General features: G+C 34.7%; 1 non-coding gene across 1 annotated transcript; it reads right to left on the bottom strand.

Moving 5' to 3' along the window:
- Positions 1-40,834: 40,834 nt before the first annotated feature.
- Positions 40,835-40,903, bottom strand: Trnaa-ugc. The gene has a single exon. It is a non-coding gene; the product is annotated as a tRNA-Ala (tRNA).
- Positions 40,904-72,089: the final 31,186 nt, after the last annotated feature.

The following is a 72,089-nucleotide window of genomic DNA, read 5'->3' as shown; positions in this document are numbered from 1 at the left end:
AGTGAACTTTCTCTTCCAATTTCATTGAAGATTTGGAGGAGTATTGGTGTGAGCTCTGCATTGAAGGCCTTGTAGAATTCCACTGTAAAACCATCTGGTTCTGGACTTTTTAAGCTGGGAGGTCTCTTATTGCTGTTTCTGTTTCAATGATTGATATGGGTCTGTTAAGATGGTTTAACTCATCTTGGTTTAGTTTTGACATGTCAATATTTGCTAGGAAAAGGTCCATTTCTGTTAAGTTCTCAAACTTATTAGCATAAAGTTTTGAGAAATATTCCCTTATAACGTTCTGAATCTTGGTTGTTTCTGTGTTGATGTTTCAATTCTCATCTCTGAGGTTATTTATTTCAGTGTGTTCTCTTCTTTTTCTGATAAGATTTGCTAAGGGTCTGTCAATTTTGTTAATTTTTTCGAAAAACTAACTCTTTGTTTTGTTGATGCTTTCTATAGTTTTTTTTGGATTCTAATTCATTTAATTCTGGTTAATTTTAATTATTTCTTTCTGTCTAATGGATGGGGTTTATCTTGCTGCTCTTTTTCAAGGAGGTTTAGATGTGTCATTAAATTATTGGTTTCAGATCTTTCCATTTTGTTGATGTAGGACCTCAGAGATATAAACTTGCCTTTGAAAACTGGCTTTGCTCTGTCTCAGAGGAGCTGGTCATTTTTGTGCACATTTTGGTTGAACAGCATGAATATTTGAATTTTCTTTCTAATCTCTTCCATGACCCACTCGTGTGTTGTTCAGCTTCCATGTGTTACCGGGCTTTCTTTGATGGCTTTTGGTGTTTAGTTCTAATTTTATTCCCTTGTTGTCAGAGAGAATGCAATATATAACTTCAATGTTTCTGAATTTGGACAAGTTAGCTTTGTGGTCTAAATTGTGGTCGATTTTAGAATATGTTCCATGTGCTGCTGAGAAAAACGTGTATTCTGAGCTGCTGGATGAAATATTCGGTCGATGTCTGTTAAATCTAGGTAATCTATGCAGCTGTTTAGATCTGCGGTTTCTCTTTTGAGTTTTTGCCGAGTTGATCTATCTAGTGGAGAGAGTGGTGTGTTAAAATTCCCAACAATTAATGTCTTTGGATCTATATGGGATTTGAGGGAAAGCAGTGTTTCTTGGATAAATTTGGGTGCTCCATTGTTTGGGGAAGAGATATTTAGAATTGTAATATCCTCCTTAAGGAGAGATCGCTTAATTAGTATGTAGCGATCTTCTTTATCGCTTCTCAAGAATTTTAATTTGAAGTCTATTTTATCTGATATTAGGATTGCAACTCCCGCCTGATTATGGGGGCCGTTTTCTTGGTAGATTTTGCTCCAGCCTTTAACATTGAAAATTTGTTTTTAAGGGCAAGATGTTACTACTGAAGACAGCAGAGAGAAGGATCTTGTTTTTTAATCCTACTAGGGAGTTTATGTCACTTCATTGGAGAGTTAAGTCAGTTAATGTTAAGAGATAGGACTAAGAGGTATTTGGGAGATCCTCAAATGTTATCCACCTTCTTAGGGGTTGCAAAAACTGGGTTCTTCCTATGATTCTTGGATTGTCAGTTTGGGTGCAGTTTGGGTGGTCTTGTTGGTTTTCTATGTGTAGACATCTTTAAGAATCTTTTGTAGGGCTGGTGGAGATGTATTGTTTCAATGTTTCTTTACTATGGAAGATTTTTATTTGGCCTTCCGTTATGAAGGAGGGTTTAGCTGGGTACAGTATTCTAGGTTGATAATTGTTTGTTTTTAGGGCATGGCATACATCATTGCAGGCTCTTCTTGCTTTGATTTTCTCTGCAGAGAAATCTGTGGTGATTCTAATTGGTTCCCCTGTATAAGTGATTAATATTTTCTCTTTGACAGCTTTAAGGAACTTTTTCTTGGTATGAGTTGATCCTGTGTGGATTTTAATGTGACGGTGGGATGTCCTATTCTGGTCTGGTCTATTTGGAGTTCTAAAACCTTCTTGTACCTGAATAGGCCTATCTTTTTGCATGTTTGGGAAGTTCTCTGCTAGGATCCTGTTAAACAAATTTCCTAGACCATTAACTTCTGTTTCTAGATGCTCCTCTACACCCATTATATTTAGATTAGGCCTTCTGATGGTGTCTTCCAAGTGTTGGATAGATCTATCATATTTCTTGGACTTGTCTTGGACAGTTGTATGTTCTTTCTCTATAATATCTAGGCTGTCTTCAATCCCCGAGATTCGATATTCTGCATGGTCTAACCTGCTGTCAAGACTTTCTATTTTGTTTTTTATTTCTTTTCCTTCGTATTGGTCAGCTTTGATGGCTTCAAATTCTTTGTTGAAGCTTTGTTTTATATCTTGTATGAATTTCTTTACTTCCTTAATTTTGTGTTCAGTGTTTATTCTCAAATCACTTAGTTGATTGGTTATATTTTCCTTGGACTTCCATTCCGTCTGTAGAGTTCCATTTAGCATTCCCTTTGTGATCTCCCTGACTTCCTTCAGCTCTTTGTTAATGGATTCTATGAATGCCTTTAGTGGTCTTTGTGTATTCTCATCCTGCTCTCTCAATTCATGTATTACTCTTTGCTTAGCTTCCTCCCATTCATGCCATTCCTGTAGTTCTCTTTGTGTGTTCTCAGGCTGCTCACGCCAATCCTGCCTTTCTCTTTGAGTATTCTCAACCTGTTCAAGCAAATCCTTTATCAGTTTTTGAGTAGCTTCTTCACTCTCATTATATTTCTGTATAAAACATTGGATTGCCTCCTCTCTTTCACTCTCATGTTCATACAGAGTCCTTTGTAGGTTTTCAATCTTTTCCTGCATTGACCTACTGTTTGCCTCCTCTCTCTCCCTATCACACTCATACAGAGTCTTTTGTATGTTTTCAATCTTTTCCTGCATTGACTTTTTGTTTGCCTCCTCTCTCTCCCTATCACGCTCATACAGAGTTCTTTTTATGTTTTCAATCTTTCATTTATCGTGTTTGCCAGCAGTGTTTGTAGAACTATTTGGGAACTCTCCTCTGGATTATTCATTATCTGTTCTGTCCCCTGGTTATCATGAATGTGAGTGGAATACCCAGACTTGCCATTTTTTCTTGTGGTTTTCCGGCTTACTCTGCCCATTTGGGATGAAAATAACACCAGCTTTTTGCTAGCACACTAACTTAAGGCAAGCATCAACCAAAGTCTGAATTTGCACAGTCAATAGTCTGCAGATACAACCTAGTTCAACAGATACCCCTATTCAACATCAAACATCTATATATTAATGGGCTATGAACCGCAAAGAATAATTTGGTAAACCAGAAATTATTAGGGTAGGGAGAGATGTGGGTAAAAAATAGGAATAGAGTGATGTGGGAAGGTGCAGGGAGAGTTAACTTAACTAAGTCCTAGTCTCAAAGCAGGAAATAGGTTGAGTAGGATGAAAGTAGACAAAGAGAAAACAAGAAGAACGAGAAAGGAAAAAAAGAGACCAGAAAAAATAGAAAAATAAAAATTAATATGCAGATGCGATAACAAACTATTCAAAGAATGTGAATATAATGAGAGAAGGGGAGGGATATAAAGCAGATGTGAAAGACTTAAAGATAAAAATACTTAAAATATTATATAGGTATAAATAGGTAGTACTGCTATTAAGGAATTTAAGTCTCAGTGATTTTGAATTGAGTAATAAATTTGTGGATTAAGTGTGTGCAGAATGGAGGATAGGGTCTAATTGTCAACTACAGGTTTATCTGAGGATGAGCAGAACAACAATTAAGTCCCATAAAGAAGAACAAAAGAGAAGAAAAGGTGAGAAGGATAAGAAAGAAAGAAAAAAAAAGAGCAGAAGTACAGTAGAGCTAAGCAAAAAACAAAAAGAATTTTTTTTAAAAAAAGAAAGAAAAACACACACAGGCATGTATCCCTAAAATAAAAATTATAAGGGGAAAAAAAGTTCCTAGAAAACAATTTTTCAAAAAAGGTAAAAATTAAATATTAAAAAAAAGGTTTAGAAAACAAAAAAAAAAATTGTAAAAGGTATAAAAAAGAAGAAGAAAAAAAAAGTTCTTTGAGTTTTTTGGGAGGGTTGGGTAAAATCCTGTATCTCCCTTGTGTCTGTAATCAGCCTCTGGTTGGAGTCTCTGGTCTGCTTGTGCTCCTGTGGCTTGGTTGGTTTCTTAAGTCAGTTTGTTTGGACAGGCAGAAAAATGCTCTTCTTTACCCAGGATTTTGCGATCCTCCTCCCAAATTAGTTCAATGGGAGGGGGATCTGCTTTGAGTATCACAAAATAGGGAGATGGCTTTTTCCTCAAGTTTGGAGATGCTGTGATGAGGCTAGGTTCTGGGTAGAGTTGAGGCCTTTCAGCAAACAGTTCCAGGACGATGGCAGAGGAGAAGCTGGAGGCTAAACAAGCTCTCACATAGAAAGCAGTTTTAGAGTTCCTGTGAACAGTCCTAAGCCAGAGAATCATACCAAGTGTGCCATCACAAGCCAGAGACTTAGGCCAGAGAGGGAAAATCCAGGCAAGGAGACATATCTGAGCTCTTGCCAGCAGCTGCCACTGTGGCGGCAGCAGAGGCAGCAGCGGCCGTACTGCCATACCTGAAACAGAGAGTCAGACATGGCAGGCGAGCAGATTCTACTCAACACCAGCAAGAACCGACAAGGAGCAGACATCTTCATCCTGCAGTTGGCAGACCAGAGATGACCCAGGAACCAAGACTCAGTGTGTGTAGAAGCCTGAAGTCCTCACTTCTCAGGGAGCAGAGGAGGGAAGGCCACCCCTCCCTCCCCCCAGTACTGGAGATCTCCATCTTGGATACGGACAAAGCTTTGCAGAGCGGCTAGCTCCAACTCAGGCCTTGGAATAAAAGGAGTCATTTAGCAGGTCACAAGAACTTAACGGTGTGACCTGCCAGACTCAGCTCCCCTCAGGGAAAAGTAACCCAGTTCTGGCGCCAACCCTAGGAGTAGCTTTCTTCACAGGGTAATCAAAGCCAGAGTCTATCCTTCCCTTTATCAGCCTCGACATCAGTAAACAGAAACCCTGAGAGTGGCTCCAGGCTGGGCTCTGTGAGTTTCTCACAAACTAGCCCCTGGGAAAAGCTACTGTTTGCTGAAAGGCCTCAACTCTACCCAGAAACTAGCCTCATCACAGCATCTCGAATACATTCTGATTTGAAATACGAAACAAATGTTATGAATTGAGAAAATTACATTGTTGTTTGGAAACACAAGTGGCCTAAGACAAAAAGAAAAAAAATAATAATGCTAACAACAATAAACTTTTATTAGAGTGGAATGTTCATCCAAACTTGGTATAGTTTATCATCTTTAATATAAGCAGTAATTCATTCAAGTGACAATAAAATGAAAGAAAGTAACAGATATAGTGTTAAAATCGTGATTCATTCTTGGATAAAGAACTTCTCAGGAACTTTGTTTTATATATCATTCTTTTTTGGTGGTGTGTGTGGGTGGAAGTTGAACTTGCCCATAGTTGTATTTGGCTGTAAAATGTTTTCTAAAATTTATAAATTTCACCACATAGTATAAATATATATATTGCTAGGTTCAATAGAGGTTTTCACAAATCACCTTATTAAAATATTTGACATGTGTTCTATGTGTAGCTCGTATTTTATTATGAGTAATTACTACAATCTAAAGCGATCATACAACTTTCACCATTTACTCAGTGATCACCCGTGATAGAATAATTCTGTCAAAACCCTGGCAATTTATTCATGTTTAAAACTTGCGTTGGAAGTTCTCGTTCCATTATCAGTGTGCCTTGAGAGTGGGGCATACGTATGCATATGAAATTTCTGTACAACTTCAAATTTTTTAATGGGTAATTTGGTACTAAGGAATAATACATAAATGGAAGAATACTATTCACTGTTAACAAAACCATATCTTTATATGTGTAAAAGACATTACCATAACTTCTGTAATCAGGAAATAAATGATAAGGATATTCATAGAGATGGTTATAGATACAACAATTCTAAAAATAACAGTTGTTTAATTAGCCTAAAATTCTTTTTTCCTCTGTTCATTTTGTATATGCCAAAAGAAGCTAATTGCAAAATTAGTAGTAAAAAAACTGATATATATATTGTTATAATCATCTGTATCAAAGTGTGAATTTGTGATATGTAACACTAGTGTTTCCATCAATTCTATTATTTACATCGAATTTTACTTTTTTATTTAAATGTTATTGTCATAGTGACCAAAGTTGGGGTATAGTTACACAAGTAATGAGTCCAATCCTTTTTAAAATTGTTACCCCCTTTCTCATTACAGAACTTATCCAACACATTGTCTTGTGAGTATTGCTCTTACACAGGATCCCCCGTTGGGGGGATCCCCCATTGGCTCAGTGGTAGAGCGCTGACCTTGCATGCCTAAGGCTCTGGGTTTTGATTCCTCACCACCACATAAGCAAAAAGAAAAAAGCAGGAGTTGTCACTGTGGCTCAAATGGTCGAGCACTAGCCTTGAGCTGAAGAGCTGAGGGACAAGGCACAAGACCAGAGTTCAGGCCCCATGACTGGACCCAACATCCCCCCTAAAAAGCAAGCATTGAATATATACACATAAACACCTTGTCAGCAATTTTGCTTTGTATGAAATTTCTTTGAAGGAGTGGGGGATGCGTGTTGGGTGGGGAAACAGGCAGTGGAATATTTTCTAAAATTTGTGATTTCACAAGTTTCAGCAGGCAGTATAATTTTATGTACTTCTAGGTCCAACAGGGAAATAAACACAATCTTAAAATACTCAGCATATGTTGCTTTGTAAAAAAAGTTTTATTGTAAATTTGCTGTACAGAGGAATTCCATTCACATGAATAAGGCAATGAGGACAGTATTTTTTGACCAATTTTACACTTTCACTTGTTGATGGCCCACTATCCCTTCCCAACTCAACTTCTTCACTCCTCCGCGTACCCCTTCCGAAGTTGTAATGTTCATTTCTAATATACTGTCTTGCGGTTATCCTAATTGCAATGTGTCCTTATTTCAGGGATTTATTACACCCTTTCTCTTCCCAGATTAGACTAATATATATACAAGATGCATGGTACCACAATTGAGTACAGTGCCAAAAGGGGATATACCATAGGAAACAACAATAAAATAAAATCACAGAGCATATTTAAAACAATAAGTATAAAGAGAGATCTCTTGTCTTCATATATTGGAATTCATTTCAATTAGCATTATTTTATATGATCATATGTACATCACTTTTGATCTTTTCAGTTCATCTAAATAGATTATCTTATATTTATATTATTATTGCAAATAAGGGAAATCATGGGACCTAAATTCTTTGGGACAGTGTTACACATCTTATTATTATTTTTCCATGTCATTCCATTTCCTAACCAAATGGACAGTGCCATGCTTTCTGTTGGAAACATAGAATTGCTATCTCTATACATATGTACATAAAAATGTTTGTATTTACCTTATTTTTGATACACTCATCTAACTCATTTTTTGAGGGTTATTGGGGTTGGTTCTATATCTTAGTTATTGTGAATATTGCTGCAATAAATATAGTTGTGCTGGTAGCTTTACGAAGGCCCTGTTAGTGATCATGTAGTTAAATGTCCAAAATTAGGATTGCTGAATCATACGAGAGCTCTATGCATAATCTTTTAAGGAACATGTATACTGATTTTCAGAATCTTTGAACAAGTTTACTCTCTCACAAACAGTGTGGTAGGGTTCTTTTGGAGCCACTTCTCCAGGCCAAGCATCTGTCATTATTAGACTATTTATTATAGCCATTCTAATTTGTGAAAAGTGGAATATTAATACTGTTTTGATTTACAGTTCTTTTATGGCCAAAGAAGTTGAGCACATCTTCAAGTGTCTATTGACTATTCTCATTTGATCTTCACAGAAGTAATTTCGTTTTACCGTTAAAGTAATTTTGAAGACCAATTGTGTGAATCCTTGAAAATAAGAAGTGTACCCATTCAGAGAATTGTTCAGATTTATTACATAATAAATATAAAACTTTTCTGATCTTACTCACTATCTATTTATATATTAAAACTTAGTTTTTTTAATTTAATTTTATTTCGTTTTTTTGTGAACATACTGTACAGAGGGGTTACAATTACATGGGCAAGATAATGCATACATTTCTTATTAAGCATTGCAGCCTCCTCCTTTGTTTACCCTTCACATCTCTTCCCAGCAACCCCTCTGGCCCCACACCCAATCCTCCCCCCTGCTCCCCCCTGCACCAAACGTTGTAAAGCTCGTTTTTGACATGACAACTGGTACTTCTCATTGTTGCAACAGGTCCACCTGTATCCAGTTTTGCAAAGCAGAAATACTTCAAATCAACAGAACCTTTTGCACTGGAGCATCTTTTCCAAAAGAATATGACAAAACAATATTTATATAGTTTCTGTAAAAAATAACACACATTTTGTAATATGGAAATAACTAACAAGGTCAATCATAGGGGTTGCTTTGGATACCAGAATTTTTAAATAGCACTTGACTAATTACATTCAAACTGTTTTCTGACAGATTGTCATTTTGTGGTCTAGACATTCTATTTAAGATATGTGATTAATAAGAAGAGATTATCACCTCATGTGTGATTTTTATGCAAGTATTTAGTCACAGTTCAATCCAAATTTTTGCTTTTGTTTAGGAAGGAAGAAGTTCACTTTTTAGTCATTGTATATATTTTTTCATTTCAAATAAGTAAAAGTGTTCCAAATGAAAACTGTATTTCTGTTGCCTGTTGTGACAATAATTGATTGGGTCCACAAATTTAGGGGCTAGTATATTCTCAATCATAATTACTAGGAGAGATACAGATATTCATTTTAGGTGCAAGATGAGATTTGAGTTAAGGCCCTAGGACAGCATGTTTTACTTTGAGCCAGGTATAAGGAAGTATATTGAAGAGACTAATGTATTTCCATAAAACAATTAACGAATTAGAAAAAAAATTACACCAATGGTTGTGCAGCCTCAAGGAGAAAGTAAATATGCCACTTTTTGACATGTTTTGTTCATTTCAATTCAATTGCCATAATTCATGTAAAAGGATAGATAGGATTTTAAAGATTTGCACTTAAAAGGAAGAAAGGATTGACCAAATTATTTGGTGTATAAACATGACAAAAGAAGTGTCATCATTGAAGATAGATTTATGCCTGATAGAATGCAAAACTGAAGGAACTCTATTTACTAAACTCAGTCATTCTAAGAGAAAAGGCAATGCCATGTTACCAAGAAATGTAGACCACACCATCAGAGAGATAATACATCTAGCATAGGAAAGGTCAACGTTATTGTAGGACTCGTGCTACAAATAAAGCTAACCTAAACTTCCTACTTAGACTTTGGATCCATCAAAATTAGTATATGATTATTGGTTTGATTCCATGGGACACATTCATGAATATTTTGAGGACACAGAGCCAAACTGACAGAAAGATCGGGTAGCTGCTATGTAATCAATGTCTCATACAGAAAAAAAAAAATATTTGAGCATTTTATATTCTGATGAATGAACTTTGTAGAATATTTCTAGATTATGGATAACAGCATTAAAGAATTGAAAATTCCCACAAAGTTATCAATAACCCACTGTGGCCCAGTAGACCTATAAACTATAAAGATTCCTTTACCAGTTTCATGTCATTTACTAAAAATATTCCATGGTCTTGCAACTTGGTTAACAGCTAGTAAATATGACTTAACAAGTCCTTATGAAAGATTTACAATAAAAATATGAGGAAAGTGAAGAAATATTGAGGCTCATATTGCAAGATTTCAACTTCAGTTGCATAGGTAGAAAATATCTTAACAAGTATGTAGTTGCTAATGTAGTTGCTTGGAGTTATAATAAATACAGTAAAGTTTAGGACAATTAATTTCTCAAAAGCGAAACCACTAAATTTTAGAGAAACGAAGGAAAATGTATGTTATTTAGACCTAAGAGAAAAGTGAAGAAAATAAACTAGTACATGCTACAAGATTGAATATAAACTGAACCTATTATATATGTGACAATATAAACCAGTTTCACCAAGGAGAGCAAACACCTTACCCTCTGAAGAAAGAAGCCTACATTAAGAAGGTATGTCATTTGCTGTTGTCCCTTGCTTCCAGTGTGCCTTCGGGATGGGGATCTATGTATTTTATTATTTATATAACCATAATTTCTTTTTTTTTAATTGTGAAAATACCGTACATAAGGGTTACATGGGCAAGATAATGAGTATAATTCTTATCCAGCATTGTCGCCACCTCCTTTTTTCCCCTTCTCTTCCCTTCCCATTTCCTACACCCCATAACCATAATTTCTTTGTCAACATTACTCAATTTATTGAACATAACCCCACATGATGGCTCCCAGAAAGAACAAATTTCGAAAGCAGAGATACCACAGCATGCACTAACTTTTCCCTTTTAGCCTTCCTGAGAATTGTGCAGTGGTTCAGTAGAATTGAACTCTGGGTGGAATTCTTACCCTTTTTAACTCACATATAAAAATATCCTACTGATTATATTTATTTGCGCTTGCCTACCCATCATCTAGGTTTGATTGGTACACTCGTTTCATGTGAACTTTTCATTCTTTTTGATAACAGTGTTCATGTAAATAGAAATCATAAGTCTGGACATTATATATTAGTTTTCAATCGGGTGATTCTAGGGCAGTAGAAGAACCTTCCTCAAATGACCTTTCAATATTCACGACTGCCTATTGAAGAAATGATCTCATATGAAGAAGCCTTTACCACTAGCATGTCATTTATCCAAATCTTACCATATGAACAGGCGTTACTTCAGAGTTTGTTAAGGAGGTTTTGATGGATGAATGTGGAGATATTGAGAGATAGTGAAAATTGTGAATTAGTAAGTTTTCCAGAAGCCGTGAGTAAAAGTACATGCTTACAAGAAATTATCTTCAAAAACAGAATATTAGTTCAGAAATATTTTACAGTGTACAAAGGAAACTCTACACAGTAGAAAGTGTGTTTAACCTTACAAAAAAGAGGTAAATGATACCGTACTTTTGGAGGTAAATATCTGTTCTTTTAATGCAATCGTTAAAAAAGAAAATCACTGGCTTTGAAAACAATCTTACTTCCATGAATGAATCCCATTCAATACAAAGGAAAAATTTTCTACATGATTTTTTGCTCTATGGATTTCTGAAAATTTTCATTTCCCTTCCTAACTGATATCTGGGTTTGCTCTTCAGGTGGAAGCAACATGAAAGTTGGAAGGAAAACTTCCATGAAAGTCTTCTCTTTGGAAATGATGCAAAATTACTTCAATGTTGTTTAAATACTTAAGCATGATTTTAAATTTTCTATTTGGTATTATATTTTCAAAGTAAGAAGAGCCAAGTGTTGGTGGCTGGGGGAGTTTGCCTGTAATCCTAGCTACTCAGGACGCTGAGATCTGAGGAATGTATTCGAATCCAGCCTGATCAGGAAAGTACATGGGAGTCTTATGTCCAAATGACCCCCAAAACCAAATAACCAAAAGTGGCCCTGTGACTTAACTGGCAAAATTCAGGCTTTGACCTGAAGAGGAAAGGGACAGCCTCCAAACCCAGAATACAAACCCTATGACAGGCATGTTATGAATAAAAGTAGCAAGAATAAATCATTCACCGTATTTCTCTATAACATTGAAAGTCTGCATACCTTGTATTAGGCATAAGTGCTTCAACATACTCACTGGCTTATGATGAGAAGCCATTTCTTGATAGCATTATATAGTTATACCAAGTTAGAGTTCAAAATCAATCAATTGAAAATTTTCCTTCAAAAATTTCCAAAGGCATATCACAGATTTGTTTCCCTATGAAGGAGAATGTGTGTGATCAATGTCCTTTGCCTACATATAACTAGATTCTTACCAATTTGCTATATATTATCAAGAGACTTCCATGAATGACTTACTGACAACAGATACTTACTATAGCACAAAGACATCTTAGTGAATATTGAAACTCGCAGATGGACTAGGAAAATCTCTCTCTTCTGAAAATACTAAGTACCCATTACAGATACAATTCTGTTTCAACAGATTCATCTATTCAACATCAAACAACTATGTATTAATGGGCTACGAACTGCAAAGAAGAATGTTGGTAAACCAGAATTTATTACTTTTAGGGAAAAATGTGTGTAAAAAATAGGAATAGAGTGATGTGGGAAGGCACAGGGAGAGTTAACTAAGTACTAATCTCAAAGCAGGAAATAGGTTGGATAGGAAGAAAGCAGAGAGAGAGCAAAAAAGAAGGAAGAGAAAGGGGACAAAAAGACCAGAAAAAAATAGAAAAGGAATAAATAAAAATATTATGCAGAATCGAAAACAAAATATGCAGAGAAGAACGTGGATATAGTGAGAGAAGTGGAGGGATATAGAGGAGATGTGAAAAACTTAAAAATAAAAATACTTAAAATATTATAGAGATATTAAGGAATTTAAGTATAAGAGGTTTTGAATTGAGTAATAAATTTGAGGATGAAGTGTGTACACAATGGAGGATAAGTCTAATAATAGACTACGGGTTTATCTGAGGATGTGCAGAACAACAATTAAGTCACATAAAGAAGATCGAAAGAGAAGAAAAGATGAAAGGATAAGAAAGAAAAAAAATCAGACGTTCAGTAGAGCTAGAAAAAAACAAAAAAAATTTGGTTTTTGACAAAGGAAAAAAAAAAAGAAAAACGCACACACACACATACCTTAAAACAAAAATTTTCAGAGGAAAATAAAAGTTACAAGAAAACAATTTTTTTAAAAAAGGTAAAAATTAAAAAAAAGGTTTAGAAAAAATTTTTTTCACAAAAGGTCCAAAAAAAAAAGGAAGAAAGTTTTTTGATTATTTTTGGGGGGGAGGGATGGGAAAAATCCTGCATCTCCCTTGTGTCCATAACCAGCCTCTTGTTGGAGTCTCTGGTCTGATTGTGGTGTTTGATTTTTCTGTGGCTTGGTTGATTTCTTAAATCAGATTGTTTGAACAGGCAGAAAAATGCTCTGTTTAACCCAAGATTTTGTGATCCTTTTCCCAGGCTAGTTCAATGAGAGGGAGATCTGCTTTGAGTATCACAAAAATGGGAGATGGCTTTTTTCTCAAGTTTGGAGATGCTGTGATGAGGCTAGGTTCTGGGTAGAGTTGAGGCCTTTCAGCAAACAGTAGCTTTTCCAGGGGGCTAGTTTGTGAGAAACTCACAGAGCCCAGCCCGGAGCCACTCTCAGGGTTTATGTTTACCGAATTTCAATTGATTGTCAATGCTACTAAAGGGAGGGGAAGCCTCTGGCTCTGATTACCCAGTTAAGAAAGCCAATCCTGGGGCTGGTGCCCGAGCTGGTGAATTTTACCTGGGTGGAGCTGAGACTGGCAGGTCAGGTTAGGTTCTTGTGACCTGCTAAATGACTCTAGTTTTCTCCCAAGGCCTGAGTTGGAACTAGCAGCTCCGAAGAGCTTTGTCAGTTTTCAAGATGGAGATCTCCGGTACTGGCGGAGGTGGCCTTCCCTCCTCTGCAGCTTGAGAAGGAGTGAGGACATCAGGCTTCTACTCAAACCGAGTCTTGGTTCCTGGGTTGTCTCTGGTCAGCAAACTGCAGGATGAAGATGCCCACTCATTGAAGATGTCCAGTTCTTGCTGGTGTTGAGTAGAATCCACTCACCAACCATATCTGGCTCCTTCTTCCGGAACTCTCTGTTTTGCAGGTATGGCAACTGTGGCTACTGCCACCACCACTGCTGCCGCAGCTGCGGCTGCTAGCACGCACTCAGATCTGTCTCCTTGCCTCGATTTTCCCTCTCTGGCCTAATTCTCTGTCCTGTGATGGCACACTTGGTGTGATTCTCTGGCTTGGGACTGTTCACTGGAACTCAAAAACTGCTTTCTATGCCAGAGCTTGTTTAGCCTCCAGCTTCTTCTCTGCCATCTTCCCTGAACCGCATGCAAGGAGTACATTTCTTATCAAGCATAGTTGCCTGCTACTTTGTTTACCCTTCCCATCCCTTATCATCTCCCACTCTCCGACCCCCATACATTTTCCCCCCTGCCATCCCAGCTCCCGACTAAATTAGTAAAGTTCGATTTGCGAATAATGACTTGTAACTCTCATTGTTACAATGGGCCCACCTGTATCCCTATTTGAATGATTTATCTTTTCTCTTCCCCTTCACAAATTACACCAACATCAAATAAAGTGAAAGCAGGGGTTATACAGTGGGGGAGGGACATAAAAATAACAAAAAGTCATCTTATGAATATGTTAGAAACAATCACAAGAAAGAAACAATATTTGAATACTTATCTTGGGGTTCATTTCACCTAAAATCACCATATCTGACCTTTTCTGTTTGTCTCAGATATATACTAGTTATTGGAAATAAAGGAAACTATGAGACCCATGTTTCTTTGGGCCTGGCTTACTTCACATAATTTTTTCCAAGTCTTTCCATTCTTTCCATTTCCTTACAACTGGAGCAATGTCATTCTTTCTGATAGAAGCATAGAATTCCATTTTGTATATATACCACATTTCCTTGATCGATTCATCTACTGAGGGACATCTGGGTTGCTTCCATATCTTGGCTATGATAAATAATGCTGCAAAAAACATAGTTGTGCTGGTAGCTTTAGTATGGTCTTGTGTGTGATCATTTGTTAAATGCTCAAAAGTGGAATTGCTGTGTCATATGTGAAGTGTTTTGAGGAACGTCTATACTGCGTTCCAAAGTGGTTGAACAAGTTTACACTCCCACCAACAATGCAGTAAGGTCCATTTCTGTCCACATCCCCTCAAGCATCTGTTTTTATTATAGTTCTTGATTATAGCCATTCTAACTGGGGCGAGGTGGTATCTCAATGTTGTTCTGATATGCATTTATTTTATGGCTAGGGAGGTAGAGCATTTCTACATGTGTCTACTGGTCATCCTTCTTTCCTCTTCACAGAAGTTTCTCTTTAAGTCCTTAGCCCACTCATTAATTGGGCAGTTGTTTCTTTGAGGATTTGTTGTTGTGGGATTCAGATTTTTGAGTTTCAGGTATATTTTAGATATAAGACCCCTATCCGTTGTATGTTTAGTGAAGATCTTATCCCAATCCATGGGTTTTCTATTGATCTTGCAAGCTATGTCCTTTGCCATGCAGAAGCTCATGGAATCCCATTTGTCCAACCTTTTTGATTTTTTGTGTTTCTGAGTCTTTATTAAGAAATTTTCGGCCCTTGCAAAGGAGACCTAGGATTTCTCCATCCATCCTGTAATGTTTTCAGTGTCTACTTTGATTCCAAGGTCTTTTCTCCATTTGGAGGTGATTCGGGTGCTGGATGATATATTAGAATCTAGCTTAGTTTGCTACATGTGATTAACCAATTTTGCCAGCACCATTTACCAGAGAGGCTGTCTTCCTTCCATTCTATTTTTTTAGCTCTCTTCTCAAAGTTTAGTTGGCTATAGGGCTGTAGGTTCAGTTCTGGGTTTCAATTCTATTCCATTGATCCTAAGTTCTGTTCTTGGGCCAGTAATAAGCTATTTTGATTCCTATGGCTTTGTAGAAAAGTTTGAAATATGGTGTTGATATTTCTCCATGTTTTTGTTATTTGAGGTCTTTTATTGTTCCATATGAAATTTTGGAATGCCTCTATTTCCTTGAAGAATGAGCTTGGAATATTGATAGCTATCGCATTGAATTTGTAGATAGCTTTAGGTAGTATTTCGATTTTCACAATGTTGATCCTTCCAATCCAGGAGAATGAGAGTTTTTCCACTCTCTGAGTTGTGTTTTGATTTCCTTTTTCATGTTTATGAAGTTTTCAGCAGAGAGATACTTCATTTCTTTGGTTAATTCGTAGATATTTTATTTTTTGTTTGGATATTATGAATGGCGTATCCTAATTTCAGCCACACTTTTCTCATTGTTGGCATACAGAAAAGCCATTGATTTTTGAGGGTTAATTTCAGACCCTGGTACTCTGCCAAAGTTTTGAATCATCTTGAGTAATTTGGGAGTAGAGTCCTTTTGATTCTTTAAAAACAAGATCATGTCATCTGTTAGAGAAAGAGTTCTATTTCACTTTTCCCTATTTGAAACACTTTTATGTTTGCTTCTTGTCTTCTTGCTGTAGCTAGGCACTCTAATACTCGATTAAAGAGAAGTGGAGAGACTGGACTTCTTTTTCTTGTTCCTGAGTTAAGAGTAAATGGCTTTAGTTTTTCACCATTGAGTATAATACAGCCTGCAGTTTGTTATATATAGCCTTATTTTATTGAGGAATGTTCCCTGGAGTCCTAATTTTTCCAGAATCATCATGATAAAAAGGTGTTTGATCTTGTCAGATGCTTTTTCTGCATCTATTGAGATAATCATATGGTTCTTATCCTTGCTCTTGTTGATGTGATGAATTATATTAATTGATTTGCATATATTGAACCAGCTTTGCATGCCTGAAATGAATCCTGTTTGTTCCTGGTGAATTTTTTTTTTCTGATGAATTTTTGAAGTCGATTGGCCAAAATTTTGTTGAGAAAATTTGCATCAATACTCATCAAAGAAATGGGTCTGTACTTCTCTTTCTATTATGAATCCCTCCCCGGTTTTGGGATGAGAGTTATGATGGCTTCATAGAATGAGTACGTTAGCGAACTTTCTCTTTCAATTTCCTTGAAGAGTTTGGAGGAGTATTGGTGTGAGCTCTTATTTAAGCCCTGGTAAAATTCTGGTGTAAAACCATCTGTTCTTGGGCTTTTCATAGATGAGAGGTCTCTTATTGTTGTTTCTATTTCAGTGCTTCATATGGGACTGTTAAGATGATTTAGCTCATCTTGGTTTTGTTTTGATAGTGGATATTTGCTAGGAACAGGTCTATTTCTGCCATGGTCTCAAACTTATTAGGATAAAGTTTTGAGAAGTATTCCCGTATAATGTTCTGATTTATGGTTGTTTCTGTTCTGATTTTTCTATACTCATCTCTAAGTTAATTTATCTGGGTGTGTACTCTTCTTTTTCTGATAAGATTTGCTAATGGACTGTCAACTTTGTTAATTTGTGCGAAGAACCAAATCTCTGTTTTGTTGATTCTATTTTTTTGTTTTTGGATTCTAATTCATTTAATTCTGATTTTTTTTTTTAATCTGACAGTTTTATCTAGCAAGTATCTGGTGTGGACCAGTGAAGTCTAGAAAACTCTGGGTTGCCAATCATGAGGAATTAAAAAAAAATCCTAAATCCTTCTTCTCTTGGACAATTTCGTCTACTGGATTGGGGTTTATCTTGCTGCTATTTTTCAAAGAGGTTCAGATGTCTCATTAAATTGTTGGTTTCAGATCTCTCCAATATGTTGATGTAGAAACTCAGACCTATAAACTTGCCTCTGAGTACTGCCTTGGCTGTGTCCCAAAGGAGCTGGTAATTTGTGTGTTTATTTTTGTTGAATATCGTGAAGCTTTGAATTTCTTTTCTAATCTCTTCCATGACCCACTTGTGATTCTACAGTGTGTTGTTCAGCTCCAGGTGTTACAGGACTTTCTTTGGGGGCTTTTGTGTTGAGTTTGAATTTTTATTCCCTTATGGCCTCAGAGAATGCATGGTATAATTTCAATTTATCTGAACTTGGAAAAGTTTGCTTTCTGACCTAAAGCGTGGTTTATTTTGGAAAATGTTGCATGTGCTGCTGAGAACAATTTGCATTTTGATGCTGCTGAGTGAAATATTCGGTACATGCTTTTAAATCTAGTTGATCTATACTGTTGTTTAGATCTGTATTTTCTCTGTTGAGATTTTGCCGAGTTGATCTACCTAGTAGGAATAGTGGTGTGTTAAAATCCCCAATTAATGCCTTTAGATCTATGTGAGATTTGAGGGAAATCAGTGTTTCTTGTATAAATTTTGGTGCTCCACTGTTTGGCGAATGGAGATTTAGAACTGTAATATCCTCCTGAGGCAGAGATCCCTTTATTATTATGCAGTGATTTTATCTCTTCTCACTAATTTTAATTTGAAGTCTATTATATCTGATTTTATAATTGCAACTCCTGTTTGTTTATAGGGGTGATTGGCTTGGTAGATTTTATTCTAGACTTTCACAGTCAAAATGTGTTTGTTTTTATGGGCAAGGAGTGACTCCAGAAGACAGAGGACAGGAGGATCTTGGTTTTTAATCTAACTAGTCACTTTAGGTCCCTTAATTGGAGAATTAAATTCGTTAATGTTGAGAGAGAGGACTGAGAGGTATTTGGAATGTCCAGCCATTTTATCAACTATCTTGGGACGTGTGGCAACTGGATTCTTCCTATGATTCTTGAATTCTCAGTTTGTTTGCGGTTTCTTGGCCTTTAGTGTGGTCTTGTTGTTTTTCTATGTGTAGGACATCTTTAAGTATCTTTTGCAAGGCTCCTTTGGTTGAGATATATTCTCTCACTTTTTCTTTGCTATGGCAGGTTTTTTATTTGACCTTGGGTTATGAAGGAGAGTTTACTGAGTACAGTATTCTTGGTTCATAATTGTTTGCCTTTAGGGCATGGCGTACATAATTCCAGGATCATCTTGCTTTTATTGTCTCTTGTGAGAAATCTGAAGTGATTCTAATTAGTTTCCCTTTATAGGTGATTTATCTTGTCTCTTTGACAGCTTTAAGGATCTTTTCCTTGGTCTGAATTGATCCTGTGCAGATTATACTGTGATGGTGGGATTTCCTGTTATGGTCTGATCTATTATGTATTCTAAAAGCTTCTTGTATATGAATAGCCTGGGTGACTTACTTCTGGGTGGGCCTGAGCCTGGCAGGTCAGGTCAGGTTCCTGTGACCTGCTAAATAGTTTTTGGTTTTGTTCCAACGCCTTAGTTGGAGCTAGCTGCTCCATGGGTCTTTGTCAATATCAAAGATTGAGAGATCCTCTAGTGGGGGGGAGGGGTGGCCTTCCCTCCTCTACTTCCTGAGTAGGAGTGAGGATGTCTGGATTCTGAACTTGGATCCTAGGCATTTAACTCGTAGCTGGACCTTGAAGTCAGGTGTGAGCCTTAAGCTCACAGCCTGGGTCTTAAATTCATGTCCTGAGATGAACTTGTCATCTGAGATTGAAAAATAGGGAAATGGGACCTGAACAGAGATCCTTGCCTGAGCTCATTGCCTGGGAATTGAACTCACAGCTGGGGCTTTGAAACTGGTTCCTAGGCCTTCAACTCAGCCTGGGTCTTGTACTCCATTCTGTTCATTGACCTAACTGTCTATGCCATGAATGTTGGCCCAGGAACTTAACTCATTTCTGGGCCTTGAATTTGTAGCCTGCGCCCTGAAAATGGGACCTAGAAATTGAACTCACATCCTGTGCCTTGAACTAGGAGCCTGGGGCTTGAACTCAGTTCTGAGCCTTGAACAAGTGACCTAAACCTTGAATATGGTTCCGAGGCCTTAAAGTTGGAAACTCAGTAAAGTTCCTGAGCTTTCTTGTACTCAATACTGGTGCTCAACTACTGGAGACTCAACTGTTTTTTGTGTTTGTTCCATGGGTGGAGAAAGATTTTTAGTTTTAGTTTTAGTTTTTGAATCACAAATGTACTTTTTACTACAAGAGAAATCAATCCATCTGGCTGAATATTTCTCACATTTGGTTTATTTACTTCTGTTTATATGTAAATAATTCCTTTATGTGAAATTGTAGGGGCTGGGCTGGGAGGCAGGGAGCATGTAATGTGTGTGTGGGGGGGAAGCGGCTCTACACTTGTACGCTTTCAATAGAAAGGGAGGAGAGGGCATTATCAGGCCTTGCAAACTGTTGGGAGATAAGTAGGTGGACAGGGTACAGAGACAGCTGTGTAAAAAAAAAGAATTAATGGCAAGACCAAAGTATAAAGCACACAGGAAGAGAATTGCACACATGTGCACACACAGAGGATTGAGAGAAGTTTCATGAACCAGGCCACGCTTTGCATAAGGTGTTCTCTACATTGCTTTTTCCTTCAGGTTAGGTTTGAGGGATTGATCCCAGACCTTTTCTACATTCACCTCACCTTCCTCATGTCCAGAGGCCCACCTGCCCTACTGTGGGAAGATTAAAGCTCCCAAAATTATACCACAGGACTTGTTATGTTGTTTTGTTTGTTGTTGTTTACCTGTTTTTTTCACTATCAAGAAAGACCATGGTTTCCTGAGACAGGCCTTTTGTGAAGTGAAAGAATCTCCTAAATTCTTGTTTCTATTTCTGTCTCCTCTTCCTCTCCTTCCCCTCATTTTCTTTGTCCTGCTGCTCCCTGGATTGGAAGGCATCAACATGATCATTTGTTTGATAGAACTATTTTCCTAAGGATCTGCTTCTTGCTTGGAACACCCAGGTTCGTCCTTTAGCAAAGTTGTATGAATTGTGATAGCGGATGGTAGGTAGAGAAGGAGGGTTGAAGGTGGCAAAGGGAGAGAGGGAGTGGGGCAATGAAGGTGGGAAAAAGGAGGCCATTAGGGAAAAGAGAAACAAGGAATGATAGAAAGAAGAGGGAAAGAAAAGTGGATAGAAAAATGGAAGATGAAAGGAAGTATGGACCAGGCTAAGAAGGTGGAGTTGGCAAAGAAGTAGGGAAGGAGACAAGGAAGGGCCTAAAGATTAAGGGAATAGAAAGGGGCAAAGGAAGAAATGTACACGGAGAGAGAGAAGAAGAAAGGAAGGGAGGGATCATGTAAGGAAAGAAGGAAGGCAGAGATAAAGAAAGGAGGGCAGAGATAAAAGAAGGTAGAAGGGAAGAAGAGAAGAAGGAAGTAGGAAAGGATGGGAGGAAGAAGGAAGAATGGAAGTAAACGATGGGAAAGAGGAGACGATGGGAGGAGAGGAGAAAGTAGACAGCAAGGAAGAGACTAAATAGGGAAAGGAGGACCAAAGACAGGAAGGAAGAATTGAAGAAAGAAACGTGGAACAAGGAACGTAGGAACTAGGAAGAGAAAGGAAGAAGGAAGGTAGTAATGGAGGGAGGTAAGTGGAAAGGAAGGAGGGAATAAAAATAAGAGTGAGGAAAGAAAAAGAAAGAAAGAAAGGAAGGGAGGAAGAAGCAGAAAAGAAGGGTAAGCTGGAACTAAGGGAAAAAAAGGATGAGGGAGGAGTTTTGACCATGTTACACACATTCCTCGGAGCTGGGGTGTCTGAATTGGCTTGGTTTCCCTCCTGGGTTTCGATATCTATGTGGGATGTCCAGGGAACTGGATTCTGACGTTGGGGATGGCAGGGCTAGTGCCTGGCAAATAACTGTTATCCTGGCCATGTAATTGTGTGAGGGAATTTAAAGACAATGGGTCCCATGTTCAACTCCACCCTATTCTGCATTGCCGGTTCAAGGCTAGCCAGGCTTGATCCAGCCCCAAACTCTTTTTGGGTCTGAGGGTTTGGCTGGAATATATTTACATAAATGCCAAGGAGAGGAAAGGGAAAATAGGATACTAGTGGTCAGCCTTTGTTGATTATTTCCTCCACAGTGTATTCAGAGCCTCATTTGAATTATCCATCATGCACCAGGTAGGTGTGTGTGGGGGGGAGAGGGGACGGGGAGCAGCTGCTCTCCTCCTCCATGTCATCTTCTTCCTCTTCCTCTTCCTTTACCTCCATCAACCCCAAGGAGGGCGTGGACAACCATTGGATGAGCATTGGGCAAATGCATAGCACCATGCTGCAGCCAGTTCAGCCATAGAAGGCCAGGGACAGCAGGAAGTCCTGCACCAGTATCAGGAATTGCTGGGGAAGATGGATGCAGGGAGGTTCAGGGAGAGGGAGTCTAAGAAATAGAAAGCATTCACAGAGATGTAGGGTTTTGGATAGCATCCCAGAAAAGATCTTACCTCACTCAGAAAAAGATGAGTTGGACTCCTGGTTGGACGGTGGGTTATTTGATTGGTTGTTGGGACGATTGAGTGGTCGTTGGTTGGCTTGGTAGGTTGGTTAGTTAGCAAGGAAACTTTTTTTTCTCATTTCATTGCTCATATAAGAGTTTTTATGAAACTTGTGTCCAGGCTTGTTTCAAAAAATGATACTCAGACTCAAACTACTTCACTGATATGATTTCATACATGGAGAACCAATGCGAAACTCCATGAAATTTTTTTTATCATACATGCGAAACATAAGTATATTCAAAATTTTGGCCTCTGGGTATATGCAAAAATGTTTATTTATATGTATTTGATGAATGTATGCAAAATGTGGTAGAAAAGGATATATAACAACATCCTTGGTGTTTTTGTTAAAAAACACCACAACAGAAACTGTCTCTCCTAGGGCTCTAGAACTCACTGTAGTAATGTTAAATTAAGAAGAAAAATAATTTCCACACACAGTTTTCTTAACATTCATCCACTGTGAAGTTATTTTTTTAATCAAACTAAGCGCATTTTTTAAATCATTACCCTAGATATAGAAAAAATGCAATGAGTACTCAAATTATGAGTTCATAACCATGGCCTGAAATCTAAAGGATTCTAGCTAAATTCAGATCATATGATATTAGAGTTGATGTCTTAACATATTAAAATTTAACCTTTAATAATGTCAGTAATTTACATTTTCACCATTTGGTAATAGTGAGTGAAAACCTTCTCCAAAGTAAATGAAATCTGGCAAACACAGTTTAAAATAATTGTCCAACACACAACATCACTCCTATGCCCTTCTCTAGATGTACACAATTTCACCTTCCAATGTCATAATTTCCTTTGAATTCTACTTAGATTTCAGAGGATAAACAAAAGTCTGATGAATGACATTAGTTCCCACACACTCTCTCACATAATCGACATACTTTTCCAACATTTACCTGTAAAGACACCAAAATTTATCAATGAAATGAAGACTTTATGTGGTACCAACGTTTTCCACTGAAACATTACCTTTCTACATTTTGCCAGATGGTATAAGAACCAGCAGAACCTAATTTTAAGCTTTTGATCATAGGGACATTGCAATAAAATCTCACGATCAACAGATTCCTCTGAAAAGAAAAAAAATACTGTATTGGAGAAAAAGTAGTATATGGCAGAAAATACATATCTTTGCTGTTATTCACTTTTAGACCTACAGAATACCTTAGGATTCTCCATTAGGAGAAGGAAGATTAAACTATGAAAAAGTATTACTGTGGAAATTAGCTTCTGTTGTACTCTCACATGTTTAAAATTTCAGAGTCTATCAGGATTAATGCTATCTAACCTTTACTTCTGCTCCTGTGAGTATAATTTCTGTGAATCAATAAATGAAGAAAATAAGGTGAACTCGACCAAGAAAATAAATTCTTAAAACAGGTGTACCTTCTTCCATTGTGACAGGCAAGTAAATGTCAACAAATCCTATAGGGAGCGAAATTTTTCAAGAAAAATTGTGATTACATATTTCAAAATTAGATATCTTAAATGTGATTTCTTTAATGAAAGGAAAAGCTAACAGTAGAATGTATTCAATTCTAAATCTTTTTGTAGCTAGACACATGTGAACTGAAATATATTGATTTCTGTATTTCATAGATTAGGGTCATATATAGCAAGCAACAGAAATAAAACCTTTTGTACTCAACACATTTCATAATTTTTAACCTTTTAATTTTTTCATCATGGACAACCAATAAAGGAACAACGAGTAAAAGGACAACTTTTGAACGAATTTGAAAAAAATTTTCTAAATTATGGATGTACGAATTAACCAATTCCATTAACCCTTTAAAAATATCAAACACTTATTAAAATATACACTCATCTGAAAGAGGATTTGCAATTCTTTTACATCTATCTTGATTACTACTATGGTTATAACATCAGTAGGAAGAATCATTCAGGTAACTGTTACTTAGAGATGATTTATATCACAAAGCAAAGGAATCATTGTGAATCATGAGAGTCAAAGTTTGAGACTGGGGCTGTTGTTCAATAATAATTCAATTTCAGTAGGACAGTGTTTAGGAGGCGATGAAGCAGAGCCAGAAGACATTTAAACATAGGACTCACATAAAAGTGACAGGAGTAGAAGTGAATTTCAAGACCACTAGAATAGAAATTGCTATTTTCTGAAGTGTGGTAAGGAAAGTATTTTGAAATTTTTATCAGTACTTTTGAACAATAGTGACCACTTAGAGAAAATTTTAGTAAATATAACTTGGGATGTCATTTGTAGAAAGAAAAGAAGCCATTAAGAGAGAAATGTTCCAGTGACAGTCATGAGCCAAATAGATAGTATGTATATGTTAGATGGGGAAGAAGGAAATGACGGAAAGGAACTGTGACCTGTTTCATAAAGTTAACTGAATTCACCAAAAAAGTTTAGTATCCCTTTCTCCCAATGATGGATGATATCCCACTCGGAATTTTCTACAACAATCAATACTTCGGTGTAGAGTCTTCTTTGGGTGGGGACACAGTTACTGTGATGTAAGCATTAAACCTCATTTCATTTTAACCAGTAGAGTAAAGTCAGCCCTCTTTCCATATATGAAAACAGAAATGGCTACTGCTGGCCAGAACCCGGGAGACAACATCTCACTTTCTCTTACTTATCATTGTTGGATTATAATTCTGTGGAAGAGAAATGCAGAAGCACTCAGTAGTCAAACACTTTGAATTCATTTCCCACCCTTTTCTCTGTGTGTCATTTAGATACTCTGCAGAGGGGTTGCAATTACATAAGCAAGGTGATGAATCCATTTCTCTAGAGCATTGTTAACATTCCTTGATTTTCCCTTACCTTCCCAACCCGCCCTACCTCCCCAACTGTTCCCTCCCCCACCCAATGTTGTAAGGTTCTTTTTCAACATAGTATATTACACATCTCAATGTTAAAATGGGTAATCCAGCATTTTGATATTTCTAATCCCCTACCTAATTAGAAAAATATGTATACAAAATGCAAGACACTAAAAGCAAATATAGTGACAATAGGAGTTATTCCATTTCATGGGGGAAGAACATACAAAGAAAGAACAGCAACTACTAAAATTACATAGTAAATTTTAAGTACATTAAAAAGAAGAGTAAGAAAGGTAAAAACTTCTCTCCCTTTATGGGGTTAATTTCATTTAGCATCAGCTTACCTGGTGAAATGTGCATAACGTTGGAACTCTTTTACTTATCCTAAACATATGCTATTTATTTTAGATAAGGGAAAACATAGACTTATGTTTCTTTGGGTCTGATTCATTTCACTTAATATATTTTTTTCTAAGTCTTTCCATTTCCTAACAATTGGTACCATGTCATTCTTTTTGACAGCGATATAGAATTCATGTATATTCCTTGATCAATTCATCTACTGAGGGGCATTTGGGTTGGTTCCATATCTTAGCTATGGTAAGTAAGGCTGCAATAAACATACTTGTGCTGGTAGCTTTAGTACAGCCTTATTTGTTATCATTTGGGTAAATGATTAAAAGTTGGATTGCTTGGTAATAAGGGAGCTGTAGTTTCTGAGGAACCTCTATACTTTGCAAAGTGGTTGAACACATTTACAATGCCACCAACAATACAGTAGTGTTCCCTTTTTGCCACATCCCCTCCAGCATCTGTTGGTAGTACATTCTTCATTATACTTGATAATAACTGTGTAAGCTGTAATCTCAATATTGTTTTTCTCTGTTTTTATTTTTATTTCTGTATTTTAAATATGTATTTTAATTGAAAAGAGACTACACAGAACGCTTATAATTTTCTAAGCAAGGTGAAAAGTTCATATCATATCGAACTTGTTCCCTTTCATTTGCTTTTCCCTACCACCCGTTTACTCCCTCCCTTCTCCAATTCCTCCCTTCAACTCTTTTGCAAATTTTAAAGTTCATTTTCAATGTAGTGCCTTGTACATCTAGTTGATACAATGGGTCATCCTATATACTTAGTTCATCATTTTGTTATTTTGCTCCCCCCCCCCGAATTACAAAAAAAATGTACATACATGTTGCAGGTCAATTGAATCAAATACAGTGACATCTGGGGTTGCAATTATTTTATGGCTAGAGAACTTGATCGATTTTTACATGTCTATTGTCCATTCTTATTTCTTCTTCAGAGACGATTTCTCTTTTAGTCTTTAGCGCACTTGTTAATCGATGGTTGTTTCTTTGAGGATTTTTTGTTGGGGGATTTAATTTTTCGAAATATATTTTAGATATGACATCCATGTCTGTTTTATGGGTAGTGAAGATCTTCTCTCAAACGGTTGGATTTCTATACATCTTGCTTGCTATGTCCTTTGCCTTGCAGAAGCTATGGAGTTTCATGCGATCCCACTTGTCAAAAGTTTCATTGATTTGTTGTGTTTCTTTGTTATCATTCAATGCTCGATAAGAAATTTACCCATTACCTTGCTCATGTAACTGTAACCCCCCTGTACGGTATTTTTCAAAATAAGAAACTTATTACTAAAAGAAAAACAATTACTACTAAAAAATAAGAAAATTTTGGCCCATGATAAGTAGCCCTAGAGTTTCTCCTGTTCCTTTCTGTAGTATTTTCAGGGTGTCTTCTTTGCCTTCTATATCTTTGATCTATTTGGAGTTGATTCTGGTGCAGGGTGATATCTAAAGTTGTAGTAGTAGTTTTCCTGAGGTTTAACCAATTTGGCCAGCATCATTTATTGAAGAGGGTGTTTTTCTTCCATTCTATTTTTTTTGGCTCCCTTATCAAAGATTAGATGGCTAAAGGACGGTGTGTTTATTACTTTGTCTAGCCCATTGTTCCATTCTTTGTTCTATTCCTTTGGTCTTCAGATATGTTCTTGTACCAGTGCCAAGCTCTTTTGATTACTATGTCTTTGAAGTTGAATTTGAAGGTTGGTATTGGTATTCTTCCAGTGCTGTTCTTTGTGGTAAGGGTTCTTTTGGCTATTTGTATTCTTTCATTGTTTCATACCAATTTCTGTATTACTTTTTCTATTTCCTTGAAAAATGAGATTGGGATATTGATAGGTATCACATTAAATTTGTAGATAGCCTTTGGCAGTTTTGCCATTTTCACGATGTTAAACCTCTGAATACAGGAGCATGGGACTTTTTATTTCCATTTCCTTAGTCAGGATTTAATTTCCTTTTTCAAGTTTTTAAAGTTTTCATCATTGAGGTCCCTCACTTCTTTAGTTTACTCCTAGGTATTTTAATTTTTTCACACATTTTCATGTAGATATCAACTGTTCATTCTTTCTGAGTTGTTCTGCAATCTTTCTATGTCTCACACAGCTGCAATAAATCAATCTTTAAATATTATTTTCTTGGGGCTGGGAAGGGGTCTCAGTGGTAGAGCACTTCCCATGTATGACTGAGGCCCTGGGGCTGATTCCTCAGCACCACATAAGCAAAAAAGAATACAACCAGAAGTGGCACCGTAGCTCAAGTGGTAGAGTGCTAGGCTTGAGCTGAAGAGCTGAGGGAAAAGCGTCCAGGCCCAGAGTTCATACCCCACGCCTGGACCAAAAAAAAAAATATTATTTTCTTCACTTCTTTAGTATCTTATTTTCATAGTGATAGCTAGGAAAAATTTGAAAATGGTTTCTTAGGGAAAGAAACAGGCTGTGTTATTTGAGCTTTCAGAAAATGCTTGTGTTCATGAATGGTGACTACTGAACAATGATGCAAACATAACACAAATATAAACATTTCAAGCGCAAATTTTCTATTTCAAATTGATTTGGGTTATGTTTGTATGCTGGTTCTATATAAAACTTTAATGAACATTCTGGGTCACCATTATAACACGAAGATGACAACCTTCTACTAATGGTAGACTTTGTATGAGAATGACAGTGATTATTTTTTCATAAATCTCTCAAGTTTTATGTTTATGTTTATTAGAGGGTAATTTCAATATGAACCATTTTTAGAAGTTATCCAGTTTCTGACACATATGTTGCTTTACCTGCCTTGTAGATATGCTTTATCTTTGTGTATATCTTCTTAATTCACATCTTATCTCCATATTAATTCAAAGTAACAGTGAAACGGGCAAAGACTTCTCAAAACAAGTACTAGCAAATGTTAAATAAAATAAGCAGGAAAGAGAAAGTTTCACAGAATGATTTTTTATGTACACATAGTATATCCTATCCTTATTTTTCATAAATACCAAGCAATTATTTTTATCTAAATCTTCTACCACGGTTATACTGAGGGAACTTTGGGGGTATTGGTAATTAAATATCGACATTGGAAGTATGCATTATTCAGTGGCAAGTTCCTTTATTAAACATCTAATATATATTAACCACAAAATGGTAATAAAACTGTTTGGTGTTACACTAATAAGGGCATCTTATTGTGGGTTTCCAAATCTGCCTGTTTGGAATTACTATTTTATGAATCCTAAGGAACTGAAGCATTTCAATATTGTTATGCATATTGTTTGAGACGATTTTAACAAGACTAACATGGGAGAGAAGACTTCAAAATCTGTTTAGTCTTTAAATGGAGAATCTGACAAAATTTCTGAACAATCCAAATAACTTGGACACAGGTTCTGATAAAAGAAGGGATGGCATGGTCGTACTTGATATCTCCTGAAATTAATCAGATGCACCAAAGCTGAGCAGGAAATGATTACAATCAGAAAACTTCTCAGAAGCAATGATCAGATTTTCTAACTCTCTAGTATGGGAGTATTCAGCATTCTAGTGAGCTCAGGTAAGAACCAAGATACCAGAAATTTCAGCATAGGTGCTCCAGTAAATTGAGTCATTGTAAAACATAATGTTCAATTCCTTCTTCTTATGGTGAAATGATCTAAAATTCATTTCAACTGTACTAAAATTCAGTTCATTTGAACACTCGATGGAATTTTCCCTGTTATTGAGCAGCCTGCAATCTGATCTTCCTTCTCATTCTTTCTTCTAATCCAGTGATATTTTCTCTATCTTCCTTAGTGATCCAGTTGGGGACTACCTATAAGTTACTTTTCTTAACACTATTTTCCAAACAAGTAAGAGATATAAATTTAGACAAAAATGTTTGAAAAATGGAGTAGAATTCCACTGTTTTTCTTCATACAAGTTGCCAACTTATAGCGACAATTAGAAATAACTATGGCACATTGTATATGTTGGGAAAATATAACTTGATAAGACAGATTGACTCATAAAGAAACAGGAAACAATCACTGAATTTGTATTCTAGTCGATGACATTGATGTATTTAAACATTTGTAATTTGTATGAAGAACATTCAGTCAAATGGTGCACACAGGCTGATTAACAAAGATTTAATGACAATTTTCTTTTCTGGCAATACTAGAGTCAGAATGACAGGAGAAAATCTGAATAATTGTCAAAAAGTGAATACAAAGAAATCACCGTTTGCTCAGGTAAACATCCATAAGCTGATTAACAATAGGGAATATTTGGAACTTATAAAATCAAGAATATATCCATTTCTTAGTGATTATATTGGCTTTCCGTTCCTTAAACAGGTGAATTATGCCTGGAAAAATTTTAACATAGAGTCTGAAAACATAGTCATGGATAATTTCTCTACCCACCACAAACAGGCTTCCATTTCTTTCCATTAACACAAGCAAAAATGTAGGAATATGTCAGAAAATATCTGTTCTTAGTTTATGTTGGTCACTGTGTGTAATTTGCAGAAGCACTCAATCTCTTTATATACTCTTATTCTTCCATTTTAATATGCCTTGTGAGAGGTTTCTCCTTATATTGATTCCTTGAGACATACTGCAATATGAATAGAAAAATGGTACAGTTTACTTATAGAATCTGCAGGATTTCAATAATTGTTACAAGTGAATCAGTCACAAGAATTGTAGTCATTTTCAACGTTTTATGCAAATATTTCAGTTTTTTATTATTACTCAATAGGAAATATTAAACTGCTGAATATTCATATCACCAGAAACAATCTATTTTCAAAACTAGCATGTCTGGTGATCATCTTATGAACTCGCATACATAACCTATATCCTAAGTACAATATTCCAATTTTTTTCACAATGTAGATCTTCATAAAATGTGCCTAAAGAACCAGTTCAATTAGCAGCAGAAATGGGGCTTTTGTACTATTTATTCATGTGCAATAATGTCTAAAACTAAATTTTAGTTTTAGAAAGGAAAATACACCAGTTGATATGAACAATGCAAGATTTTATGTGCAACACAATAATACTTAATGATTGTACTCATTTGTAAATTGATATCTGTACTTGGTAAGGTCTTGGACAGGGTTTGCTTATGGCATATCAGTACATTCAAAATATGTAGGAAGTATAGATCTTAGCATTTATCCTCATTGTATAGTAGAAAAATGTATTTTAACTTTGACTCAAGTTGGAAAAAATGGTCAAATACATTATTATAAAAATCTCTTGAGGAAGTAGTTTTGAACTCAACATTGCATTGATCTCAAGGAGAATGATATTGGATATTTTTATTTTCATCACTCTTTCAAAGAGTTAGAAAGTTATAGAATGTTCCTCGACTCACTTTCTTCTACATATTTCATGCATTTTTGTTGGCTTATTTTATTAATATTCAATAAGTAATATTCATCTCTTCTTCATCATTTTATTACTAGGGTAGTGGACATTTCAAAATATTGGCCAAGATGACTTTCACCTAAAATTAAATGTAACAAACGATAATAGAAACAGAATTTGAGCTATTAATATAGATCCTTAATTTTTAATTTCTGCCTTTTATTATCGTGTCAAATTCATTATCTCATACTACAATAAATCAGTCAAACACTTTTCATGTCCATTTAGTCAATTAGTTTTGAACCAAACTGATTTGAACAAAAGTTAAGGTCTTCAATTTTAACCAACACCAAAGAACAGGAAACAAAGGATATCAAAAGGCATAAATAAATGATCTTGCAAGCTTCACCCAACTAACATAATGGTTGTAATTAAGCATCTAATTGTTTTATGTGAGGTAATTTTGCCTGAACAACATATACTGAATGTATTTCTTAAGACAGGTTTTAACTCTTTTCAGTGGACTTGTGAAGTAAGTTTCAAATCCTGCTTGTGCCCTTGTGTTCAGAATTATTTGGATTGTCACTTGTACACCATCAAGATAATGCTTATCATTTATTTTCAATAATTAGTATATGTTTAAGGTAAGCTTGTAAGATGAACATAAAAGCTCAAAAATATATACATATACATATGTACATGTACATGTACATATATATGTATATACGTACATATACATGTATGTTTATACATATACATTTATATGTACATTTGTATATGTATATGTACATACGTATATGTATATAAACATTTAAATGCCTGTGTAAGCATATATATAACTATAAATTATGATGGCAAATGAAATTATGTCAAAATATTTGCATAAGGGTTTTTTTGGTGTGTGTTTTTCTTGTTTATACTATACTATGTGAGTTTCTGTTTCTATTTCATTGTCTTCCTCCTATTGCAGATCCCTGTTGTCACTGTATTTGATTTTATTACCTAACAAGTATATCATAGGTATTAGTGAAGAAAACAGAATTTAAAATATACCACTTGGCTTATTTGTCTAAAATTCTTTTATGTTGCTTTTGTCTTGTATATCAAAAACATAGCTAATTGCAAAATAATAATTAAATGAATTAATAGATACTGTCATTCTCATCACGTTAAAAGTGAATTCTGTAAGTGAAACTCGACTTTCCATCAGTTCTATGATTTAGGTCTACCTTTTGTTAAATTTCAATGTTATTCTTAAGGTGAGATCCAAAGATGGTATCATTAAATCAATAAGGGACTGAATAAAATTCTTGTGATAAGTGTTACTTCTTTCCTCATTTTTCTTTCTTTCAATCTCCAATATCCCACCACCCAAGTTGTAAATATCATATCCAACATATTACCTTTGCTATTACCATATTGTTGTAACACTACTAATTGCATAAGTTCTATGGTTTAGGTCTACCTTTACAAATTAGCCTTATGGGGAATAAACTGTCTTCTGAAAAAGTTTATAACACTTTCATAATACATCTCTTTCATAAACCTGAGTGTACTGTCAATAAGTACAGAGTTTGGAAAATTATGTCATAATGTGATATAAAAATACAATAGAACATTACTAAATTTGGAAGTTCTTTATTCATGATTTTATATGACTACTCTACTCCTTTACACATTTCTCAAACTTTTGCACATCCAAGTGTGAAGTGGTATGTATTATTTTGATGAGAAGACTGACATGAATTGACTGAAGTTATACAATGTATGCAAAATTTTGAAGTGATACAATAGAAAAATCTTCAATACAATTACAAAAGATATTTCATGTATATGTTGCCTCTATGTTTAATCAGAGAAAAGCTTTTTTTCCCTTTAGGATGAGTGAAAAATGCAAATGCTTGTAAAATAGTCCCAGTCATAACACAGAAGATATTCAATTACATACGATTAGCTATATTTTCATAAATATATGAACACCAAATCTCTATGTGAATATAGCAATTCAAAAGGGCAATATGAGAAGTTTCAGAAGACTGACTTCTGAAAAGAGATATCAATATTTGCAAATTCTGCAGGTATTAGTCATCTTAGTATATTTGAAGAAGACATTAGTGTAGAAAAGTGTTAGGTAAAAGTATGATTTATTGTAAATGTTATTGCAAGGTGCCATATAGGTTATTCCTATTACAAAAATGGGAAGATCGATGCTTCCCTAATTAATGTAAGAAAAAAAATTCTGTTTTTGAAACCGAGGAAGTATAGGGTGAAACAGGATTGCACCATGTCCTACGAAATACTACAAAACTATGTGTAAGAAAGAATTGTCCAAATACATTGATATGAACATAGAAATTATTAAGCATACACATAGTGTTAATATAATTTTCCAGGTGTTTATCTATATTGGTAAGTATTGTTTCAACATATACCATTTGACCACATTGAAGGAGTAGCAAATATTTTAATAGTCTACCTCACTTTTTTGTTTCTCTTTCTTAACATGTCCTGGTTTTGATGACTTATGTGCTGCGTAGTTGTACAATTATCTTCTATTGTTAACAACAGGAAAATTCTTGCTATCATATTTAAGTCAATGTATTTGTATTCATTTCCTTGAAAACTTTAGTCATTAGAGTGGCATCCATTTCAAAATAATGTGATTTTTAAAAAACTAGCTGGCAATTCTATAAAAGCTTTTCTTGTTAAGTAAGTTCTATGGTTGTTTATTTGTGTCTGTAATTATCATGAACTGAACTGGCACTACCATTTTACTGCAAACTCTGAGATGAATACAGCATGATAATTGACAGAATGAACTAATGGAAGAATTATGACGATATCATTGAGTTATTAAATTAATTTACATGAGAGTTGAACTGTTTTGAACTTCTAGTAGGTACCAGCAGGAATGCCACTTTGAATATTTTTTTTCTTATTATCGGCTGGAAATTTGTGAAATAAGATGAAGGAGTTATAACCCTTGAAAGAGCTTATGGTTTAGCTTTTGTAAATGTTAAAATATTAAATGTCAGAATATTTAAGCTTGGATTTACAAATACTAGAGTTTGTTTTCAAATAGTTGTGGTGAAAATCCTGCTAGTCCTTTATGTTTTCTTGTGGGATGAATCAAGTGAACACTTGGCAGTCTTTGGAAAAACAAGCACTTAGAGAAAAAAGAATTCATTTTTCCTTTTTACACGTAGTTCAGGCTTGCCTTGAAATTTGGATGATTTTACCTTTACTAATCGAATGCTGAGATTACAGGTGTGTGCCACCATAAGTGGAATGAAACTATTTCCAAGATGAAAGTTCTAGTTTTAGGTGAAAGAGACCAAATCTTGTACTCTTGAACCTAAAAGAACCAAAGCTGTGTAGAAAAATTTGGAAGACTTTGAAAGAAAGTTTATTGTACAGAAAAAGAGAAAGTAGGAGGGTTGTTTGTAGTGTTAGTTGCAAACACAAAATGGGAAAAGTATGTGATTATTTATGTAAATGCCAAAAAGTGGGATTGCTGAGTCGTATTGGAGCTCTATGTGGAGTAGGTGAGTAACCTCCTTACAGCTCTCCAAAGTGATTGAACAAGTTTATATTGCCACCAACAAAGCAATAGGGTTCCCTTTTGGCCACATCCACTCAAACAACTCTTGTTATTAGATCTCTTGATTATAGCCACCCTCACCATGTTAGGTGCAATCTCAATGTTGTTTTCATTTGCATCTCTTTCATGGCTAAAGAGGTTGAGCATCTCTTCATGTGTCGATTGAACATTCTTATTTCCTCTTCAGAGAAGTTTCTCTTTATGTCTTTAGCCCACTTATCAGACACTGTTTCTTTGAGGATTTGTTCTTGGAGGATTTTGTCTTTTGAGTTCCATGTATGTTTGGAATATCTTCTCCCAATCTATGACCTTTCTATTGATCTTCCTTACTATGTCCTTTGCCATGCAGAAGCTCTGTTGCTCATACTATCAGATTTGTCCAAACTTTCTTTGATTAGCTGTATTTCTTGATCTGTATTGAGAAACTTTCGGCCTGTCCCTAGTAAAAATAGGGTTTCTCCTAACCTTACTAAAGCTACCAGCACAACTACGTTAATTGCAGAATTATTTACCATAACTAAGATACAAATCCAATCTAGATGGCGGGATCAAGAAAATATGGTATATATATATATATATATATATATATATATATATATGGAATTATATATAATTAAATAAAATTATATATATTATATTATGTATAATTTTCTATAATATATGTATTATATATACATAATGGAATTCTATGCCTCCATCAGAAATGATAGCATTGCCCCATTTGTTAGAAAATGGAAAAACATGGAAAAATTATATTAAGTGAAGTAAGCCAGGCCCAATGAAACATAGAACCTATTGTGTTCATTCATATTCATGCAATAAACAATATGTGTCTGGGACAAGCAGAAAAGATTTAAAGCTATTTACATATGACCATAGAACTGATGCTAAGCTAAAAGAACCCCAATATAGGGACACATGTGAGTTTTTTGCTTTCTTGCTATTGTTCCTATTTGTAAAGTACCATTTTTTTTTCCTAAGTTCCTCCCACACAATATAACCCCTGTTTTCATGGTATTTGATGTCAGTGCCCTCTATTTTCTACATACACTTCTCTAATTTGGGATATGACGGAAAAAACAAAATGCTTAATTGGGGATACAGGTTAACACATTGTGACAATGAGATGTACAAGACACTGCGCTGAAAAACAAACTTTACAAATTAGGCTGAGACCGGGGAGTTGCGGAGGTTGGTGGGAAGGGAGCATTGGATAAAAACAAAGGAGGAGAAAATAATGTTTCATAGGAAATATGCTCATGGCCTTGCTCACATTACTGTAACCCCTCTGTACCAGTAGTTTTAGAATAAAAATGTATTTAAAAATGGGATAAGTATGTTAAGTTTTGAAAGCTTATATGGGTGATTTAGACCTTTTTAACACAGAACTTAAACAGCATAGAAATCAGGTCATACAATATCCTTACTAGTGAAGTTAACAAATGTTGGCCATAGTGTGTATAAAATGAACTCTTACAGTTTCGGCAGGAATGTGAGTGGGTTTAGAGAGCCACAGTGGAAAATAGTCTGATTATCTTAAAGAAATCAATGTGAGAACTACCCTCACCATAACTTATACATTGGAATAACAATGTTAATAGAGCGTGCAAGTGGCTCACACCTTTAATCCTAGCTTCTGTGGATGCTGATATCTGAGCATTTGGTTTGAAATAGGCTCAGGCAAGAAAGTCCATGACACTCCCATCTCTAATAAACTATAAAGAAAAACCCAGAAGTGGATCCTTGACTCAAGTGATAGAGTGCTAGTCATGAGCACAGACTGAGAGACATTGCCCTGAGTTCAAGCCTCAGGACAGCCAAAAATAATATCAGAGGCATACCTGGAATAAACACAAAATATCCACTTAAATTAGCCTTTCAGATAAACAATATATAATTTTTAGTAAATGTATGTTCATCTGAAATGCAAATTCATCCTGGTATTCCATATTTCATCAGACAATTCATTCCTTGTGCATAATTCATTAACACAATCTATCATTCTCCAAAATCTCTTGTGATTTGTCTACTGAAAAATCAACAAGTTATACGGAACCCAGTTAAAGATGATGGTTATTGGATCAACAGAGTTTAGAAGAAGAGACAGATAAGATAAGTTAAGCAAACACCATGGTAGAACCTGAGTGATCAACTGAAAGAAAATGAAAGATGGGAGGACAATTGGGAGTCTGCCCATAGAATTATTATATAGAGTTACTAATATGAATAAATTTGGAAAATTAATTATTGAGTTCAGCTAGGATGATTTTACAGCAATGTTAGTAAACAAGAAGTTTTACAGTTAAATAGATTGCCTGAAGATTGTTATCAGTAAATACTATCCATTATATGTGTGGTCGGAGAACACTGGAACATGTGAAAGCAACCAGAACAACTATATTTATGACCACATTAATATTATAAGTGTGGCCTGACTAAAATATGATCTGGTTATGTTGTGATATAGGTGCTATATGAGGATTTACCCAAACAACCAACCAATTTAATAAGTGGTCATTTCTCCAAAGGAGTTAAAAATATGATCTGGTTATATTGTGACATAGGTGCTATATGAGGATTTACCCAAACAACCAACCAACTTAATAAGTGGTCATTTCTCCAAAGGAGTAAAAATGGTTGACAGATATATAAAGAACCATTTGACATCCTTTCTTATAGAGAAAAATGCAAATCAAAAGCCGCTGAAATTCTGTGTCTTCGTCATCAGAATAACTATCCTCAAAGCAATAAAACAAAACAAACAAAAACACAAAACACGTGATATTGAAGATGTTGGGAAAATAGTAATCTCTATGCTATTTATGGCAATGTAAATTAGTAAATCCACTTTGGAAATCACAATGGAAGTTTCTCATTAAACTAAACATAGAAGATATAATCTATTAAAGCATAATTTACACAGTGAATCAATGCAATCAAACTAGGTGATCCATTCAAACAATGAAATAATCAAAAAATGTAGTGTATTTACACAGTCGATTATTATTCATACATCAAGAATTATGTCATTTGCAGGAAAATGGAGAAAATTGAAAGTCACCGTGGCAAGTGTTCTATATTTAGCAGAAAGACTGATATTATCACATAGATTTTTATATGTGCGTTTGGAACCTTAAATAAATAACATACATTAAATAAAGAGTATTTTGCAGTGAAGATTACAGAAAAGGAGTGAACAAATGGAATAGATTGAATGGGGATCATAATGTTCTATACAGTTTTATGGAAACGCAATGATGTAACCCAAGATGGTTTTTATTAAGGAATATTATATAAATGCTGGTAAATACTACAATGAAATTTCTTTCTATTAATATTGGTTAATATAAAAGAGTCACCAAAAATCAATATAACTAAGATACATTTCAGTTTTTTGTTAGATATAAGTAGAGGAATTGATTCATTCTAACTAAAATTGTATATGAATGAAAAACACAGAATATGAACATAACAAGGAATCAAATGGAAAAATATGTTAAAATGAACTATATAACTGGGACGTGGAGAGGAGTCAGGTGGGGGAGATTGAGGAAGGGGATGATACCGTTCAAAAGGAAATGTACTCCATACCTATCTGTAAACATATTGTATATCATTTTCACAAAAATATTTCAAAAAAGAAATTGCTAATAATAACCAGAAATTTTGAAAATGTATTCCGGAATTGTAAGTCATCTTAAATTATGAACCGAAACAAAGCCCAAAAATGTAAAACGTATTTCAATATGATTACTGGGAAAGAATCAAAAGAAAGTGAGAATTTTTTCCTTGATTTTGGTGGTCCTACTATTATAACTCAGGACTTCCTACTCACTCTCTGGTTTTATTGGCTAATGCTTTGCTAAGTGCACTATCACTCCAGCCCTGGTTTTGTTGTTACATTTGAGATGGAGTCTATCAGACTCTTCCCCCTGAGCTAGCTTGGAAATGAGACCCTAAGATTTCCACACTCCGGAATAGCTAGAAATATACGTGTAATTTTTATTTAAATAACTTTTTTTATTTTGTAACTACTGTACAGAGGGGTAACAGTTACAAGAGCAAGGTAATGAGTACGTTTCTTATCAAGCATTGTTACCTCCTCCTTTGTTTTTCCCCTACCATCCCTTCCCTCCCATTTCCACAACTACACTTCCCCCCAAAGTCCCCAGCCTAAATTGTCAAATCCGTTTTTCAACATAGTGTCTTCTATATCTCATTGTTGTCAGAGGTCAACCTGTATTTTATTTTGTTTTTGCCTTCCCTTCTCCAAAATATATCATCATTTAATACAGTGAAAACAGATTATACCAGGGGGAGGGAAATACAATCCGATAAAAAAAATCACATGGTACCTAATAAATACTTTAATGACAATAATAACCAAAAAATTGTTTCAGTTCACTTGTAAGAAATGGTCTATTAAGCTCACCTTACGCAACAGTTTGGAGTAGGCGATGATTTCACCATAGGCCCATGAAAGAGGCTTCTAAACCATTTCCCCAAAATATTTGTAAGTATTCTACGGGACTTGGGTGATTTATTGTTCTTGAATTTAGATGCAATAAAAGCTAGAGAATTATGAATTGAACAGTGGAATATATAGCTTCCTAAAACATGAGAGATTTTAAAAAACTATTAAGAATAAAAGGATATGAGAGCAACTGCCATCTACAAGAATTTGTTCAAGAAAAAATATGTTTACTATGATTCCTTTAAGAGGAAGCTAGGTTAATCAAGATGGAGTTATTTTTGATACTCCAAAGACTACAGAAAGAGATGCAAGTGGTAAATCAAAAGAGAAATCACCACCCGACTTAAAGAAAGGATGTGTAGAAAATCTAAAATATGAGTGGATGTCTTTGAAAATAATAAATCAGAGATTAATATTTAAATGTAAATATGTTAAAGGAAAAGATGAATGGTTTGTAACAGCATCAGAACAGAATCAGTCCAAGAGTACTTTTTTTTTCTTTTTTTTCTTTTTTTTTTTTTACCTCTGTGCTCTCAACCAAAGAACGGTCTGGTTGTGCATGTATAGGTAGACAGAGGAGTTAATATGTGGAGAAAAAGGACAAACCTACTGAGCTCTACCCTTAGTCTCTAGTATTCCAAAGTTCTGCTGTGGTAAATAGGAGAGAGTGGGGTAACATTGTCAATGTCAATGAGATTTTGGGAGTAGAGAGAGTTGATATTTTGCAGAACACAGGCTTTCTATTTTAATTTCTAAATTTATGGTGTTTGAGAAAGTCCTGGAGTTCTCCAACGATTTCACTTACTGCAACAGGTGCACCTAGCTATTTAGATTAAGAGCATAAACCAATGTATTGTTTTCTAATTCTATCTGAAGGCTCACCTGAACTGATGTAACAGTTATATTAGCTGTAAAGTAAAATGAGAGGAAATGTCTGTTTATATATCATGCATGAAAATCTTCCTATCTTTTTAAAATTGCAAAATATTTAATGGCAAAAAATGGAGAGATTATTTTCAAAGCTGTTGGGATTATAATGTAAAACAAGAGAAAGAAATGAAATCACAATCAATCCAGAAATTTTCATTCAGTGATTATATATATATACATATATATATATAGAGAGAGAGAGAGAGAGACAGAGACAGAGACAGAGAGAGACAGAGACAGTAATACAGAGAGATACAGAGACAAAGATTGTCTCCAATAAAAAAAACTCAAGCCATTTGTTACAAATGAACTTGCTGTGCAGATAATGTTGAACCTTCTTGACAAAGAGGGAAATGGGAGAGATCCAAATTATATTTTTTACACTCAAAAAAAGTTAATTTCTGGTATTTTCCATGTATCAAAATATTCTCCTTCTGTTAATTATAGATTACTGATAGAATGTTATTAAAAGTAATAATAGCAAAAGAGAATAAAATGATTAGAGGTTATGATTCAGGGGAATGAATGACAGTAATTTTGTTAGGGAAATGAGAGAATAACTGGGAATATTCTCTTATGAATTAGAGATAGCAACTTTGAATAGTACCCTGTTATTTTTAGAGGAATTTAGGTTATGTTACTCTGTATTTTGAATATTAGAGCAACCAGGAAAAGACCATAATTTGGAGCTTGGAAAGTGGCTTAGTGGAAGAGTGCTTTTCTTGCATGCATGAGGTCCTGGGTTCAACTCCTCAGCAGCATATAAGCAGAAAAAAAAGCTGGAAAGGGTTCAAGTGAGAAAATACTATCCTTGAACTGAAAAGTTGAGGGACAGAACCCAGGCTCAGAGTTCAGACCCATGACTGACATAAAAAATAATAAAATAGCCCAATTCATATTCTAAGAAATTAGAATCAGACAAAATCTTAGACTAAAGCTAACAGAAACTACTGGAATTCAAGAACACAGTAAAGAATAGAAAATACAAAAGACACTAAAATAAAATGCTTAGAAAAAAGAGTTTCTTTTTTTTTTTTGAATTTTATTTAGATTTATGCTTAAGTTTAGTGTCAAGACAGAAAAATTCTTATTTTCCCTGTACTAATCATGACAGATTTTGGACAAGATAATATTTTACCATTAAAAGAGAGCATTTTTTTCTTTCTTATTTTCTTCCTTTCTTTCTTTCTTTCTTTCTTTTTTTTTAAATTTTATTTTATTTTTTTTGAACATACTGTACAGAGGGGTTACAATTACTTGGGCAGGATAATGCGTACATTTCTTTTTTTTTTTTGGGGGGGGGTCCAGTCGTGGGCCTGAACTCTGGGCCTGGGCGCTGTCCCTCAGCTCTTCAGCTCAAGGCTAGCGCTCTTTCACTTGAGCCACAGCGCCACTTCCGGCTTTTTTCTTTTTGCTAATGTGGTGCTGAGGAATCGAACCCAGGGCCTCTTGCTTGCAAGGCAAGTGCTCTACCACTGAGCCACCTCCCAGCCCCAATGCGTACATTTCTTATCAAGCATTGGAGCCTCCTCCTTGGGAAGGGATGTGAAGGGTAAACAAAGAAAAAAGTGTTTCTACTGAAACTCTTTATATGAATTCTAATAATATGTATATTTATAATAAGTAATAAGTGGAAAATATACACCAAAAGAAAAATGACAAACGATATGCTATTTAAATAAATTAGATTAGTATATAGTAAAATAATTAAACTGCTAACTGATGCAATGCCAAGGATGAAAATAAATTATTGACAGCAAAAAATTACTTTTATTCTCTATCAGACATTTGTATGAAATTTGAAATTAGTCAAATTAATATATAGTTTAAAAATGCAAGTTTTGTCTTTGTGGATGATTGTTGAGAAAGTGTTATTTTAATTGAATAAAATAATCTTATTATTGTGGAGAATGCAGTTACTAAAATGGAGTAATAATACCAAATGTTCTAACATAAGCTTATATGAAGAGAGAAAGCAATAGGGAATAAATGTTAATTTTAATAACAATTTTCTAATACTTCAGAGATGTGATATGGCATTGAGTGTTCCTTCTGTATGGAAATGTCTGATATAACATCGGAAATAGTCTTTTCATTTTCAAAAAGATAGGCAATGTTATTCTTTCTAATCAAGGCATAGACTTCCATTGTGTCTATGTACAGTATTTTCTAGATCCGTTCATCTACTGAGGGGCAGGCATGTGGGCTGGTTACCTATCTTGGCTATGGTAATAATGCTGCTATAAACATAGTCGTGCTGCTAACTTTAGTATAGACTTGTTTGTGATCATTGGGTAAATGCCCAAATGTGGGATTGCTTGGTCATAGGGGATCTCGATATGGATCTTTTGAGGAAGTGCCATACTACTTTCCAAAGTGATTGAACAAATTTACACTCCAATCAACAGTGCAGTAGGGTTTGCTGCTGTCCACATCCCTTCCAGTATCTGTTGTTATTAGAGTTCTTCATTATACCCATTTTAACTGGGGTGAGGTGGAATCTCAATGTTGTTTTGATTTGCATTTCTTTTATGGCAAGAGAGGTTGAGCATGTCTTCCTGTGTCTATTGGCCATTCTCATTTCCTGTTCAGAGAAGTTTCTCCGTAAGTCTTTAGCACACTTATTATTGGGAAGTTGTTTCTTTGAGGATTTGTTTTTGGGAATTTAATATTTTGAGTTCCAGGTATATTGTAGGTATGAGACCCGTGTCCATTGTATGGCTAGTAAATTTCTTCTCCCAATCCAAGGGCTTTTTATTAACCTTGCTAACTATGTCCTTTGCCATGCAGAAGCACTGCGACTTCAGGCAGTGCCATTTTTCCAACTTTTCTTAGATTTGTTGTGTCTCTGGGTCTTTATTAATAAATGTTCTGCTTGGAAAAATTTATATTAAGTGAAGTAAGCCAGGCCCAAAGAAACATAGTTCCCATTGTTTCGCTTATTTGCAATAACGTATTTGTTAGAGACAAGCAGAAAAGATCAGATAAGGTGATATTAATCAAAATAAAGCCCAAATTAAGGACTGAAGTGTTTTTTTTTTTTTTTTACTTTCTTGCTATTTTTTTCTGTTTGTAAGGTCCTCGTAATCTTTCTATTCCTTTGTATGCCTCCCCCCCCACCCCCCAGTGTGTAACCTTTGTTTGCACTGTATTGGTCAGGGGAAGGGAGTAAACAAACTCTTTAAATAGGATGCAGGTGGACCTTTTGCAACAATGAGATGTACAAGACGATATGTCCAAAAACAATCTTTATAACTTTGGCAAGGAGGGAGGAAGGAGGGGAGAGATGGATAGGATGGGCAGGGACGGAGGCAGGGTAAATGGGAAGGGACTGGATTGGGAAACAAATGAGGAGGCAATAATTCTTGAAAAGAAATATACTCATTAATTCACTCATGTAATTGTAACCCCTCTCTACAGCATTTTTACAATAAAAAATTCTTTAAACAACACAAATAGTAACAAAAAGCAAATTTTTCTCTAATACCCACATTGTGAATATCATTTTCATGTTTCATTAGGTGTCCACTGGTAATAACAAACTATATTTTCTTCTTAAATGAAAATAAATGTCCTTTGCCCCACGGTATATCCCGTATTTTCACTGTATTTGATGTTGGTATAATTTGTGAAGGGAAAGGGCAAAAAGTACTTGTTTAAATAGGGATAGAATTGGACCCATTGCGGCAATAAGATGTACAAGACGTGATGTCGAAAAACGAACTTTACAAATTTACAAATTTGCAGGATACAAAGTGGGGGGCAGGGTTGTAGGGGGTGGGAGGTGGAGATAGGAAGGGAATGGAAGGGAAAACAAAGGAAGAGGAAACAGAGCTTGGTAAGAAATATACTCATTAATTTGCTCATGTAATTGTAAGCCTTCTGTATGGTATTTGGACAATTAAAAAATAAAAAAGTAAATGAATAAATTCACCATGATTGAGACTTTTTTGATGCCATCATATCAGAAGAAAAAGTGAACCACTATGAGGATGAAACTTAGAAAGCAGCATCTCTATTTAATTTAAGTTCCAATGAATATTCATGCATGTATCATGAGCCCTTCTCTGTTTGACTTAACCTTAGGCCAAGGACATTAGATACAAAAAAAGAAGCAAAAATAAGAAAGCTTCTGAAAATCTATAACCCAACATCAAAAGGAAGGAATGCTATTATTGAAAGCCATAAGTGAATTATTTTTAATGTTTAAATCCGAAAATTGGCTTTTAAATTTTAGCAAGTTTAGAATGTTAAATTGCATATGAGTTATAACTAAGACTAATTACAAATTCACATAACATTGTGATATAACTAAATAATAAATATTAGTCTTTTATTAAAAACTTACTAAGCTGGTAGATATCAAATAAGGAACTCTGATGTTTTCTTAATTGCTCGATATGTTGGCAATGGGTGAATAATATGAGGATTGTCAGGTCAGGTCAGATTAATTTTCTGTTTTCCAAAGGAGGTACAATAAAATTCTCAGATTAATTGGAAAGATTAAGTAAAATCGTAGATAAAATGATAAAAATGTATACTTTTGAGTCATTTTCATGGTGACGTGAGACGAATGTGAAATAATATTGTCAATTTCTTTCTGTAAATTCAGATTACATAAATATAAACCAGTTTTGCTATAATAAAATGTAAGTTCAATCAGTTTCATTCATTTTACTATTTGCCATAATTCTCCTTATTATTAAAAATATATCTTTGCAATTTTTCATATGGAACTGATAGAATAGTCTTGAAATTATTTCATTTTCAACATTATGCTGGAAAAGAAGAATTTGAAATGGCAGATGCTACTCAGGACTTCTTGTGAAAGATTCTATGGCATTTTGGAGTACCACAGAACCTGTATGTCAAATGATGAGACACAGTATTAGACTTAAAAAGTGGAAGTAGCAGAAAAGTGATTGTAAAGTTTATTGGCCAGCTGTACACTATTTTTACAATAAAAATACAAAAAAACAGCTAATAAATGCGATTGTTTTTAACTTAACTATTAGCTGAGTTTCATTGTTTTTTATTGTAAAAATACTGTATAGAGGTGTTTCTGATATATGATCAACGTAATGAGTGTTTTTCCTATCAAGCATTGTTGCCTTCTTCTTTTTTTTCCTTACAATCAGTTCCCAACCAACTTTACAACTTACCCCCTTCACGAAATTTGTAAAGTTCATTTTCAACATAATATCAAATGACTATAAATTATTTGAAATTTCCTGTCATCCACTATTCTAATAAAAGTTGAATATAACTCAATATTCTGAAGGAAAAACGTAATGTCATTTACTCACTACATTCCATTTCATAGTACCTCAGTGGGGAAATAAACAAATGACATTACTATTTATCTTGGTCCCTTTGCCCAAAAATTCCTTACTCTACATTTCTGTCCTTGCTCTGATTATTTTTTACAACATCTGCAAAACAGAATTGGGATACAACACACACTATAGTAGGGTTGTATATATATCAGCTTGTCCTTTTACTATCCATTTCCTGCTTTACTCTTCTTACAAATTATCCACCTTATCAAACCTGCCAACCACAATCACACTAAATCGAAGACAATCACATTTAAATCCCACTTATCAGAACAATGGAGTTGAGCTGTGCATTATTGACTCTATGTATGTACCTGCCATTGTAAACTTTCTACATATTGGATGGGGAATTCTGCACGTTTCAAACAGATTAGGTGGAATTCAAAGAAACAATTCTGAAGACGGTAAAATTCTTAAAAATTTTAAAAAGAGAACTCTGAGTCATGTACTCCTCTGTTATTAGGTAAATACTACTGTGAAATTCAACTTACGTCTGTGTTTTTGGAGATAACACTATGTTAATGTATTTGACTTTCTCAAACTGGGTCAGACATTTGTTAATTGTAATTAAATGGAAACAAATACATATACTTTCTCATATGTTTTATCATTTCATAACTCATTTTCATCTGTTCTAAACACGGTCAAAATGCCTGCTAAAGAAGACTTGCCACTATCTGATATTTACTAAATTAGAAGAGAGACCTGGCTTCAACAAGCATTTTGTCAATTTCAATGTGTAAAATATTGTAAGGGGCTCATAGTCCTCTTATTAAACTACATAACTATGCTGCTCATCTTCACTTTCTCTTTATTCCTCACAAACTATAAAATATACATGTGTAAGCAATCAGTTTAATGGAGTATCTTTTCCTTTTTCTGTTCCCCCCACTTTTGGTCGAGAGTTTTCAATCATCCTGAGTTGATTTGTTTTGCCTTTTCATTCTTTCCCTAATTGTTACGCTCACTAACTTTTCTCTATCATGTAGGTTGATAGATCCTAATGAGTGTGTTCCTTCTCTCATTTTGATTATGATCTAAGGGACCTCTGTTCAACTTGTTAAGTCTGGCTACAGAGTCACACTCCTATTCATATTATGTTCTTGCCAGACTTCTACATGTCTCTGTCTCCAACTTCATCTTAATTGCTTGTCAATCAGGCTATTTTGCCAAGACTTTGTCTAATACATGACCTTGACTTCTCATGCTTATTTATTATCTATTTTCAAATTAATAACATGCCCCTAGTCCTCTGTCTTAACCTTCTTAAAACTTTAGGTTACATATTCAAGGCTAACATTGAGGCACTTGGCTACTTCTTACCTGAATAGTTTACTAATATTTTATTATTTCTTCCCAAAAGATTCCAAAACAAAAGTACCATAAAATTTACTTTACACATAATACATTTTTTATATATTGAAAACTTCTTATATTTCACAGTATTATCTTATTTCTCACAAACTAAAAACTTTTTGAGTAATCTAGGTGGTATGAGCATAAAGTCTGGTATGTGATAAATTAAAAAATGATCTTAAAATATGATTTTATTAAATATTTAATAATTTTTATGGCTATTTTTTTATTTCCGTTGTTTTTTGTTTGTTTGATTTTTGCCTGCCAAGAGATGTCAATTCAGAGCCTGTGCTCAGTGACTGAGCTCATTTTATTTAAGGCTAGTGTTCTGCCACTTGATCTTTAGCAAATCTTCTGGATGTTTTTGAGGAGTTAATTGCAGTTACGAATCTCATCGACTTTTCTCCCCAGGCTGGCTTCAAACTGAGATCCTCAAATCTCAGCTTCCTGAGTACCTATGATTATAGGTGAGAGCCACTGGCATCTGAACATATTTTAACCTTTTTTATTTTTAAACAACAAAATAATTAAATACAAAATATTTGGTGAAGTGTTAGGAAGATGGGGGAGGAGACGCTGGAGGCTAAACAAGCTCTCACATAGAAAGCAGTTTTAGTGTTCCGGTGAACAATCCTAGGCCAGATAATTACACCAAGTGTGCTATAACAGTACAGAGCGTTTTGCCAGAGAGGAAAATCCAGGCAAGGAGATATTTCTGAGCACTTGCCACAGAGGTGGTGGCCACTGCCACCATACCTGCAACAAAGAAAGTATGGAAAAAAGGTGCCAGAGGAGCCAGCAAGTGAATTCTACTCAACACCAGCAAGAACTGAAAATGAGCAGATACCTTCATCCTGAAGACTGCAGACCAGAGAAGACCCACGAACCAACACTCCGGAGGTGTGAGTAGAAGCTTGACATCCTCACTCCTTTTTAGGAAACAGAGGAGGGATGGCCACCAATCCCCCACCCAACTACTAGAGATATCCATCTTTGATAGTGCAAAAGGCCTGGCTGAGCTGCTAGCACCAATTCAGACCTTGGGAGTAAACAGGAAAATCAGTTAGCAGGTCACAGGAATCAGCCCAGACCTACCAGGCTCAACTCCACCCAGGAAAAAGTCACCCAGCCCAGGCAGAGGAAAATGCGCCTCCAGGAGTGGCTTTCTACTGAGTAAACAGAGGGTGCCACCCCCTACAACAGCCTACAAAATCAATTGAAATTCAGTAAACATAAATCCTGAGAATGGCTCCAGGCTGGGTTCTGTGACACAGTAAAATATTATTCAACTAATATTCTCTTTTTGAAGATAATTATTTGTAAGCATTTACTTTTATTCATGACAGCTAGACAAAACTTACTATATCACAAGTTTTACTATCTTTCCCTATCTCCACATTCATCCTTCAAATCCTCCTTAACAAACTCTGAAGTAATGCCTGCTGGTTTGGTAAGATTCGGGTAATTGATATGATAGTGGTAAAGGCTTCTTCATATGAGTACATGTCTTCAATAGGCAGTCGTGAATTTTGGGAGGTCATTTGAGGAGGTTCTTCTACTGCCCTATAATCACCCTGATTGAAACCTAATATATAATGTCCAAATTTATGATTTCTATTCATATGAACACTGGAATTAGAAAGAATGAAAAGTGCACATGAAATGAGTGTACCAATCGAACCTAGATGAAGGGTAGGCAAGGGCAAATAGATATAAGCAGTTGGACATTTTTATATGTGAGTTAGAAAGGGTAAGAATTCCACCCAAAGTTCAATTCTACTGAACCACAGCACAATTCTGAGGAAGTCTAAAAGGGAAAAGTTAGGGCACGCTGTGGTATCTTCGCTTTCGAAATTTGCTCTTTCTGGGAGCCATCATGTGGGGTGGTGTTCAATAAACTGAGTAATGTTGACAAAGAAATTATGGTTATGTGGGGTAGGGAGATGGGAAGGCAATGGAAGGGGAAAAAAGGAGGTGACAATAATATTTGATAAGAAATATATTCATTATCTTGGCCATGTAACTGTAACCCCTATGTATGGTATTTTCACAATAAAAAATATGGTTATGTAAACATACAATAAGTAGATCCCCATCCCAAAGGCACACTGGAAACAAGGGACAACAACAGTAGACATACCTGCTTGATGTAAGCTTTCTTTCTTCAGAGGGTAAGGTTACTTGCTGTAGTTGGTGAGACTCATTCATATTGTCACATTTAATGATAGGTTCAATTTATTTTCAGCTTGTAGCATGTACTAGTTCATTTTCTTCCTTTCTGTCTTCAATCTAAATAACATACATTGTTCTCCAATTCTCTAAAATTCAGTGGTTTGACTTTTGACTAATTAAATGTCCTATAAACATTGCTGTATTTATTATAACTCCAAGCAACTACATACTTAAGTGAAGATATTTTCTAACTACGGAACTGAAGTAGAAATCTCACAATATGAGCCTCAATATTTTCTCACTTTCCTCGTACTTTTACTTTACATCTTTCATCAGGACTTGTTCAGTCATATTTCCTAGCTGTTAATCAAGTTGCAAGACCATGGTATATTTTCAGTAAATGACATGATACTGGTAAAGCATTCTTCATAGGTCTACTGGGCCACAGTGGATTATTGATAATTTTGTGGAATAATTTTCATTTAATTAATGCTGTTATCCATAATTTAGAAATATTATACAAAGTTCAGTCATCAAAATATAAAATGCTCAAATATTTTTTTTTCTGCATGAGACATTGGTTGCATATAAACAAGCTGATCTTTCTGTCAATTTGGCTGTGTGTCCTCAAAATATTCACAAATTAGTTCCATGGAATCAAACCAATAAGCATACACTAATTTCGATGGAACCAAATCTAATGAGGAAGTTACAGGTAAGCTTCATTTGTAGCACAAGTCCTATAAAACGTCGTCCTTTTACTATGGTGGATGTACTATCTCTTTGATGGTGTAGTCAACATTTCTTGGTAACATGGCATTGTCCTTTCCCCTAGAATCGCTGAGTTTAGTAAGTAGATCTCCTTCAGCATTTTATCATGCATAAATCTCTTCAATGATGACAACTTTTTCGGTCATGTTTATACACCAAATAATATGCTCAATCCTTTCTTCCTTGCAAGTGCAAGTCCTTAAAATCCTATCCATCCTGTTTCATGAATTATTGCAATTGAACTGAAGTGAACAAAACATGTCAGAAAGTGGCGTAATGTTATTTTCTCCTTGAGGCTTTACAACCATTTGTTGTAATTATTATTTTTTTCTAATACGTTGTTTTATGGAAATAGATTAGTGTCTTCCATATACTCTCTTATATCTTACTCAAAGTAAAATATCCTATCCTAGGGCCTGAACTCAAATCTCATCTTGCACTTAAATGAGTATTTGTATCTCTCCTGGACTTTATGGTTGAGAACATGTTAGCCCCAAAATTTGGGGACAAAATCACGTACTGTCACAATAATACAGAACTGTCACAACAGAAATAGAGTTTTCATCTGGAAATCATTTACTTATTTGAAATGAAAAAGAAAATATACAATGACTAAAAAGCGAACTGCTTCCTTTCTAAACACAAGCAATAATTTGAATTGAATGTGACTATATAATTGCAGAAAAAATCATACATGAGGTGATAATCTCTTCTTATTAATCAGATCATTTTAAATGGAATGACTAAACAGCAAAAGGACAATCCTTCACAAAAGAGTTTTAGAGTCATTAGTAAAGTAATATTTTCAGATTCTGGTATCTATAGCAACCACTATGATTAACCTTGTTAGTTATTTCCTGATTACAGAATATGTGTTAAGTTCTTTTTCACAGAAATTATATAAATATTGTTTTGTCCTATTCCTTTGGAAAAGATGCTCCAGTCCAAAAAGTACACTTTATTTGGAAACATTTCTCCTAGGTAAAACTAAGTTTTAATAAATAAATAGATGATGAGTAAGATGAAAACGTTTTATATTTCTTATCCAATAAATCTAAACAATTCTCTGAAAGGGCACACTTCTTGGTTTCAGACAATTGGTCTTCATAATTTCTTTAAGGCCAAAACGAAATTACCTCTCTGAAGAGGAAATGAGATAAGTCAATAGACACTTGAAGTAATGCTCAATTTCTCTAGCTGTAAAGAAATTCTATAGGAACCCTACCGTACTCTTGGTGGGATGGTAAACTTGTTCAAACATTCTGAAAAGCAGTATAAGGTTCCTCAAAATATTATGCATAGAGCTCTCCTATGATTCAGCAATCCTACTTTTGGGCACTTAACTACTTGATCACCAGCAAGGCCTTTGTGAAGCTACCAGCACAACTATATTTATTTCAGTATTATTCACAAAAAGTAAGAAATACAACCAACCCCAATGACCTTCAATAGATGAGTTAGATGAGTAGCTCAAAAAATATGGCCAATCTATACATTTGTATGTACATATGTATAAAGATAGCAATTCTATGTTTCCAACAGACAGGAGGACACTGTCCCTTTTTGTTAAGAAATGGAAAGACTTGTAAAAATCATATTAAGTTGTGTTACCCATCCCAAAGAAATTTAGGTCCCATGGTTTCCCTTATTTGCAATAATAATATACATATAATATAATCTTATTAGATGAGCTGAAAAGCTCAAAACTGATGCACATATGATCATGTAAAATAATGCTAAGTGATATGAACTCCAAAATATGAAGACAAAAGAGCTGTCTTTATAGTTCTTGTTTTAAATGTCCTCGGTGATTTTATTTTATTGTTGTCTTCTTTGTTTGATCTTTTCCCTATGGCATATCTCCTGTTGACACTGTACTAAATTTTGGTACCATACATCATGTTTATATATTTGTCTGATCTGGAGAAGGGAAGGGGTGTAATAAATGCCTGAATTATGGAACAGGATGACATATTGCAACTAGAATAACCACAAGACAGTATATTAGAAACGAACTTTACTTCTTCAGAAGGGGTAGGCAGAGGAGTGAAGAAGTTGAGGTGGGAAGGGATAGTGGGACATCAACAAGTGAAACTGTAAAATTGACCAAAACGTATTGTACTCATTGTCTTATTCATGTAACTGGAATCCCTCTGTACTGAACCTTTACAGTAAAACTTTAAAAAAATATGCTTAATATTTTAAGATTGTGATTTCTTAAAATCCCTCTTGGACCTAGAAGTGCATAGAATTGTATCATCTGGTGAAATTTCTGAAATCCCACATTTGAGAAAATATTCCACAGCCTGTTTCAGACCTTGGAAAATTTCTCCATCTAACACACATGTCCACCTCCTCAAAGAAATGTTGTACAAAGCAAAATTGATGAAAACTTTGTATTCATAAGTATGAATCCCACTTTCAACTATATATCTCTAAGTTACTTGCTTTCATTTTCTTATCCCTTGAATGAATTACACAATATGAGTGTTGATAAACTCTCCCTTATCTTGGGTGGACGTTGCAATGTGATAGAAGAAAAGAACCTAATTTTCATTTTGGTTTTGGTTTGGGGCTTGCATCTATTCTTTTTGCCTTAGGGTGCTATCAATTTAAAATCTCCTTGTATGCTTCTTACTTCCTGACGTGTGTCTTCTCATTTCAAATCAGAATGCATTTGACAACCTTTTCAGGAGGCGATGGAGGCATTTTGGGTATCAATAAATATGAGGTCAACATTAAGATTTGATTAAAGATTAATTGCTTTTCACTTTTCACCTAAATCAATCGAATTCCATACTTGAGAATAAAAAAAACGTTGATAGTTCTTTAACACACTGTATTCGTTTTAGCATTGAAGAATTGGTACAATCTAACATCCAGAAGAATATTGTATGTATGGACTCTTATATTATGCTCATACTTTCAATTTTTTTTTCAGTAAATGGTATAAAGAATATAAAGAGATCAAATAATTCACAGCGCAAAATTTTTATATGTGATAAAGCTACCTCTACCACATACAGATATTTTGAAGATCCTATCCGTTTTATGGTTATCATTCGTAAGGGACCAAACAAATAAGTCTGAACACAGAAGACATGAAGAGCACTTTGAAATTTACTATACTAGTCAAACTAACAACAGTTAAAACTGCCGTGAGAAACACTTTCAGGTGATACTTCTAAGGCATAGTTACCTCTCCTAACATTATTAACTTTCCCAATACAACCATCATGTGATTTAGTTGAAGATTGCGAGATCATTCATTTTCAGGTATTTTGATATCATTTCTTTCTTGTATTTTGGGATGATCAAAACTTGAAGATCTAAACTTTTGTGTAAGTCTGTTTGGATCAATATTAATTGGCTAACAGAACCCAAATATTTTTGATTGATTCATTGTAATATGAGGTGATGAATGCATGAATGTAATAACAGGCATGATTTCAAATATAAACATCGATATTAAAAGTTCAAATACTCGTTCCCAATGTACTTTGCTTAATTTCCAGTGATAGTCATCAGGGTCATTATGTTGTGATTTCCACAAAGTATTTCCTTGAAGAAGGGATATATATATTGCTTCTGTAATATTAACAATATATGCCAACAAACAAAAGGCATGAACTATTAAGAAGAAAGGAGTCAAGGAAAGCAGCTCACTAGCTTTCTGTCTTTTTCAGAGAGTGATGCACAACCTAAATATACAATATCCTTTTGCTTAAAATCAATGTAATAATTATTTTTGAAAGTTGGTTTTTTTGAGAATGTTGGAATAATTGTTGTGGTTATTTTTTCTACCTTGAGTCAAAGATAAATTAAAATCTTCTAATATACATTTAGGGGAAATGCTAAGAACACTATTACCTGCATATTTTCAAAATATTGATTTGCTATAAGCAAATTCTACCCAAATTTTATGAGGCATACATTTCCATAAAATATTTAGGAATCAATTTTACAACTGGGTTAATTAATTACTACTTGCTTTTTCCATAAAGTCTTTCATTGTTCATGAATCTGCTGTCATGTACATCTTTCTTTCTGAAATTACTTTTTTTTGGATTGTAGTGCACTGAAAACCGCCTTCTGGGAATTGGATTGGTTCTGAAGTATATTTTCTTTTTTCTAAATCTTATTTTCTTGTAAAGATCCTGTACACAGGAATTACAGATACATGAGTAAGGCAATAATACATTATTAGTTAATGATTGTTACCTCTTCCTTTATGGTTGTCTCACAGTCCCTCCCTTCTCCAACTTCCACACTCTTCCCACCCACACTTTCCTGCATTCAAAGAGGTCAGATTCTTCTCCAATATACTCTCCTGTGGTACCATTGTTGCAATAGGTAATCCTACATCCTTTGTTCAGTGCTTTGCTATTCCCCTTCTCCTTCCTAGATTAGACAAATGTATATGCTAGATACAGCTTACAAAAATCCTTTAAGGTGCCAAAGGGAGATATATCATAGGGTGAAAAACAAATAAGGGAAACAAAAAAAGCACATAATAAATTAAAAAAAAAAACAATAACAATACAGAACTGTTGAGTCGATATCTTGGATTCATTTCACTAATCAACATCATTTATAGAAATATGTTCATAATTTTTTTATCTTTTCAGCTCATCTGAGATGATTATTCTATATGGGTACTAATTACTGCAAATAAGGGAATCCATGGAACCTAAATTTATTTGGGACTACCTTACTTAACTTTATATGAATTTTCCCCCAGTTCTTTCAATTTCCAAACAAATGGGCATGTCGTTCTTTCTGTAGGAAGCATAGAATGCATACATACACACACACACACACCCACACACACACACCATATTTTCTTGATCCACTTGTCTACTGAAGGTATTATGTTTGCTATCATAGCTTAGTCAGGGTGAATAATACTGCAACAAATATAGATGTGCTGGTAGCTGTAATATGACCTTGTTTGTTTTCAACTGGATAAATACACCTAAGTGAGATTGCTAAATCATAGGGGATCTCTATATGTAGTCTTTTGACAAATGTGCATATTGCTTTCCAGAGTGGTTGAATCAGTTTACACTGTCACCAATGATGACCACATTCTCTTCCGCAACTGTTATTAATTTTCTTGGTCAACACATTCTAATGTTGTGAGGTGGAATCTCAATATTATTTTGATTTGCCAGTTTCTTTTGATTATGCCAGGAAAGTTCAGTATTTCTTCCTGTATCTATTGGACATTCTTACTTCATGTTCAGAGTAGTTCCTTTTTAAGTCTTAGCACACCTGCTGATGCTCTGATTGTTTCTTTGAGGATTTGTTTTTGGAGGAATTAATCTTTTGAGTTCTAAGTATAATTTAGATATGAGGCAGTTGTTTGGTTTGTAGCTACTACTAAAGATGTGCTGCTAATTTTTGGATTATCTATTGACCTTGCTAGCTATGTCCTTGGCCATGCAGAAGCTCTAGAGTTAGGTGCAATGACATTAGTCCAACTTCTCTTTTATTTGTTGTGTTTCTGGGTCTATATAAAGAATATTTTAGACTGTGCCAAGGAGCTGGTGTTTCTCTTGTTCTTTCCTGTAGTGTTTTCAAGGGTTCTGCTTTACCTTGGAAGTCATTGTTCCATTTGTAGTTGATTCAGGTTCAAGGTGATAGATAAGGATCTAATTTTAGTTTTCTACAACGTTTATACAATTTCCATCAATATTTATTGAAGAGAATGTCTATCTTCCATTTGATGGTTTTGTCTACCTTATCGAAGATTGGATGGCTATAGTTCTGTGGTTTCATTTCTGTTTCTTCAGTTCCATTCCATTGGTCTTCAAATCTGTTCTTGTGGCAGTATTAAGCTCTTTTGTTTCTACAGACATGTCATAGAGTTTGGAGTCTGGTATTATAATTCCTCCAGTGCTGTTTTTTTCTGGTAAAGATTATTTTTGAGACTTTTGATCTTTTCTTCTTCTATATGCATTTTTGGATGGCTTCTATTCCATTGAGGATTGAGGTTGGAATGAATAGGCTTTGAAGTTGTAGATAGTCTTTGGCATTATTGTCATTTTCACAATGTTAATCTTCCAAATCCAGGAGCATGTTTCTGCTTCCTTAGTTCTTTAATTTCCTTTTCAGGTTTTGAAACTTTTCAACATAAGGAGCCTTCATCTATTTAATTCCTAGATATTTTACTTTTTCTGTGGCTATTACAAGCAGAGTTGTTTCCTGATTTCAGCTCTGCTGTTTTCATTATTGGCATTAAAGAAAGCCATTGATTTTTGAGGTAATATTTGCTACTTTACCAAAGATTCTACTCAGCTAGAGTAACTTGGGAGTGGAGTCAGTGGGTGCTTTAAATAAAGATCATTTCATGTGCAAAGAGGGAGAATTTTACTTCATGTTCCCTTTATATGTGCATCTTGTCAAATTGCTCTATCAAGCCCTTCTAATGCGATATAGAAGAGGAACGGAGAAAGTGGACATTCTTCTTCCAGAGTTTAGAGGAAATGCCATTAACTTTACACCATTAAATGTACTACTTGCTTTAGGTTCGTTATAAACAGCCTTTTTGAACTGAGAAATGTTCCCTGGATAGTTTCTCCATTGCTTTCTTCATAAAGGGGAGTTGGACATGACAATTGCTCTTTTTGCATCTTTGGAGGTAATCGTGTGGTTCTTATTTTGTTCTTCTTTATGTAATGTATTACATTGATTAAGTTCCATATGGTGATCCAATTTTGCATCCTTTCCTCTTTCATATAATATTCTGCACAGGATCAATTCAGAGCAAGGAAAGGATCCTTAAAGCCATCAAGGAAAAATGACCAATCACCTTTAATGGGTCAACAATCATAATACTATGTTCAGATTTCTCAGCATAGATCATTAAAGAAAGAAGAGCCGGTCCACCAAGTATACTGTACCTAGAAAACCTCTTTTTCTTAATGATGGGTCAAATAAAAACCTTCCCCAAGAAATAAAATTTAAACAATATATCTCCACTAAAATATCTCTACAAAAGTTAATTAAATATGTATTAAACACAGAAAACCACAATGGCACAATAAAGGGCAAGAAACATCCCACAGAGAACCCAAGAAGCATAGGAAGAACCCTGATCGCACTGTCCCAAGATGATGAGTTTCATGACAGGAACAACCATTCTGAAATTGAAAGGATGGAATAAAATCTACAAAGAAAATAGCCCACATAAACAGGATGAAGTTGAGATCCTAGTATCCAATAAAATGGATTTCAAATTAAAATTATCCAAAAGAGATAAGAAAGTCACTAAATATTAATTAAGGCATTTGTCCATCTGGAAGATATTAAAATTCTAAGTATCATTTCACCAAAATTGATTGAAGAAGCACTGCTCTAATTTGGGGAGGGAAGAGAAATAAAGAAACGCTGAAATAAGGATATAGGAGGACCCAATGTAACAATGAGATGTACAAGACGGTAACTTGAAAATGAACTTTACAACTTTGTCGGGTGGGGGAAGAGGGAGAAATTTGAGTGGGATGGTAGGGGATAAACACGGAGGGTTAGCAATGCTTGATAGAAAATGGAATCATTTCCTTGACATGTAAGTGTAACTCCTCCCCACCTCTCTCTCTATATGTATATATGTATGTATATATATGCATATGTATATATACATACATATATATGTATGTATATATGTACATATATATCTTTGCAATAACAAATATATTGGTTCTTCTCTCATTTGATTGCAATTTAAACCAACTTTATAAATAAATCAGGATCATTTCTGAATCATAACCATCAAAATCAAATATTTCCAGATTGTTCTTTGAATATCAAATGTATACTCTAAAGTTGCCCTTTCAGTTGAAAGGTTACAGCTACATCATTTTGACTGGATTATATGTACTCTGATCCTTCTTGGGAATGTAACATGACACAACTTTAATATAATTTCCAATTATAAGATTAATTGTAATGGAGATAGTTTGGGAAAAAAACAAATCCCATGAACCTGAAAATCTCAAATTATTTCTACTTCCTAATATAAAAAAAATAAAAGTGCATCATTAGAATCAGGAAATCTCATGCCAGTTTGTTCTTCAAATTTTCCAAACAGTGCATCAAAAATATACCGAATGCACATGTCAAATATAGATACAAATATAACTTGAGGTGTTATTTTTTTTCTCTTTAGAAGCCAATATTTTGTTTTGAAGTAATAATTCAAATGTTGCTAACAAAATAATGCTATAACTCCTGGTTTTACACAATAAAGACAGAATCAAGTGCTGATTAGCCTAGTAAGGTTGATCACCAAAAAAATAATACATCCAAGTGTCAGCCATATCTTGTCTTGAACCTTCTATTTTTTTGTTGTTGTTTAGCATTATCGGTAACAGAGCTGAATCGGTAAAGAAGCCAAGAATCTCAGTTTTCTTGATTCTTGATAATAGGAATAGGATTTGCAGGACAACAGGGAAAGCAGAAAGACCTGTATTGGATGATTTCTCTTATATTTTATTTTTTCCAGGAACTTACTTTTTTGTGAGGCCTTTACCTGGGAAGGGAAACTTTCCCCAGGAGTAGAGTTAAGCCTCACATATAAGTTTCCTTTGACCTTTTGAATGGCTCCTGTTGTTCTCTTACACATCCAGAATTATGTGCTAGCATCTCTGGTCTGGTCTTTGTTAATATCTACTCTAGTGATTGAGAAGGGCTACCTTCCCACCACTGTTCTGTAAGGAGTTAGGATGTCTTGTGTGTTCTTTAAATATTATTAAGATTAATCTTGTGTTTTGTGTCCTACTCCCAATGTGCTACTAACACCTTTCCCTTAGTTTCCGGACCCTCCACAGTCTGCTATGGTCTGTGATCAGCAGGAAGAAGATTACAATTCCTTGTCAGTTCATGGTGGTGGTGAATAGAATCTGCTTGCACATGGTTTTGGATTTTATCCCAGGCTCTCTCTGTAAATATGGCAACTCCAGCTGTGGACACCTGAATGTTATTGAATCTGTCTCATTCACCAAACTTTCTGAGTTTTTTTCTCTCTGACTAAACTGTACTATGATGACACTACTAGGTCTAGCCTTGGTCCTTTCCCTGGTTTCAACTCAGATCTTAGCCCCTAGCTTCTCCTCCCTCATCTACTTCTGAAATGTGTTGCTGTTTTTCTAAACGTACTATGTGAGGCTATTTTTTCACTTGCTTTATATGTTAATTTCCTATGTTTTATCCAATGTTGTCACTGTATTTGAAAACCAATCCAACAACAACTCTCAGAAAACAACATGTTTGAAGTAAACTTTATACCATGTGGGAGGGGATATATTGAAATACAAGAAAAATTTGAGGCAAATGAAGAGTGGGTGTGAACATATGACCAGTAAAGTACCTACTGCCTTACCTATGAAAGTCTAATCCTTCTGTACATCACCTTGACAATAAGATTGACTTTATTGATGAATTCGTACATGCACTCTTTTTAATTCTCATAAATGTACATTCGATACTAATGTTGATAAGTTTGCAGTACATATACAGACACATGGACATAGTTCTTTTCTCTTTACAGCCAAACATGAATAGAAATGACACAATTTACCCTATTTTTCCAGATATCAAGCCATCATTTACAAATTAACGTTGATTTTTTTCAAATATGTCTGTATCAATCCAAAAAACATTTGGAATTACAAATGAAGAGTAATCCTCTTGCTCAAATATTCCCATAAATAGAAACACGCATATTTTAACACCTATCAGAAATGTGAGCAATATTCTCATATGCCAAACTTCCTTTTTTGTAGTGAAATACTTGAACTCTACTGATTATATGAGAATCCTATTCTCTAATAAATACTTTGGCAAGGAATATCTTCCTAAAATGTGCTTCAAAGGCTATTACATTTAGCAGTAGGAATTTTGTGTCCCTGGAATGAAAGTCAAATATAAAATGGTGGGAGGAGGCACCCTCAGATGTTGAAAAAATACTGCAGAAATTTTACATCATTTCCAAAGATATTTGCATTAAAGACTTCTATCCAAATTTCATATTGCTTCCTCCTGAAGACGAAACCCAGATATCAATGATTCAGGAAAATGAAACTTTTCAGAGATATAGAGCTAAGACGAATAACCATGTTCATAAAATTTTTGAAGATAATTTTGGAAATTCTTCTTTTGAATTGAATTGGATATATTCATGGAAGTAAGATTATTTTGAAGACCGTGTTTTTCATTTGTCAACAATGCATTTCAAGAACAAATTTAACTGTAAAATTGTGCTGTCATTTATCTCTTTATTATAAGGTTAGACAAATATTCTACAGTCAATTTTATATCTAATGAAACATATTTACCAATAGCATTCCTTTTTTGAAGATAATTTCTATGGTAAGGAATTACTTTTACTCCAGGCTGGGCAAAATACTACTTTATGACATTCAATATCCCTCACTATCTCTACATTTATCCTTCTAATAATCCGTAAGAGACTCTGAAGTAATTTCTCTTAGGCCAGGGGAGAGAGCATGCTAAGATTTTTTAAATAGCCGGATATGGGCTTGACATTGAACATACGAGTAAATTTTCAGAACTATATGAACCAAAAATATACAAACCATGTACAATGGTAATATAGCATACTATTCAAAATAAACTACTTCCTTCCTAACTACAAGCAATTCATTGGATTCAATTTGGACTCTGAAATTAAGAAAAGCAGTATATTTCAGGTGAGAATCATTATTTATTACCAGAAGATTTTAAACATAAAAAGTAGATGTAATATCCTTGGCATTCTTGTTTCCACAATTTCTACTTTTGAGAAGGTATAATGATATATTCCTTCATTTTAAATTTTTCAACAGTTAAAAAATGTATTCATTCAATTTATGCTGAAGATGGAATATGCATATAGAAGTACTTGTAGATATATTTTGTGCATTTCTCTGATCAAAACTTTATTTTAATAAAATTACAGAAATATGGTTCATATTAAATTTGGAAAAGGCATCTTATTCCATTGCATATATATGTATATATACAAATATGTATATGTGTATATATACATATATATACATGTATATGTATATGTATATTCATATATATTTATATATATATAAATTCTATGCCTACATCATAAATAATCACATCACCCCCATTTGTTAAAAAATGGAAAAACTTGCAAAAAATTATATTAAGTGAAGTAAGCCAGGCACAAAAAAATATCGGTCCCATGATTTCCCTTATTTGCAATATCTAGTATAAGTCAAGGACAAGCAGAGAAGATGAAAATCTATGCACATATAAGCAGATAAGTTGATGTTAAGTGAAATATACCCTAACCCAGGGCCAAATACTATTTTCTTTCTTACTATTGTTTTCAACGTAGCTAAAATACACTGTGTGATTTTTTTTTATTTCTCTTGTAATGTCTTTACCCACGGTATAAACTGTTTTCACTGTATTTGACGTTGGTGCCCTGCACCTTGTTTTGAGAGGGAAAGTGATATGACAAAATGTTGAAACAAGAATACAGCTTGACCCATTGTAGCAATGAAATATACAAGACACTGTTTTGAAAATAAACTTTAAAACTTGAGGATTGGAGGGAAGAATAAGGGAGGCGGAGAAGGAAGGTTTGGCATGGGAAACACAAAGAGGAGGTAACAATACTCCAGGAAATGTATATTCTTTACTAATTTAACTGCAACCCCTCTGTACACTATTTTTCTGTAAAAACAAAGAAAAATTTTTGAAAAAAATTAGTTTGTATATCACATTACTTTATTCACTGTTTTTCCATATAAATGTTAAAATAATTGCATTGAATGACAAAATAGACACGTGAACATGATCACCTTAAGGAAATATAAATTTTTCCAAGCCTCTCCATTCTTTCTGAAGGAGGCATAGTATTCCATTAGGTATATATACTACATTTTCTTAATTCACCTTTCTCCTGTGGGTCATCTGGGTTGGTTCTATATCTTAGCTATGATCAATAATGCTGTGATAAACGTAGTTGTGCTGGCAGCTTTAGTATGATCTTGTTTGTGATCATTTGGGTAAATGCCCAATGGCGTTATTGCTATGTCATAGCGGAGCATTATATGGAGACTTTTGAAGAACTTCATACTACTTTCCAAACTTGTTGAACAAGTTTTTACTCCCACCAACAATGAAGTAGGGTTCCCTTATGTCTACATTCCCTGAAGCATCTCTTGTTAGAATTCTTGATTATAGCCATTCTTACTGGAGTGAGATGGTATCTCAGTGTTGTTTTGATTTTATTTATTTCATGGCAAGAAGAGTTTGAGCATTTCTTCATGTGTCTATTGGCCATCCTCCTTGTCTCTTCAGATAAATTTCTATGTAAGTCATTAGCCCACATATTTATTGGGTAATGGTTTCTTTGAGGATTTGCCGTTGGGGGATTTATATTAAGTGAAGTAAGTAAGGCCCAATGAAACAGTGGTCCCATAGTTTCCCTTATTTTCAATAACTAGTATATGTCTGTGACAAGCAGGAATGGTCAGATAAATTGATGCTTGGCGAAATGAACCCCAAGACAAGGTCTTAAATGGTTTTTATTTCTTTCTTTTGTTTCTAAAGTATTTATAAGATGACTTTTTTGTTGCTTTGTGTGTCCCCAACCACAATATAACTGGTGTTTTCACCGTATTTGATGTTGGTATAATTTGTGGAGGGGAAGAGAAAAAAAAAAACAAATTCTTTAAATAGGGATACAGGTGGACCGATTGCAACAATGAAATTTACAAGATTCTGTGTTGCAAAATGAACTTTACAACTTTGGTGGGGCGGGTGTGGGTGGTGATGGGAAGGGAGGTATGGTAAGGGGCAAAAAAGTAGTAGGTAACAATGCTTGATAAGAAATGTATTCATTAATTTGCTCATGCAATTGTAACCTCTTTGTACGGTATTTTTGCAACAAAAAACTTATGAATAATAATATAAAAAGAAATATACTATTTTCGGTTTTGTTATTGGTATACAGATTCTAAGTAGAACTATATCATAGAAAGAGTGTAAGCCTTACGAGAATGTATCGTATAGACAACCCCCTTGCAAATTGTTGGGAAAGACAGCATATTATGATTACTCTTCATTTTCTTGCTTGGCAATTAGCAACTTTTCATCAATCTATGAGGACTTCAGAGCACATCCATGACTTGAGGATATTCATCAGTGCCATTTTCAATTTTCAGGTAGCTTTCAATCTTCCCATGAATATTTTTGCTAAACATTTCCAAACCAGACAAATGTATTTAAGATTGTTTTACACATAAATGTAACTGGATTAATTTACTAATCCATTTTGGTATGTACCCATGATTTTAAAGTGTTTCTCATTGTCTGAACTGCAGTTGAAATGAATTAGTATATGATGAATGCAATCAGTGCATCCTTTTTTTCATTTTCTTGATTACTTCCAGCCAATTTATTATGAATGTATATGAATTACCATGTAATTGTACAGATAACGATATTTAATTACTTGTTGAAGTCACCAACACCTGCAGATATTTGTGACTTCATCAAAATCATCCATTTCAGTTTTGAATGTATATTTTAATGTTAGGAATTGTCCAATCATTGAAATGTAAGCATACTTTGCTATATGGTAATTCCACTTCAGTATTTTCATGTGTTGTCATACTTTTGTCCATGATAAGGATCCTTCATTTTGTATGTATTTTGTATAGTATGAAATACATAATTAGTATATTCAATAAGTCATTGAAATTTTCAAAGGATATATATGTCTCATGCCGAATGATGCAATGTAGCAGCTGTATGGTAATTTTCAAACCAAAGTATTGTGTACATTAATATTCAAATGTACAAAATGGTGAGAAAAGGTAAATATTTGTAATGCTAATCTGCAATGACAAATTTCACTAGGACATACTTTGAAAGAAAGCCATGACCTAAATCCAAGTACTTTCAAAGGGAAAGTTTTAAATTGGGCATCAAAATACACTGGTTTTGGAATAAAATATTATTCTAAGGCTTCAAGTGAATGTCCAATTGTATGACATCTAAATTTTCCAGCATCTCAAATGGAATTAACATGTGTGGGTTTTTGTCTTATTTGTTCAATTTTCATCCATAATAACAGTGTTTTTTCGAGTTGAATGAGTTTTGGGTAAATAATTCAAGGCAAAAAAAAATGTGACTGAGTAAATAAACAACCTTTCAAAGTGGGATTCTGTCCTGGTTAAGCAACTTGGTTTAATGACAAGCCAGATCATCATTCATTCTTTAATGTTTATTTTTGGGGTGTTAACTCTGTGTGTGTGTGTGTGTGTGTGTGTGTGTGTGTGTGTGTGTGTGTCTGTGTGTGTGTGTGTATGGGTGTGTGATTGTGTGTGTATGACTAACATGTTCTCATCAGAAATCAGGTTCTGAAATCTTGCTGAAATATGTGAACATTGGTATAATTCTTTTTGTATGTTGAATAGAAGAATATATATATACGTATATATATATATATATACGTATATATATATATATATATAACTGACTATACACACACACACACACACACACACATACACTTGGGTGCTGTCCCCGCATTCTCCATCTTAAGGAGAATCTAATGATTGAGCCACAGCACTAACTGGTTTTGGAGTGGATTATTGGAGATAACAGTCTGGCCTTCATCTGTGATTGTCAGATTTCAGCCTCATGCATACCTAGGATTATTACAAGCTTGAGAAACCAGCTCCCAGTAGAAATAGATTTTCTAAGGAGGAAAAGGCTAAAAAAATACAGCATTAACAACTTTATCTATAGAATTCCATTTAATCTCATAGAGTTTTATTCAAAATACAAGATGTGGACATTTTGTGATGTGGTTATAGGTAGTATGCAAACATTTATATATCCAACAGGGTAAGGTAAGTAATGATAAAATGATCATACTCGTGTTGGTATGTGAATTGTATCCTTAATTATGAAATTTTGAAATGCAAATGAATGGATTTCAGATAAAGGAGGAGTTCTCTTTTTAATATTTGAAGAAATTGTATAGAGCTTTCCAAGATGTTTGAACCTTGTTTACACTCATACATCGGGCTACTATTATTCCCAGCTTGTGATATGATTTCCTTTCTTAATATGTCCCACCGAAACTGGAATAAGTAGCAATCTCATTGGAGTTCTAATTTACATTATTTTGGGATGGAAATGGTTTAAAATTTGCAGACTAATCGATGTTTGTGCAAGGAATTTTATTTTTTTCCTTATTAACCATCTTGAAGGTTAAGTATGATGCATTTGCTACATGTCCAATCCAATAACTAACTCTGATTATTACCTGAATTGAACGTTTGAATATTTGAATATTTCATAGTCACATTCAAGAATAACAAAATGTATCAACAGAGAGCCTTTAAAGAAACTATATCAATATCAATTATGTAAAATTGAAAAGACACATCAAATAGGAAAATGAATTTGTACTCACTAAAAATTCCACTGTGAGGGTGGAATAACTATCACACATTATATGCAAAGAACTGCATTAGAATTTTGGTTTGAATATCTTACAAAATTCAAAGAGCGTTATCATGACAATTTAGATTTATCACTATACCGAATTGTCTTATACCCTTAATACAATCCCATATTTTCTTGTATATGTTTTATTTAGAAAAATTCATGCAGATGCTAGGAAGAAATCATTGGGTGTACACTGGAGTTTTTGACATTTCTATTTGGCCATATATCTTCATGTATGTATTGGCAATTCAATGCAAACATAAAGGGGATCCAAAAAGGAAAAGTTGAAGTAAAACTCTCCCTCTTTGCAAATGACATGATCATGTATTTAAAGAATCCCATGGACTCCACTCCCAAATTACACCAGCTAATTTGAAACCATGGTAAAGTAGCAGGATATAAAACTAACCTTCAGAAATCAATGTTTTTTCTGTATTCCAACAATGAAAAGAGTAGAACTGAAACCAGGAAAGCAACAATTTTGTAATAGCCCCACAAAAGTTAAAATATATAGGTGTTATCTTAACTAAAGAATTGAAGGACCTCTATGATGAAAACTTTAAAAATCTGAAAAAGGAAATCAAAACAAAATTTAGGAAGCAGAAAAAACTGCCATGTTCCTGGATTGGAAAGATAAATGTTAAAATGGCAATACTTCCAAAGACTACCTACAAATCCAATGAGATAACTATCAATATTTCAACCTCATTCTTTAATGGCATAGAAGAAACAATCCAAAAATTCGTATGGAACAATAAGATACCCCGAATAGCATAAATGATTCTTATCAGAAAGAACAGTGCTAGAGGAATACCAATACTAAATTTCAAACTCCACTGCAAAGCCATAAAATCAAACACCATGGTAATGGCACAAGAACAGGCTTGCATACCAATTGAATAGAACTGAAAACCCAGAAATGAACCCACAGACCTATGCCATCTAATCCTCGATAAGGGTTCTAAAAATAGAGTGAAAGAAAGGCAGCCTCTTCAGTAAATGGTGCTGGCAAAATTTGTTAATCATCCACAGAAGACTAAAGCTAGATCCTTATATATCAACTTGCACCAGAATCAACTCTAAATTGATCAAAGACCTCAGACTCAAAGCAGACACAATGAAAACCTTACCAGAAATAACAGGAGAATCCCTAGGTCTCCTTGGCACAAGCTAAAATTTTATTAATAGAGACCCAGAAACTCAAAAAACAAATAATTGTTCGACAAATGTTATGGCATGAATCTGTGGGGCTTCTCTATGGCAAAAGACATAGCTAGGAAGATCAATATAAAGCCCACAGATTGGGAGAAGACTTTTACTACCCATAAAACATATATGGGTCTCATATCTAAATTATACTTAGAATGCAAAAAATTAAATCCCCCAACCAATCTTCAAAGAAAACACTGCCCAATAGATAAATGAGCTAAACACTTAAAGAGAAAAATCGATGATGAGGAAATAAGAATGGCCAATAGACACAAGAAGAAAAGCTCAACCTTTATAGCTATACAAGAAATGAAGTTCCAAACAACATTGAGATTCAATCTCACTCAATTTTGAATTGTTATAGTCAATATCTCTAATAATAACAGATGACGGATGTGATGTGCCCAGAAGGTAACTCTACTGTATTGTTGGTGGGAGTGAAAAGTTGTTCAACCACTTTGGAAAGTAGTATGGAGTTTCCTTAAAAGACTCCATATAGAGCTCCCAAATGATCCACAATCACACTATTGGTCATTTCTGCAAAAGATCACAAACAAGGCCATGTACAGATTAGCAGCACAACTATGGTGATTGAAGCATTATTTACCATAGCTAAGATACTGAGGCAACACAGATGCCCCTCAGTAGATGAATGGATCAGGAAAATGTGGTATATACATAAACAATGGAATTCTATGCCTCCATCATAAAGAATGGCATTGCCCCATTTGTTATAGAATAGAGACTTGGAAAAATTTATTAAATGAGTAAGCCAGTCCCAAAGAAACATAGGTCCCATGGTTTCCCTTATTTGCAATAAGGAGTACATGTGTAGGACAAGCAGAACAGGCCAAAATCTTTGTACATATGATCATATAAGATGATGTTAAGTGAAATGAAACCCAAGATAGGGACATAAAATATCTTTTTTCTTTCTTTCTATTGATCCTAATGTATTTATATTGCACCATGTAATTACTTTTTTTTCATTTGTATGTTGCTTCCCCATGGTAGAACCCTTGTTCTCAATGTATTTGATGTGGGTGTCGTGAATCTTGCATATAAACTACTATAATTCGGGGAGGGAAAGGGAAAAAACAAAATGCTTAAATAAGGTTACAAGTTGAACAATTGTAACAATGAAATCTACAAAATACTGTTGAAAACAAACTACCACATTGCATAGGGGAGCGATGAGTTGGAGAGGTAGGGAGGAAAGGCATGGTAGGATAAAATCAAGGAGAGTAAAAATGCTCGATAGGAAATGGAATCATTATCTTGCTCATGTCACTGTCACCTCACTTTACAGTATCTTTAAAACACAGACACCACACCCACACTCTCTCACACACATAGACACACACACACACATACTTGAAAAGTGTGGGAAATCAATTCACAGTATTTGAATATTGAGAGCATTTCTCTTCCACAGAATTATAATCCAACAATGCATATAAGAGAAAATGAGATGTTGCCTCCTGGTGTCAGGCTGGCAGAGGCATTTCTATTTTCACATAGGAAAATAGGGTTGAATTTCCTCAGTTTGTTAAAAAGAGGTGAGGATTATTGGCTACATCACATTAACTGTGACAAACCCAGAAAAGATTCTACACAGAAGTTCCGAATGCTGTAGAAATCTTAAGTATGGTATATCTTCCATTATACGGAAGAATGGATACTGAACTTGTTTCGTGAATCCAGTTAACTTTAGAAGACAGGTAACAGTTCCTTGCTCTCATTTCCTTCTTCCATATCTATTTGGCTCTTGAACGTCACTGGGACATTTTCCTCTGAATGGCTTGTTTTCTTTCTACAAATGATATTGCAAGATGTACTTATAAAAGTTTCTCCAAGTGGGCACTTTTGTTCAATGGATAGAAGAATCAAAATCTTTACTTCACCACACTTCAGAAAATAGTACTTTTCATTCTGGCGATTTTCAATTATACTTCTATTCCCATGACATTTTTGTGAGTCCTGTGTTTAAATGGCTTCTGGCTCTCCTTCCTGGTCAACTAGACACTGTTCTACTGTAATTTAATATTTATTGAACAACAGTCCCAATTTCAAACGTTGACTCTTATGATTCGTTTGCTTTGTGGTATTATTTTCTCTAAGAAGCAGTTATCTGAATAATTCTCCCTACTGATCTTATAATCCTAGCAGGAATCCAGATACATATAGAAGAATGGCAAATCCTCTTTCAGATGAGTGTATAGTTTTATAGGTGTTAGATATTTTGAAAGGGGATATGCAATTGATTAATTCAGACATCTATAATTTAGGAAGCCTTTTCCAAATTCGCTTAAAAGTTGTCATGACATATTTTCCTTTACTGGTTGCCTATGATGGAGAAAAAAAAATACCTGAAAATTATGGATTGTGTTGCACTCAAAAGTTACATATTGCTATTGCTTACTACAAGTGATCCTAATCTGTGAAATAGAGAGAGAAATCAATGTATTTCAGTGCATGTGTGTCTAGCTACAAAAAGATTTAGAGATAAATATGTTCTACCTATTTGCTTTACATTTCACTAAAGAAGTAATTTCATATATGTCATCTGATTTTGAAATATTTAGTCATGATTTTTCTTTGTGTATTTTTCTCCCACCAGACTTGCAGACATTTACTTACCTCTCAATAGAAGAACATACACATATTTTTAGAAATTATTGGCCTGGTCGAGTTCACCTTATTTTCTTTTTTTTGAATCACAGAAGTTATATTCCCAGAAGCATCAGAACAGGATAGATTACATTGCTCTTTATGGACTCTGAAATTTTAGCCATGAGGATAAATATAACTTTAACATTATGTAGGCCAGGTTGAGATGGAAAAAAAAACAAGTAAATCTGGGGCTTTTTCTTCATTGAATTATAAAAATGCAGGTAAATCATGAACACTGCATGTTGTACACTTTTAGAAGACAACACAGAGTAACAATGCCAGTTGACTCAAACATTAATTGTTTAACTGGAATGAATGTTTTAATAAAGAAAAAATAAGAACTACCTATAGGGAAGTGAGATACATCAGAAGGTAATTTCCATATAACTTCATCATATTTTGATCTTCATTCTTCTAATAGGGATTCCTAAGGTATTTTACAGATCTTAAAGGAATAACGACAAAAGTTTCTATTTCCACTGCATATTTCCTTTCTCTAGTACATTATTTTTTTATTTTCATAGGAATCTGGGGATCCTTGGAGTTTATTGCAGTGTCCCAATGATAAAAATTAGAGTCTTAGATTGTGCAGATTCCCATACCATCTGGGGAAATGTAGAAAGTTAATGTTTCAGTAGAATATATTGGTACCACATAACGGTATCAGTTCATGAATACATTTGGGTATATCTTTTAAGGAAAATATTGGAAAATGTTGTGAATGACATGAGTGAGTATGTGGGAAGTAATGTCATGTAGAGACTTTTCTATTTTTTCTGAAAAATGCAGCATTTTGTGGAAACTATGATAGTTGAAGTTAAACTTGTGTGTTTCTAAAGCAGAGCATGGAAAACATGTTTTCTGTTGGACAATAAACTGTTTTTGCCAGATTTCAATAATATTGGAAGTGGCTTCCTTTCACTCACCATTGCTTAGTGGTAAACTTGTAAATTCCTGATATTCTTGAAGGTTAAATTTTAATATGTTAAGACATCCACTCTATTATCCTACAATCTGAATTCAGCTTCAATCCTTTAGATTTCAGTCCGTGGATATAAACTTATAACATGGAGAGATTCATTGTTTCTCTTTCTGTATCTAGAGTATTGATTGCAAAATTGCTCTTACTTTGATGAATAACCTCACAATATTTGAAGGTTGACACAATTGTAGTTAGAAAATTAGATTTTTCCTAATTTAACACTGCTACAGTAAGTTCCAGAGATATAGGAGAAACAGTTTCTGCTCTTGTGTTTTGTAAACAAGTCACCTGTGATGACCCTCCATTTGGGATGTTTTCAATATCCTTTTCTATTACCCTTTGTATACATTCATCATGTATATATAAGTAAACATTATTTGCATAAACAGAGGCAGAAATTCTGAATATATTTATGTTTCCAAAGTTTAATAAAATATTTCATGAAGCCTCTCATTATTCATCATGAATGAAATCATATCAATGCAGGAGTTTGATATCTGAATATCATTTTTTCACATGAGCCTGGACACCAGGTTCATAGAGACTGTGATAAGAACTATCAAATGAGAAAAGAAGAATTGCTCTGGCTAATTAACCAACCTACCAAGTCACCCACCAACCCAACAATCAACCAAATAACCCACTGCAAGGACCAGTCAACCAACTAATCTTTTCTGAGTGAAGTAAGATCTGCACTAGAGGTCATCACAAACAGAATCTTTCCTGTTATGGGACCCAAAGCCTTGTTCCATTCTTGTAACTGCCAGGTATCTCTTCCCTATCTACACCCACCTTCAGCTTTCTCCATCAGCTCTCTTCCAGAGTATCCTAATCCTGGCGTAGAGCTTCCTGCTGTCACTTCCTGTCTTCCTATAACAGATTTGACTGTACCATGGCTTATGCCTTTCCCAGATGGTAATCTAGTGGGAGTCCATGGCTACCTTCGGATTGATGGAGGTAAAGATTTAGAAGGACAGGAGGATGTGGACGCCCCCAACTCCTATCTGGAGCTCTGGGGATAAAGCAGAGGAAGCCCTGAAAACACTCTGAGGAAGATAACCGAATAATGCTGATCACCCACAGCCTCTGTTTCCCCTTCCCTCTCCTTGTCATTTGTGTGAATTTATTCCCGCCCACCTTCTGGAACAGGAAGTTTGTGGGCCTGGATCAAGCATTGGCTGGCTGTACACTGGCAAAGCAGAACAGCCTAGAATCAAACATGTGATCCTTCAGCGCTTAAATTTCACCACATATATAGGGCTGGATTACAGGCATTTCCCAGGCAAGGTGCCCTCAACCTCCAACCTACCCCCCGGACACACACAAACACATCGTCAGATTTCAGTCACTGGACCTCCACATGGCCACTGAAACCCAGGAAGGAAACCAAGTAAGTTCAGACAACCTTGATGTGAACCAAAGAGCTTCCTCCACACTGTGCCAAGATCACAATTCCTCCCTTCTTCCTTAATTTCCTTCTTCCTTACTTCCAGTTTACTCTTCTTTTTACCTTTTTCTCCCTTCCTTTCTTTATTCTTCCTTCCTCACTCTCGGTTTTCATTCCCTCCTTCCTTCCCACTTGACTCCCTCCCTTAATACCTTCTCTTTTTTTCGCTTCCTTCTTCCTTTCTTCCTTATTTCTGTCCTTCCTTCCTTCCTTTTTTCCTCCCTTCATTCATTACCTTCTTCCTTCATGATTTCCCTCCTCCCACCCTGCCTTCTTCTCGGCTTTCCTACCTTCTGTCCTTCCTCCCTCGCTTCATTCCCGCCTTCTTCCCTGTCTTCCTTCCCTTCCTTCTGTTTCTTCCCTTCCTTCTGTCCTTCGTTTTTTATCCTTCATATCTTCCTTCTTTCCCACAGTATAAACTCCATGATAGACAAACAAAAATATAGAGAAATGTATGAAACATTTCTGTGTAATATTGAAAGTTCTAGTCTTTGTCAGAAGTGCTGCAAATTCTTACTGCCTCATGATGAGGTGCCATTTTTCGATGGAATTGTATAGACAGCTTTTCCAAATTACAAAATTCAGAATTAATATTCAAAAATTCTCTTCAAAAATTCTCAAACACATATTACACATGTGGTTCTTATGATGGAGAAGGTGTGAGATTGCTCCTTACCTATATATACCTAAATTCTTATAATTGTGGTATGTACTATCAAGAGTCTTCCATGAATGACTTAATGACAGCAGATATCTATCAATGTAGAAAGGAATCTGGGAATATTGAGACACCAACAAGGAATCTGGAATTCTGTTCAGAACACAAAAGTTATATGACCATTTGTCCTGCAATGAAAGTGACAGGACTTACAGAGAATTTCCAAGTCAGATAGAAAGGTATCTGCTTTTTCCTGATGTTATGGGGAGTCACGAATCTTGAGTAATGTATCCAATCAACAATTGTGTCTAACTGGAGAACAATCAAGCAAACAAAATGTGAGATTGAAGGGCATGGGAGCAAACGCGGGTCTCTCAGGGATAACTTGGATAGAGCCAAGTTTTTGGATGAAGAAAGTAACCTGAAGAAAGGACTTTTTCCTCATTTCTAATCATACATAGACCCCTCAAAATAGTTACATTTCCATGGGAATAATATGTTCCATTTCATTTATTACTGCTGTACAACATAATAAAAATATAAGTATAATGATAATGTAATCTC

Source organism: Dipodomys spectabilis, unplaced genomic scaffold (genome assembly GCF_019054845.1).
Source record: "Dipodomys spectabilis isolate Male_0828 unplaced genomic scaffold, ASM1905484v1 ptg000164l, whole genome shotgun sequence".
Lineage (NCBI taxonomy): Eukaryota > Metazoa > Chordata > Mammalia > Rodentia > Heteromyidae > Dipodomys > Dipodomys spectabilis.
Note: the sequence above shows the minus strand (reverse complement) of the source record. Positions and strands in the feature narration are given on the sequence as shown.